Here is a 68615-nt window from a genome sequence, read left to right on the forward strand (position 1 = left end):
GTGGTTCAGGAGGACATATCCCAATCCACCAGGGTTCAAACATTGGTGCTCGCATTATTTCCGAATTTATTTTAGGCTTCGGCAACCTCTGTCCCATAATATAAAAGCGTTTTTGACGGTAAATAATGTCGTTTTTTTTACTTTCATCCGTATGCAATTTAAGTGGCGCTGTCGACATAAACAAGAGAGAACACAACACCGCTTGTAATAAAATCTTTGAAATACCACTATCACTACAATGCAAACTATCCAAGTCATAAAAGCCACAGCAAAATTTTGGTTACGATCTGCCTAAAACAACCTAGTACAATCATAGCTTTTACTTCACACCATGACCATCATTTGGATTCTGGAGACTCTTAATCATCACTGCTTATTACTAGCAGACGCCGGTCCATTTGGATTCAGTTCGTAGCCGAACAAAAACAACCGTTTTCAGTCGTTTTTTCCTGTCTTGTTAGGGTTTGTGTCCTGTTTAGGAAAGCGAGACGGCGGCGGCTCCCTGAAGATGGAATAAAGGTCTCACCGCCTAGCCCTCGTTCCGGCGGTGCATCTAGCATCGTTGGTGGGCGTGTGGAGGTGTGTCTCCGGCGGATCTATCTTTGGTGGATTTGCTCGGATCTCGTCGTTGTTCGTCTACGTTCATGTGTCTTCGGATTGAATCCTTCCAACCTACGTTATTTTTCATCGGCGGCGGTTGCTGTTCTGGTGTGCTGGTCCTATGGGGCCTTAGCACGACGACTTCCCGACTGTTTACTACAACAAGTTGTGCCCGACTCCGGCGATGGAGGGGTGATGACGGCGGCGCGCCTTCGGCTCGCTTCAGTGCTTGTAGTCGTCGCTAGGTGGTCTACGGATCTGGATGTAATTTTTATTTCTGGTGTTCGTTGTACTGCCATGATTGAAAATGAATAGATTGGAAGTTTTTTCGAAAAAAACAACAACAGACTTTTGCAGAAAAAGAAAAATAACCTCGTTTTTTACTTTCATCCGAATGCAATTTAAGTGGCTCGCTCTCAACATAAACAAGAGAGAGAACACAACACCACCCATGGTTTACTTTGTAATAAAATCTTTATAGCTTTAACAGAAACACTACTATCACTGCAATGCAACTGTCAAAGTCATAAAAGCCACAGCAAAAATTTGGTTACGATAATCTGCCTAAAACAACCTCTTCTCAAAAAAAAATGTGCCTAAAACAGCCTAGTACCATCATAGCTTTTTTTACTCCAAAAGGCAAGATAAGATCGGTAGTTTCCCACCATGACTGGATTCTGGAGACTCTAATCGTCACTGCTTGTTACTGGCAGACGCTGTTGGACGGGAGCGCGTCGAGCTGGTTCATGACGGTGTCGATGTGGAGGACGAGGCGCTCGGCGAGGGTGCGACTGAACTCCTCCCGGATGACGACGCGGAGCACCGTGACGTGCTGCGCGTCGGCGGGCATGGTGTACGCCGGCACGATCCAGCCGAAGCGGCGCAGCATGTCGGAGACCTCGAACTCGTCGTGGCGGGTGTGGTCCTTGAGGGAGAAGGCCACGAGCGGCACGCCTTGGTCCTTGGACACGATGTTGAAGCGGCCCGTCCTCTCCAGGCCCTCCTTGACCACCATGGCGTTCTCCTGGCAGTTCTCCATGATGTTCCTGTACCCCTGCATCCATCGTGTAATTAAGATGACAAATCTCCTCCCGATCAATGGATGTTTGAACTGCGAGTCCTCATGAGCCGGTAGCTAGGTATAGTTACCTCGAAGCCTTGGCGGATGAACTGGTAGTACTGCGCGATGACCTGGCTGGAGCCCTTGGAGAAGTTGAGCGTGAAGGTGGGCTGGTCGGTGCCGAGGTAGTTGATGTGGAAGACGAGGTCGTCCGGCAGGTCGTCCTTGGTGCGCCAGACGCACCAGCCGATGCCGGGGTAGACGAGGCCGTACTTGTGGCCGCTGACGTTGATGCTCTTCACCCGCGGCAGCCGGAAGTCCCACTCCAGCTCCGGGTACAGGAACGGCGCGATGAAGCCGCCGCTCGCCGCGTCCACGTGGATCGCCGTCTCCCACCCTGTCTCCTTGTTCTTCTCTTCGAGCAGGTCGTTGATGCGCTTCACGTCCTCGAACTCGCCGTTGAGCGTCGAGCCTAGGATCGCCGCGACGCAGATGGTGTTCTCGTCGACCATCTCCACCGCCTGCTCCGGGTCCATCACGTAGTACCCCTCCCGCAGCTTCACCTCCTTGAGCTCCACCTCGAAGTACCTGGCGAACTTCTCCCAGCAGACCTACGTACAAGAGCATTACAACCTAAATCTCAACTTGCACCTCAAAGGAGAGGAATTCTCGGCTCTCAGTTTCATGAATTCGTGAGCTAGGAGTTACTTGGACGTTGGCGCCTGTGACGATGTTGGGCTTGTCGAATGGCTTGCCCTCGGCCCTGCGCTTGTTCTGCCACTTCCTCTTGAAGGCCAGCCCCGCCAGCATGATGGCCTCCGATGAACCCACCGTGCCCACGCCCACGGCCGTCTCCGACTCACCCAGTGGCGCGTGGAAGAGATGCGCGATCATGTTCACGCACCGGTTCTGCAATGCCCCCGCACAAAGTTAAAAACAACTTCTGTGAGGCTGCAGGTCAAAGCAGAGATCGACTGGTAAAATTAAAAAAAAGGACTACGTAAAGTACCTGGAACTCGGTGGTGACGGGGTACTCGTCCATGTCCACGTAGTTCTTGTTCATGGAGGCCATGATGAGCTTGTCGCACTCGGGCTCCATCCACGTCGTGACGAACGACGCCAGGTTCAGCCGCGGGTTGCCGTCCAGCATCAGCTCATCGTTGATGATCTGGTACGCCGCCTCCTTGGGGATCGACTTCTCCGGCATGTGGTACCTGCACGCACGCAACGGATCCACCAGCCGGTCGATTATAGGAAAAAATAGGCCACGAGAACGTCGAGCAGGAAGAAGAACAAGCCATGCATGCATGCATGCGCGTATATACCTCGGGAGAGACGACCGGACATAGCGCGAGGCGAACGTGGAGTGCACCGACACGTCGGTGTCCGAGACGGCCCGGGAGAGCACCATGGCTGCAACCACCGTGTGAGTCGACCTAGCTACTCGCGTTCTTGGCTCTAGCGAAGCTGGCACTTGATGAATCAGCAGGCGCGATATGATGCGACGATTTTGGTGTGCGCTATGGCGGAGGCGACACCCCGGGTATATATACGCGGACGAGGGACGACGCGTGGTGCAAACATGGAAGTTCTTGGCCGTGCGGTGGTGCGTTTGCCATTGGCCTCGTATTGAGACACTTTCAAAAGGAAAGGCTAGAAGAGGAAGGAGAGAGTCAGGCTCAGGCCTGGTCCAGGAAATATTCGCCTTGTGCCGTCAATAGGCAAGAACTAGCAGCACGGGGGAAGACTGCCTTATATTTGTGGTTAAACATGAACAAAGCTTTTTTTTCGTGAGAAAACTTCTAATCTATCATCATCGATCATGATAGTACAACGAATACAAGAAATAATAAAAATTAGGTCACATCCAGATTTGTAAAACACCTACCGACGAATACAAGCACTGAAGCAAGCCGAAGGGGCGCCGTCGTCATCACCCCTCCCTCTCTGGAGCTGGACAAAACTTATTGTAATAGACAGTCGAGAAGTCTTTATGCTAAGTCCCTGTAGGACCAGCACACCAGAACAGCAACCACCGCCGTTGTAAAGATGCTTAGATCGGAAGGATCCAAACTATAGACACATAAACAAAGACTGGATCCATGTAAATCCACCAAAGGCAAATGCCGACCGAATCCCATGAGATCCGCCGGAGACAAGTATCCACACGCTCTCAGATGATGCCATAAGCACCACCAGAACAGGGGCTAAGCGGGGAGAAACTTATTTCATCTTCAAAGAGCCGCCGCCGTCTCATCTCTCTGAGCAAGACACAAACCCTAAGAAAAACATCTAGAAATGAAGTCCTCCCACCGGGAATGGCCGAGATCCACCAAACCTCCATGTCTTTAAGGCCACATGAGACGAGGCAGACCGGTGCTGGTGCCGGCGGGAGGCAGAAGGAACACTAGCAGCGGCTAGGTATGAGGGCCTCCTGAACAACAAAGCTTTTTTTGTACACCACACGAACAAAGCTTGAAACTCTTGTCAAACAACAGATATTTTTTTGCGAGAAAAACAACAGATCTTTTTGGCCGAAAAATGTTAAACAATAATTCAACCAAAAGCTTATTGTGTTTTCTCGAGGGAACACCCTCTGGTGCGTCCAATTCCGGATGCCAATCTCAAAGCAATGAGGGTGGCAATCTTGTTCGCCCCCAATACATCCTCCTGAGAGAATGACGCGAACGTTTGCTCTCATATACTCTTCTAAGAAAATGACCCCGTGTGTAGCATGACACTCCCTTATGATGTAACATGATAACATGATAATTACTGACGCATCTATGTGGCCTGATAATTCGAGCTGTTGTAGCTTGGAAATTGGTGAGCAGGTGGGCAACTCACCTTTTCTTAGCCTGGCATTTCTCTTTGCCGCAGCATGACAAATACCTAAAACGCATGCCAATTTTCGCTGCTGCAACATGGCAATCCTGGAGCCTACGTGAATTCCAACTGCTATAACATGATAATTATTATTTTTAGCATGATAAATCTCTTTGTTATAACATGGTAGTTCCTGCAAACATTCCACGTGAGTGATTTTTAGGGGAACACTTACTGTTGCAGCCGTTCACTCGAATAAGCCTCCCAGAATGAAATATCGTTCGCGTCAGGGACACCAGGGAGGACACGTTCTATCCCTGTAAGAATCTTAATTCAAGACAACACTTACATATTTTAGTTATATACTTGTACTGCCTGTCTGTACACGCCAAGCATGGCCAAAGTCAGTATTCCACAAAATAAAAGCATTGGCAATACAAGGTGCACATTGATCTAACATAACAATGGTTCTTCATCTAAATAACCATCCTATCTGCTCCTAGTGCTTCCCTTTTATTTTTCATCGATTGTTCTTTTCATTCTCTTAGCTACATATCAGTGTTGGAGCTATATGTGAATGTCGGTGCATGGAAGTTTGGAGATGGGGTGGGGTTACGGGAAAATAAGACAATTTACTTCAATTTAGGTCCTGAAAAAAGCCTCAATGATTTCTTCTAGGCTAGGGACGGTGCCCCCCCCCCCCCCTGCTACATATGTATGTCTGTTGTGTCTGACGCAATGGTGACATTGGATGATAGTGGCAACTACACCACAAGCATGGATGCACTAAAGGATGCCCATAACGGAGCACGAACCGCCACACCATCTACGTCAAGAAGGCCAGGTGCGTACAAGGTGGCAGAGCCAGCCGTCTTGGACAAGGACATGTGGAACCTCATGCTGGTCGAGGACGGCATTAGTCGCCAGCCGGGTCTTGAACTCAAGACCTCTCTTGGCTCTAATAACATGTAGAACTGCACGCACCAGCCAGTTCACTCAAAAGCTCAAGATGATGAGGAAAAGTGGGCTATACATTTATACATCAACAAAGGAGGGGCACCGCCCTCAACTTGTTATACTCACGGACTAAAAAACATAGCTCGGGTTTAAGAAAGTGTTGTCATATTTCACCTCACCCAAACGTTTCTTCTTCTCACTTTTGCCCTCTGTGACACCCCTAGATATTAGTCACTTTCTTCTTCTCTGATTCACGTCCGGCCATGGTTCGATCGGTTCGCCTTTTTTTGTTTTTTCTTCCCTTTTCGATTCTTTTTTTCGTTTTCTATATTTTCATGGGGGTTTCCATTGGTTTTCTTTGAATTTTCTATTTTTCTTTGGTGTAACTCCCATTTTCTTTTTTCTTTGTCATAACTTATGTTTCTTTTTTCCACTGGTTGTTTCGTCACTGTTTTCGCTGGTTTATTATTTTATTTTTTTCCTTTGGGTTTTGCTCATTTTACATTATTTTTTCTGTTATTTTTTCTTGGTTTCTTCATCTCTCTTTCTTTTTCCTTGCTTTCTCTCACTATTTAATGATTTACTTCATTTCTCTTTCTTTTTATTCAGTTTTCTTTGGTTTTTTATTTATTTCTTTCTATGTGTTTTTATTTATGGTAATCGATGATTTTTCTTTGTTTTTAGAACCATCTTGATTGACTTGTTATTATTTCTTCATGTGTGGTTTGTAATATTCTCCCTAATTCTCCCTAATTCTTCTATATACATTTTACATGTACATGTAAAACCGTATTTATACATGTTAACATTTTCAAAGTACACAATTAATTTTTTTGATGCCTACATTTTTCGTATACAACAAGAACATTTTTTAGTACTTGATCAAATTTTCAAATACAATGGTAACATATTTTGCAAATACATCTTTGATGTCTACTTTTTCCATAAACATTGTATAGTTTCATATACATCTGAAACATTTATTTGATATATGTTTCAAATTTTCTAAATACATGATTAACAATATTTTATAGTTCACATACATTTTTTTGAAACGCGTTAAAAATTTTAGAATATCACTTTTTTTATTATATCAATGTTTTTCATATATACATTTGAAACATTTGTTTTATATATGTTTAGGATTTTTATAGAATATATAATTAATTTGTTTTAAAGTCACACACATTTTTTTAAACACGTGAACATTTTAAAATGTCACAAATTTCTTTTAGTATGCCACCAACAATCAGTTTAGTTAAGCTAACAATTGTTTCATGTTATGTTAAACTTAGAATAAAAGAAAAAAGTTAAAAAAAAGAAGGCAAAAACAGGGGAAACCACAAACTTACATGGAACCTACCGGGGCCGGTCCATTCGCAACAAACTGTCATGAGCGGTCGCTCCAACTCGCATTAGGCGAGGTATAAGCACGCGCCGATCCAGCAGCTCCAGTGTTTTTAGTGAGAACGATTCAGCAGCTCCAGTGTTTTTAGTGAGAACGATCCAGCAGCTTCTTTAAATCTATTTGGCGAACTGTTTTTTTCCTTCTTCAAGGAAAACAGAGAATTTGAACGTATCTTAAGTAAAGTGTTTATGCACAAAAAGAAAGGAAGGATTAAATCAAAATGCTAAACCAATTATAGAGCTCATGCTTTCCATAAAAATAATTGTCGATGGATGATGAACAATAAATCAGAACTGAGAAGTGTGGAAAGGTATATTTAGGCAATTGTCTTGTGTTTATTGAATTTGTTTTTTCTGTGCCAGGAGCAAATGTTCAAATTCCGTTTTCTCTTTTGATTGTATGTAAATAAACAACAAGCAACATTTACTCCAAAAGATCTCTATTTCCAGAAAACGACCAATTGAAAAGAAGGTAAACTATTATTGTCTCATACTTTACACTGCTACTATCATATTAACTATTGGCCTCATATTTGCCTGGACATAGCAGTACTGGAGAGCCAACTACTAAGTTGACATGTGTGAAATTGAAATTATCTGGCATTAGTTGATTTGCCTGCATGTTGAATGCATGATGATTGGTAGTTAATGAATCGAGTGTGTGTGTGTATGGACGGCATTAGTGAAATACAGTTGTAAGTGATATGTGTAGTTTAGTTTAGTTTTTTTTTTGTAGAGTGTCGGCGATGATAGTATTAAAATACATATATAAGTGATATGTGCAGTTTAGTTTTCCTGGAAACTATCAGAGAATACTCAAATGTTTTATGTTTTATCTTTGTGTATGGAGATCATGTGCATGGGTCTCAGTAATGACATTCCCTACGAAACATGTATTGCTATTCATACAAAAGTATAAGTGTCTTAGGTTGGTCGTAATGGGAGTATCATAGATTGTATCACGCATGCCAACTAGGCAATTTTGATGAGGTGGCACAAGATTAAATGAAGAAAGAGAGAGTTGAGTATCATATCATGATACCGTATCATAATACATATTTTGCTATTATGTGTCATGCATGTCAATAAATAAGGTTATCTATGATATTTTGCATTACAGATGTAGTATCATATGCATGACACTAAGTTATGATACGGGTAGCCTTACTTCAGCACAGTCTTGGTGTGCATGATGGTTAGACCTACTAAAGTTAGTACTTTAAGTAAATAGAAATGCTAAAGTTGTGCCCGGCTCCCAAGGGAGGGGCGATGACGGCGGTGCGCCTTCGGCTCGCTTCGGTGCTTGTGGTCGTCGCTAGGTGGTCTATGCATATTTTTTTTCTGGTGTTCGATGTACTGTCATGATTGAAGATGAATAGATTGAAAGTTTATCACAATTTCTTTTTGCTAAAGAACAGCGGAGGTGTCTCTCTACGAAGTTAAGAAATATTACTTGATCAACAATGCATAACCTGATTTTGTTGTTTCCTATTAGTAGTAGTATTACATTTGTTTAGAATTCTTAGTACACGTTACAGTTATAGACAGCAACTCGTTCGTCATTGGCATACTGAACATTCCGGAAATAGCACAAGCACGAGTGCAACTGATAAGATTGTTTCACATTTTCTTTCATCTTTGGTGCGATTGGATTTGAGAAAAAGACACTAGCTAGTGCAGCTGACCTGGGCAAAGCACGACCCACGAGTGCAAGTGTGCAACTGATATGATTGTTTCACCTTTCCTTTCTTTTTGCTGCCATTGGAATGGAGACACCATTAGCTGGTGCATCTGGAAGCACGGCCGGGTCTGACCCTACGTCCACTACCATGTGACATGCACGGGTGTTTTTCAGTTTTCTCAGTTCTGGTTGCTCGGCGTGGAAGCCAAGCACCACAGGATGTCAGGATCGGTCCGCTACCACAAAGGCTGTGACGACCAACATTGTGCACCCTCCCTTGTCTACGAAATACTTCCCTTCTTTCGGTAAAGAGTCTACAGAAATGCTATATAATTTCCATCCAATAAAAAGCTTGTGGGTTGAGGTACATGGATGTTTCTGCCGGGATTTTCTTTGTTGTGGCGACTAACCGTGCGGTTTGATTAAGAAAACGACGCTCGCCAATCATCTGTTACGTCTCATGGCAAAAAATTGTCGGCAATTTCAACATGCACTATCGCTAACTCTAAGTACAATGGTAGAAATGCCATCCCAAGAGTGCGCCATGACTCTTATTTTGGTCACATCATGATCATCGATCTAATCAGTGGAAGTTCCATTATCATACATGTAATGGTGGGGTATACTTAACCCCACTATGGATGAATAACATCCGATCCGGTGCCAAAAGTGCCAAGCACGCACCCATCCATCCTTCAAACGAAGAAAAACGTGAAGGTGTACAATTATATGCCCATATGTTGTTGATTTCTGCTTCCATGATTTCGCCACCGACAACAGAAATATGGTGATTCAGCTCCACTCACAACATTCCTCCAAAACCACAAGTCCACAATCTAAAATCTACAAGCAAAATCATAGCCGGTGATCCTCTGCATTGTGCTCCCCGGGTCAGGTGCCTATCACCATTGGCCAAGCAAAGTATCATTGTCCATGTTGCCCTACCACTGTCCACTCCACTTCATGGAGCAGCCTTGCCAATTAGAGCCTGCCACTTGCCGCTTATGTTCCCTTTACACTCCCTCCATCCCACTATAAATAGCTGGTGAGCTGCACTTGAAAGATCGCACAAAGACACAGACACTCACGTAAGCATCTACGGAGTAGCACACATTACTTGCTTAGCTCAAGAAATGGCCAAGGGAGCGGTGATGCTTCTTGTGCTCTTCACGGTGCTGTCAGCGGTGAGCCAAGCCCAGCTGCAGCACGGGCCCGGCCACAGGACCTTGTCCCACGGGCACCGCCGGTCCGCCGACCCAGCGGCGCCGACGCACCTCCACTTCTTCTTCCACGACACCGTGAGCGGCGCGTCCCCGTCGGCGGTGCGGGTGGTGGGTCCGGCCGACCCGTCGTCGCGGACCTTCTTCGGGATGGTGAACGTGATGGACGACCCGCTGACCGAGGGCCCGGATCCCGGCTCGGCGGCCGTCGGCCGCGCCCAGGGCCTGTACATGGGGGCGGACCAGGCCGAGCTGGGCTTCCTCCAGACCATGAACCTCGTGCTCACCTCCGGCCCCTACAACGGCAGCACGCTCGCCGTGCTCGGCCGCAACTGCCCGCTCACCGACGTCCGCGAGATGCCCGTCGTCGGCGGCACCGGCGCCTTCCGCTTCGCCCGCGGGTACGCGCAGGCCCGGACTCACTGGCTCGACTTCAAGACTGGCGACGCCACCGTCGAATACGACGTCTACGTCATGCACTAGCCTGAAAATGCTTTGAGGGCTTACTTTCGGCTATGCTTTGAGATTTGAGCGTTTTCTTTGTCCTACATATCGGTGCATTTACTTGGGTTAATTGTGCAAGTTGCAAGAATAAGTGGCCCTATGTGAAATAGTGAAAGGCGTATACTCTTTTTATTAGTGGAACTTGTTTAACGCACATTTTTTTTCTTTTTCTTTTTCTTTTTGCTCGAGAGATGCAAAAGCCTCGTATTTTGAACTTTTGTTGCATTCATGTGTAAGATCAAAGACGCAAAATCGCTGGGGCACGCACCTACCAACCCTGCCCGGCCGCTCGATTACCTCGCGATTCCTGAAGTAGTTGGATCCCATACGAGAGCATACTAAGTTTTAAGTTTCACTCGTTGAAATGTATGATTTTTCATCTAAAACTTACGATTTTCTCGCACGCCTTTACCAAGTTTTATAGATAAATTTTTATGACATTTCTTTTGCCAGTTGCAGGCACAAACATTGTGATTTCATCGGTCGCACGTGCTAAGTTTCAAGAGTGGAAACTTAACATTTATTTCAAGATTTGTCAAAAATTATTAAAAATTTGGATCTTATTTGAAAGTCCTTGCCAAGAGAAACATGAATACGAACATTTGATCTTTTTGTTTAAAAGATATATAAGTTTGAAAATCGAAAGCCAAAAATAAAAGCACGCCTGAGGGACTGCATGTTGTGAGACCTGCGCGCCACACATCCTTGTCCAAATCAAAGAAGGGTAACGTCCGATGGTTACAACACGGCTTCTCTTACTGGTAGACACTGCCATCGCCTAAAGCAACGTCGCAAGGCCTCTCGATTGCCTTGTCATTGTTTGTTCAGAAACTAATAATTTTCAAGTATTGTGGAGAAACGGACTTCTTACAGATCATTAGCTCACTACTATCTTCATTTCACAATGTAGTGTATATTTTGAAGTAAAATGCACGTATGGTCCTTAAACTTGGTGGCGTTGCCCACAATGATCCTCAAATTCAGAAAATGCTTCAATACGGTCCCAAAAGCTGAGAATACTACTTCAATATGGTCCTTAAATTTGGCGAACTAATCCTGGGATACGTCTCACACACCTTTTGTGTGCATCGCGCACAAGGGATTTTTGCAGAAAACCGCCATAGATTTTATTTAATTACATAAAAAAACTAAAATTAGAAATGTGAGTCCCACATGTCAATATGGGAGTGATTTTTTCGGAATTCCGACATTATCCGGTTTAAATAATGGTGCGATGAGCGCACAAATATCACTCATCACCACACGCAAATGCAATCCAGGCCTAGTCACGCCAAGCGGGAATGGTTTTACCATGTGGATGTGCATGGAGATATTGGCCTACTATATCTCATCGATGCATCCAATAAGTTGCATCTGATGTATTTACCTAATGAGAGCAGGGCAAGGGGACAAAACTCTAATATATTGGAGTACTAGACACAACCGTTCAACCAATGCATGCATTTTTTCACTCCTCGTGCAACGATTAAATCTTCGATCAACCCACATGATAGTAAACGTGGTAGTAATGAAATGCCTCAAACGAGATTTTTTAGAAAAGGAAGATCAAACCCCGGCGTCTGAAACAACATAGTATCTTGCGGTTACATTCTGTAATTAGAACTGACCTGATGGTTATAAAAATGAAACATAGTATTCCTAGTGACAGAAAGGGGGATATTCACATGTCTATATATGCTCATTTTTATGTGTCTCCATATTTTTGGGAGATGTTACGAACCTATGAACAAGAACCCCTTCAAACAAAATACCCACATCAAACATGCATTGCGTACATTAAAAGCTAGCAAGTATTCTTATTTTCCCGACACGGCGAATGAAAGGCCAACATGCCAAATAAAAAAAGCCAACATGTAGCCAGGACGTGTTATTGGAAGCCACTCGTCGACCTTGGATGAAGCTTCGGATGGGAAGTTGGTACCTCGCAAAAAAAAACTATTTGTGTGGGAGGGGGTACACCAACTACTGAAGTGTGTGGATGTGGGTGGGGGAGGGGGGGGGGGCTTGGCCCCCCTCTTCCTGATCAAAGCTTCATATAGAGAGGCCTATTAATCACTAATTGTACATATGGCACATATAGAGCATATACATGACACTCACATGCATTGAGTACTTAACAATATTTTCTCAGATGTGGTGAATCAAATCTCGGGGTATAGTCGACACATGTCGCTGGCAGCCATATCGCCTTGAATGAAGTTCCGGACAGTGCCTTCTGGAACACCACAGCCGGGGCATCAAAGAAGAAATTAATGGAGCCTTCGATCTAGCATTCATAGTAAATCTGCCTATGATCCCTGGCGTAAAGGGTGTCCTGGTAACCGAGGATGGCGCACAGTTAGACAACAGACTTGTCAGACTCGGACAAGAGTGTCGCTACCTCGTGCTTTGGGGGCTCCTACCATGTTTTCGGTGGTCATGTCGTGGGCGATGAAGCCTTGCCCTAGAATTATAACTCGAAGCTCACAAGCTAAACGAGTAGCTTATGACTCGGCTCAAAATCCTTGGCTAACGAGTCAAGCTAAGTTTTAATCTGAGCTCGTTAACAAAATGAGTTTAAGGAGTCGAGCAAACAAGTTACTTGTTTAACTCTTAAAGCTTGTTAATCATAAGGAACATAAGTTAAGCATCAATATTGTAGTTGATTGTTGTCATTTGTGGCGTGCAATATGTGCCCCTTTGGCGTAATGTTTTTATTGGTATGACTTGTGAAGAAAACCAGGTGTTCATTTTATATATATATTACTACATATATAATAAATATTATTTGGTGTGCACATTTTACAATATTTTACTTGCAGTTTTGGTTAACCGAGTCAAAATTTGAGCTTGTTATGATAACGAATCAAGCTAAGCTAACTCATTATCCTAACAAGCTCAAGCGAGTCGAGCCAAACCATCTTGGATCGAATACTAGCCCTGACGGTTGCCATTGATCTAGCACACAAGTGAAGTTGCGCATGCATGTTGGCATGCATACAAGTATATTGTTGGGTGTGACAAAAGCTCAGCGGACTAAGATTTTGTTTAGGTAATTGATCACACGTATAACTCTGTCGATCACATACATCTCTACACCTTTCATCAAGGTTTTTCATTGGCTACATCTGAGAGCTGGCATGTGAGGGCATTTCTAATAGTTGTAAGATAAGTGTTGATAGAATTTTCCAAAAAGGAATATTTTGGGATGCGGCATAGAATAAATGAGGATAGAGAGTAGGGTTGTAAGTACATGAACCAACAACCCTTGGATAAGCTCCAAAGTGAAATGAGAGATCAAGATTATAAATACTCTCAACTCTCACTGGAGACACTACATACACTCTATTAGAGTAGTTGTATGATGAGTTGTTGACTGATGATATGGCTACTTTTACCAACAAACTATTAGAAATGACCAAAGAGAGTGCATTGAGGGTGAGATGGAAGAATTAATGTGAGCAGATTAATATATGGCTTGGTTCAAAAGAAGTGGACCTTGTGGTGGAGACTGTTTGTGCTGAAGCCGAGCAATTAGTTTCGGCATCCCAACAAGATTATTCTGCTCACATGCATAGAGTTATGGAGATCAGTTGTTGTTATCTCAAGAAAGGAGGATTCATATAGTTAAGATCAAGTGTAATGTAAATTTAGCTAGTCATACTCTTGCTCAAATGGGGCGCATGCAACAATGTACTGCTTGTTGGCCGCATACGTCCCCTGATGAGATTGCGAGCATCGTTGCCGCTGGTTGTAATCACATTACCAGATGAATGAAATTTCCTTCCCTGCAAAATAAAAGTCGCCCTCGGGTCTGATAAACCCGTACGGAGGGAATATGTTTATTCCCCGAAGGTCGGTTTCTGGTTTGTTTCTCGTAGTGCATTGGGCATTTGGGCTGCACCACACGACAAGACTTATCATAATGCTTGCGGTTTTATTTTGTCTTTTAGGCTGAGCTTGCCTCTACATATGTTGTGTTCTGCCTTTTTTGGCTTGGCTCTTCTCGCCTAGGCTGGTGTTTCTTTGATCTTTTCCCTTTTCTGAAACAAAAGCAGTGGGTTAGGTCTTACCATTTGGGAGCTCCTATGTGACTGACACATTAAGTATCAAAATGCTAGCGTTTGGTGCAGGCATGCCCGAATGGTCCGACCTATTGTTGTCATTTGTGGTCTGCAATATGTGCCTCTTTGGAGTAAATTTTTTATTGTTACGATTTGTGAAGAAAACTGTGTGTTAATTTTTTATTAGATTATTACATATATGATAAATATACATCACATATTACAACATTTTACTCACAATTTGCGCAAGGCAAATCAAGTCTAAATTTGAGCTTGTTATGTTAATGAATCCAGGTATGCTAACTCCTTATCCTAGCAAGCTCTAGTGACTAGCAGACTAAGATTTAGCAAAGGTGTATTTTTTTGTGAAAGAGCAAAACTATACTCCCTTTGTTTCAGAATATAAGATGTATTGTTTTCCGTGCAAGTCAACCATTTCAATATTTGACCAAAATTATAGAATAAATTAACATCATATGTAATATAAAATATGAAACTAGTTCTCATGATGATCAAATGATGTAAATTCCATATTGCAGATATTGGTATATTTTTCTAAAAACTCGGTCAAACATGCACTCATTTAAGTTTTTCAAATACACCTTATATAAAGAAACAAAGAGAGTATCGTTATAATACTATTATTGGAGCAAATATTATTATACTATCGCCAAGGTCACATGAGCAACAATAAAAACATGACATGCCGCATAATACTCACTCCGTTTTTTTAGTCTGTGCATAGGATTTGTCTGTCAAACTTCATAAAGTTTGATCGACTTTATGGAGAAAATATCAATAATCATAATAAAAAATCAATATCATTAGATGCATCACCAAATTTACTTTTATATTATGTAACTTTAGTGTGGTATAGATGTTGATATTTTTAATGTAAATTTAATCAAACTTCACTACATTTGACTTCGGACAAATTTTATATGCAGAGTAAAAAGAAATGAAGAGAGTAATATAGAAATCAAACATGGGCCAAGCCACTTCAATTACATGGCGGGTACGTACGTATTTACAGGGTTATAAGGGCATCTCCAGCCGTTGGCCCCCCAGAAGGGGCAAAAAATTGCCTCCTGGGGGCGCACCGGCGCTAAACCACGCACTGAGGGCGTGATGCCCCCCAGTTGCGGCGCCCACGTTTTTTTAAAAAAAGTCAAATACGGCGCAAACACGACTCAAATTTAACGCAAACATCGGCGAGTTCGTTCAAACTTAAACATAATTTCCAAAAAAAGGAAAAAACTACCGCGGGCTACCTCCGCCGTCTCCCTCGCCGCCCGCCTCGCCGCCCGCCCACACGGTTCTACATGCCGAGGAGGCGGTAGAACCGCGTGTAGTCACCGCCGCCATCGTCGTCGTTGTCGTCACCCCGCCGACGCCTCCGCCGTCCCTGCTGCATCCCTCCCCCGGTTGGCGCGGCGGGTTGGACGGTCCGGGGGCGTCGTCATCGTCGTCGCTGTCGAGGACCACGACGCCGTGCTCATCCTCGCGCCCACGCTTGTGGGCGGCGATCTCCTCCAGGGCCCGGCGCTGCCGGACCATCTCGTCGCGGAGGTAGTCGTCCCGCACCCACCGCAGGGCGTCCTCGTCGGAGAAGCCACGCCGGGCTACCTCCTCGTACTCCGCGGGGAGGCCGGGCTCCGGCTTGGGCTCGACGAGGACGAAGCGGTCGGTGGGGGAGGCGTTGTCGCCGATGCGGACGCCGGAGCTGCGGGTGCGCGCGCTGACAGGCGCGCCCTGGGGCTCCGGCTTGACGGGGCGCAGGTGGAGGCAGGGGGAGCCGCCGGACGAGGAGGAGGACCCCCCGGTCTCCATGCGCCTCGGGGTCCAGGAGCTTCCCCGGCGGCGTGTGAAGGACGGGGGAGCGGGGTACTCGAGGCACGACGTGTTGCCGCCCTCGATGTACTCGAGGACGGCCTCCAACGTGCGCCCGGGCACGCCCCACCACCGACGCCGGCCGACGGCGTTGAGCCTGCCGGAGGGCTCGACGCCATTGGTGGCCTCGAGCTGCTCGGCGTGACGGCGGCGAAAGTAGGGCTCCCAGAGCGGGCTGTCGGGGACGTACCGTGGCCCCTCCCTCGCCACACGCGGCAGGGACGAACGGATGCGTGCGATCTCCGCACGCCGAGCCGCGCCGGTGGGTATCGGGGGCACCGGCATGCCGCCGGCGCTGATCCTCCATGCCCCGGGTACCCGCATGTCCGGCGGGACCGGGTACTCGGCCTCGAAAAGAAGGCGAGCCTCGCTTTCGTGAAGATGGCGGCGGCCGAAGCCGTTCGCCGTGTCGCCGTCACCTGGGAAGCGCTCGGCCATGGGTGCTGGAGACGGCGAGAGAGAGGAGAGGGAGGAACGACGACGGCGAGAGAGAGGAGAGGGAGGAACGACGACGGCGAGAGAGTACGAGTCGCCGAGTGCGCTGGGGCGCGTCTTATATAGGCCGAGGCGCCGCCCGTGCGCGAGCCGCCGTGAGTACGCGTGGCGGGCGAGGGAGGGCGAGGGACGCGCGTCATCCGGCCTTCACTGCGCCGCCCGTGAGGCATCAATGGCGCAGGCTGACCGGCGCGGCAGCGCGGCAGCTTTGGCATTGATTCGCCGCGGGAAACGAGGCGATGAGGACGACGAAGGGGCGAGAAGAGGGTAGAGTCGCTGACGCGGTGGGCCCGCGGCTGTTTCGCGCCAAAACAGTTCGCCCCGGCGCCCCTGGGCGCCCCCAGCGCGCCGGGTTCGGCCTGGGTCCGCCGGCGCTGTTTTCGGCTCAAGCCGGCGAAAATTGACGACTGGACCGATTTTTCGGCGCCGGCGTAAAAAAAAATGCGTGGGAAGGCCTTCCTAGGCGCGGCTGGAGATGCCCTAAAGCTGGCCGAGCAAACTAATTAAAGGTGACGATCAGACGGCGGCGGCGGCGCCTTGCCCAACGCCCCTCTCGCGGCGCTGCTGCGGCGGTGGCTCGTTGAGGAACGCCCAGCTGCTCCTCGTCCACCTGCATGCACACAACCGAGGTACGTACGTCATGGATGCACGTACACATGCATCCATGCATCATGCATGTTACGAATATGTACTCAAGCAGCTCATGCTAAGGTATACGTACCAGTCGCGGCTCGTGCTGGGGCTAGCGGCAGCCTCGCCGGCCGTCACCGTCCACGCTGCCCGTCATCACCGGAGGCGACGAACGGACGTGAGACAGAGTCGACGGACGCGACAGCGGCGAGGTGAGGACGGTCGTGCCGCCGTTAACGTTGTCCTCGGGCGCCGGCGGCTTTGTCTGCTGCCTCCAAAAGGCCTCCACGTCCTCCTTGGTGAGCGACCGGTTCCTCATGAAACGAACTGCATAGACGCGTGTATGTACTGTCAGGGTTAATTATTCGACCAGCTGCTCTTGCAGCATCGATCGATGATGGTGGACGGTTGCACACGGCGATAGATAGTGTGTGCCTTTGTGGTGGTAGCGCATGTGAGCTCCAGCCAGCCATCAAAGAGCCCATATCGACCTAGCAACTCGACCTACTAGCGTGGACGCGTGGTCCACGAGCGTGCACACAAGTGATCGATCGGTTGTGAATACCTGTGATAAACCTCTGCAGGTCATTTTATACCCGCTTGCAAGCATGCATGGATAAGCCTGAGCTGTCCAAGCACGTAGTAGCTTGCGTACACATCGGCGTCGCCCGGCCGGTGCTGCGTGTATGGCATGCACGCGCCCGCGATTCAGTGCATGCATGAAGGCTGGTGCGTGTGCGTGCGGCTCATTTCGTCGATCGTCATCCTCTTGACCGTCCTGTTCGGCCGTCGGCCGGTCTCTAGTTAAGCTAGCTGCAGGTCATCGTTGTCGGCAGCTTTGAAGGCTAGATGCGGCTGCACTGCATGCATGGATGCCGTACATTCGCTGCGACGACACGAACGCGCTTGGGATGATGTCCATTCTCCTTTCTCTCTGTTTTCATTTCGGCGCCTTCGTATGGGAGGTGGCCGTGCGACGGTCTTGATCATATGCAGTAACAAGTGGACACATGAAGCACAAGTATTGTCGCATGATGAGACCATGGTCATACCGCCGAGTCATTACTGATACATTATACACGATCCCACCATGGAACATACTTACATACGTACGTACTGTATACAACTACAAACTCCTAACCACTACACTACCCTGCCTCTGCCTGATGATCCCTGGCGGGCCCAAAAACAAAAGATCCACCCACCAGGATACAGACAGGGATTCGGCAGTTAGCAGAACCAGACCTACTAACATACTGCTACTTGCAACTATTGTACGACGTACTTGGACATCACACCGGCAGCACCGCCACCATTACACTACACTACAGATCCACCCAGCACCCAGCAGGATACAGGATTAAGCAGACACATGCGTCAGCGTGAATCAGACGACGCTGCCGGAAGAGCCCCAGAAAGCGTCCGGCACGAACAGGAAGTGTTGGGGCTGGCACCCCTCCAGCCGGCGGACGTACTGCACTCTCCCCGACGCCGTCAGCGAGGGCGACCCAGGCCCGGGCTCGCCGCGCATCACCACCATCCTGTACTCAACTTCCTCGTCTTCTTGGTCGGGCTTGGGATGCGGGCAGATGCGGACCAGCGACAGCGACCGCCCGGTCAGGACGTCGCCGCCGTTGAGCAGGAGGATCACGCTCACCCTGTCGCGGTGAAGGAGCGTGTGGACAGGCTCGTCCCGTCGCAGAGTGACCGTCGCGCCCCGGAGCAGGCCGCCCACCATGTCACAGTTGGGCGCCGGCGCCGGCGCCTGCGCGTGCTCGTCGTGGACGTGGTCGTAGAGCAGCGCGCCGCGGTAGGCGCAGCCGTCGAACGGGCAGCTGTAGGTCGCGTATGGGCACGCCTCCTCCTCGTGGCTCCGCAGCTCCGTGAACTTGACGGTCTCCCCGCAGCCGAGCTTGCGGAACTTGCATAGCCTGGTCATGCCGGAGAGGACCTTCTCCATCGCCCGGCAACGGATGTCGCCGATGCGCTCGTGGCAGCAGGAGCACTTGTGGTTCATGCCGATGCAGCAGTTGCCGCACGCCGCATGTCCGTTCTTGCACTGCTCGTCAATCAAGTCAGAGAAACAAGCCATGCAAGTTATTAGCAGAGTAAAGATTGAACGAAATCATGCTGCAACCAATGCAGAAGTCAAGTTTTTCAGACACTTGCCATGAAGATCTGAGAATCAAAAAGGCAGGGAGCAGATTTCACATTCAAGGGTGTCCATGTCGTGGGAGAAAACATTGTCCGTCTCTAATTCTTCCTGCGGCGCCGTCATGCGGTCCCGAGTTTCGGTGCTGATTTTCGCCTTCTTGGAAGCGCTCCTCTTTCGGCCCATCACGCACGCGTACGCGCAGCCTGCCAAAAGCAAACAACGACGACGGTTCAGCAACATGAACACCAAGCAGCATAATGCAGAAGAAGCATTGCATCAGCATGCTCGCCTGAATGAATGGAGGTCGGGGCGAAGGAATCTGCACCGGGAGGCGGAGGCCCGTCGTGTTTGGCGATGTCTCCTGCGCGGCCGGGTTTTCATAGGCAAGCACGAGAGCACTGGACGACCAACGTGGCCACACGGCAGGACATGGCAGGGAACAACTGGACACGTCAACACGCCGCTTAATGTCCGGACGCCACGCAGACCCACACGCGGAGCGGTAAAAATGATCCGTGTAGACAAGTGTGCCCGCACGGGGTTGTTGTGCTGTGGTCACCCTTCTGGTGGGACCCATCTGTCATAATCGTGCTTAAAACGGTCTAATTCGATTTTTTTATAAAAAAATATGAAAAAATAATACTTTTTGACACAATTCTGTAAATGTGTGGTTCCTGCATACTTTACTTGAAGTGTTGATGTTTTTTACCATTCACTCCCCCTAGCGGAGGAGCCCCGCAACCTAAGACAAACGATCTTGGCCATCACAAGCTGGAACCCAGCACCTGCACCGTAGCCTCCACCTCTTCCTTGGTCAGCGATTGGTTTCTTATGAAACGAGCTGCACATCTAATCTCGAGGTCAAATGCACTGCATGAACCGTAAATTCCAAAAAGTATAGTAAAAAACAAAAAACACTGATTTTTTTAGGTCAGGCAAATTTTCTCCCCGAAAAGACATCCGCAGTGCTCCAAAATGCTTCCCCTGAATTTTCGTTTTTTGTAACATCTGAGATGCTAGTGCAGAAAGTGACATATACACATAGTATATCTCCAAGGTTACATGAGTGATAATACAAAAGGTGACATGCACTCCACATCGTATAGAAATCAAACATTAGCAAAACCACCACTCCAATTACATGGCTGGTACGTACTCTCTCCGTAAACTAATAAAAGAGTGTTTACATAGTGATCTAACGCTTTTATATTAGTTTAAGAGAGTACTTATTTACAGGGATACAAAGCCAGCTTATAGCAAAGTAATTAAAGAGATGATGATCAGACGGCGGCCGCGGCGCCTTGCCCAACGCCTCCTCCTTCGCGCTGCTGCGGAGGTGGCTCATTGAGGAACGCCCAGCTGCTCCTCGTCCACCTGCATGCACGCAGCCACAACCAGCCGTACGTGATCGATACATGTAAACATGGATCCATGCATGCTATGAATATGTTCATGTATGAACTCAAGAAGCTCATTTCGCAAACAAAAAAAAACTCAAGAAGCTCATTTCGCAAACAAAAAAAAAAACTCAAGAAGCTCATGCTACTATGCTATAAGGGATACGTACCAGTCGCGGCTGGCGCTGGGGCTAGCGGCAGCCTCGCCGTCGCCGTCGCCGTCCACGCTACTCGTCATCACCGGCGGCGACGAACGGACATGAGATAGAGTCGGCGGACGCGTGGTCGACCTCGGGCTCCCCTTCTAATTAACCAACACATGCAAGCAGAGTTAAAAAATCAAGTATACGCATTTGACAAGCTTGATTAAGGAACCCGATGCAAATCCGACGGACGCACGCATGGGAACCGGTTACGTACGCGGGGAGAGGAGGCGACGACGGTCTCGCCGCCGTCGACGTTGTCCTCCGGCGCCGGCTTCTTGTGCTGCCTCCAGAAGGCCTCCACCTCGTCCTTGGTCAGCGAACGATTTCTCATGAAACGAGCTGCATAGATAGAATGATAGATACCATTATACTACAAGGCTAATTATGAATCTTGCAACGTGAAGTTGCATGCACTATCGATGGTGGATGGTTGTAGATACACGGCGGACGTACCTTTGAGGTCGTCGTCGAGCGCATGGGAGCTCCATCCAGCCATGAGAGAGCCCATATCGACCTAGCAAACTCGATCTTTATCTGGAAAGATGAAAAGGATCGATGGATCGGTGGTGATAAGCCTCAGCGGACAGCATGTCATTTTATACCCGCTTGCTAGCATGCGTGGATAAGTATGAGCTGTCCAGCACGTAGCTTCCGTACATATCGTCGTCGCCCAGTGCTGCGTGTCTGCCATGCACGCACCTGCGAGTCAGTCCATGCATGCTCGCTGGTGCGTGTGCGTGCGGCTCCTTTTGTCGTCAACCTCTCGATCGATCGTCATGTCCGTCGGTCGATCTCTAGTAGAGCAGTAGGTCATCGTTATCGGCAGCTTTGTACGCTAGCTGCGAGTGCACTGCACTGCATTCCGTACATTCATTACGACGACACGAACATACGATGAAAATAGAGGGGATCGATGTCACAAGTGCGGCGGGCTGTAACCGTACATATCCACCTCACATACGACGGCGCCGAAATGAAAACGGAGGGGGTGTCACAAGCTTTCACCCGAAGTTCGTTGGCCTTCGTTTTGAACAACGAAAAGAGTACTCTTTGTAAATGTTACTCTCATTTCTCCTGTGCTGATAAGTGATGCACTGCATCATTTATCACAACCCGTTAGGTTTTTTTTCTTTTTCATAGATTTATCTTTCATCCCTTGAACAAGACGTCCAAATTGTTAATTGTTTTCATCGTTATATTTCTAGCGCTGAGATCTTCAAAACTAGATCATATGTTAAAAGATGTTGATGATTTTTATGAAAAAAAAAATAGAACGCTCAAAATGGCGGAAGGCATTTTAGCCTAGTGCTCGTAATGGGGAAGGCACTAGTTTTTTTAAGGCGGAACACTCCTAGAATTTGGCGGAAGCACTATACGTTTTATTTTTATTCTTCAAGTGCTACACACTCTTATCTTTTTTTTTCAAGTGCTCACACTACTCCTAGCGATAAAAAAACTAATACGTACGGACATGTTTGGCGGAAGGCACTAGTGACAATGTTAGGTATTTGATGGAAGGTAATTGTTGTTAGACTCGTATAGAGTTGGATGGCCGGCTCTTGTATCGTGTCTGCGGATGCGTCCGGACACGACCAATGGATGGATAGTGCGTCCATTTTAAAAGATAGTGTTGAAGATGCGAAGCGACTTTTCGGTGGACGGCGGCTCGTGTGGACTTAATCATGGCCGTCCAACCGTTCCTGGGGATTGGCAAACATCACTTCGCTGTCTCCCCCCTGTCCGTTCCCTAGTAATAGGTATTAGGTTCATAGGCGTATCGGTGTGGAACAAATGTTTTGTTGCTGTGGAGCTGGACTCGCGGAGTGCGTGGGCTGGTAGACGGTGCAGCTGGGTTTGGTACAGTTGCAAAGATCACGTGACTAGTCTCGAGTCGAGGCGCAGGGCATGTTGGCCCACATCGCGTGGCCAGCTATCCCTTTCTCAAAGCACTGGCCGTCTGGGCACAGGCCCATACGCCTCCTGCTGCTCCTTTCTCCAGTTCGTCTTCCTCCTCTGGATCGAGACCTTGGAGCCTGCTCCATGGACCTGTCCATGGAAACGGAGGGCGATTCCGAACAGAGGTAATTCAGATGCCACTTAGCAGAGCTACTAGTTTTTGTCTCACGCAAAAGATGAAGTTAGGATTAGATCTGGTTGCCGTTTGTCCCTGAAATTCCTTGATTTGATTTTTTCCGCTCAGGATTAGCCACGGGCATGCGGGCAATACTGGTGCTGCCCGGCCTATAGAGTCCCAGGCTTCTATCAGCGTCGCCGAGGCTGACATTCGCCGTGCAGGGGACCTCCGTAGCGGTGGCGGAGATGCCGGATTTCTTGGCGAGGACCCGCTCTTGCAAGTTTGTTCGGAGGCTACGAGCGGATGGACACGCAGGTAATCGCGCGTAGAACTGATTTCTTTTGTGTGCTGGTCATATATGCAAAAACGATTTCATTAGCATCTAGCTATATGTTATGTAGTTATTTAGTACAGGTCTGTACTAAATCCGCACTGTGTGTCTGACTGATTACATTAGGTTTCTGAAATTACTGGGATTATCTGCGTGCGGGCTGTTGCACAGTCTTCTTGTTCTTTGAAATTGCATATCCTGTCCTATTTGTAGCTAGTTTAACTAAAAAGTCGAGAGGTGTCGGAGTGCGATACTAGGAAAAGATTTTGTTTGCATATCTTGTTTTTTATCTGCAGTCCTGCTTTGTCGGGTTTGCCTTTGTATAAAATTGGAAATCAGGGGGGCAATAATTGACAGTTTCGTGTAATCTGGTGCATTGAGGAAGAGGAATTGATTTTCTTTTCTATGCGAATTATTTAATTTGTCTCTCAAAAATAACAGGGTAAGGATCAGAAAGGCCCCCGCTGAGCGCGAGCTCAACCCGAACCGGAAAAGTGCCCTTGAATTGTACATGAGGGCTTTCATATTGAAAAGAGATGGCAATGTTGTCAACCCAGCTGTCGGGACCTCTTTTGATTCATTGGATGAAGCCTATCAATTCTACAATTTATATTCGTGGGAGCTTGGATTTGGTATAAGGTATTCGAAAAGCAGGCTAAATGTGGAGCGGGTGAAGTGCATGCAGGAGATAGTCTGTGGATGTGCGGTGCGTTTGTTTTTCTTTTTGTGCATCACTGTTTGGGGAGAAAAACTCTCTTTTTGTGCATCACTGTTTGGGGAGAAAAACTCTGCAAGAATATGTTATAGGCTGACAAATCATGTTATGTGCATCGGCAGGGTAAACCAGAGAGGGAGAATACAAGATCAACACGGTGCGGTTGTGCTGCCCGGATCAGGCTGCTTCGATCGGACGACAATGGATGGTATATTTCAGAGCACCGGGCGGCACACAACCACTCTTTGTCAAGCACTTGTGGTGAGAAGATGCATTGGCCGTCGCACAGGCTCATTGACCGGTATACTAAGGATCTTGTTAGGCAGCTTAGAGAGAACAATGTCAGTCTTGGAAAGGTTTTTAGTATAGTTGGTAGTTTTTTTGGAACAGTTGATAATGTGCCATTTACAAAACGGTCACTGAAGACGCTGTGTTGCAAGTTGAACAAGGAGCAGTCTGATTCAGATGCCCGGAAAACAATGGACATACTTGCGGAGATGAAGGCAAACGATCTAGAATTCAACTATACTGTCCAGGTTGATGACGAGAGCAGGATTAAGACACTTATGTGGGTTAACGGGCGTAGTGTGGACCAGTATAGGTGTTTCGGAGATGTTGTAACATTTGATACCACATACAGGACCAACCTATATGACATGCCATTCGGTCTGTTTGTAGGAGTGAACAATCACTTCCAGAGCATAATTTTCGGAGGTGTCATGCTGAGGGATGAGAAGGAGGACACATTCAAGTGGGTTTTCCGTGAATTCATCAGGATGGTCGGGGGTAAACACCCGCAAACAATATTAACAGGTACGGCTAGATTAGGGGTAGATGTGAATCTCTCATTTTTCTTGAACCAATACTTTCCATGATGTAAGCTCCTAATGGATCTAATTTACTTTACTGGTTGTAGACCAGGCGCGGTCAATGGAATTGGCTATAGAAACAGAGATGCCCAATACAACGCATAGGTGGTGTAAATGGCATGTGCTGAAGAAAGCAAAGGAATCAATGGGGGTTTTGTGGAGCAAGAAAACTGATTTCAAAAGTGAATTTCATAAGCTGGTTCATCACATGGTCACGGAGCAAGAGTTCGAGGATGGATGGTCTGCAATGCTTGATAAATATTCACTGAGAAAGCACCCGTACCTTACTCAAATTTATGAGGTGCGGCATAAGTGGGCAAAGCCGTATTTCAGAGGTGTTTTTTGCGCAAAGATGACTAGTACTCAACGGAGTGAAAGTGCCAATCACATGCTTAAAAGTTATGTCCCCCCGGGCTGTCCAATGCATCTGTTCCTCAAACAGTACGAGAAGCTCCAGTTTGACAGAGAGTCTGAAGAGAGCTTCCAGGAGAAACGAACCGCACTGGTATGTTCTGAGAAAAGAGTCGGCCGGTCGCTTTACTAGTTAGTAAACCAGTCTCCATAGACATGTTCTTGATTGGTAGATGTATTAGACGAAGTGTACACCGATGCCTGATCTGTTCATTTTTTGTGTTTTGATATGTTTCAGAGTGGGGTTTTGTTGCGAGTAAATCTTCCAATTGAGAGGCATGCTAGCAAGATATACACAAGGGCAATGTTTGAGCAATTTGGAGATGCTTTGTACAAGGCAGGGGCCTATGAACTGGATGTTGTTGTCCCGAAAAAGATATACATTCTTACTCACGTTGATGCTCTGGCAAGAGAGAAATGGAGCAAAGTACAGTTCAAGGTTGAAGTCAATGATGATCAGAGTTTCTTTAATTGCGAATGTGGGATTTTCGAGCACTCTGGAATGGTTTGCTGTCATTCGTTGAAGGTAAGTAAAAACATCTTCGTATGATGCTACACAACGTCATCTGCCATGCAAACAAAGTTGTGCTAGTCTGAGGTCTCATTTGCTGTGGTGGCAGGTTATGATTGAGCTCAAATTGAGCAAGATCCCAGATAAGCACATACTAAAACGCTGGACTAGGGATGCCCGCGATATATTGCCGGAGCACCTTGTTCGATACCAGAAGGACAGAGGGCCGCATGGTTTTGATACTTACAGGCACAACGCCATGTACATGAAGGCGCTTGAATGTGTTAGGCTGGGCGATAGTAATGTGAAGTGCTATGATGTTTTCATGGCCATGATGAAGGAGGTTTACACAACTCTTCTCCCCCTAAGCCATGACAAGGATGGTATGGGACTCGAAGAGCGTGAGGCTTTGGAGCAGAGAGCCAAAGATGGTACCCATGGTGACAAAAATGCTGATGCATGTATTAATATTGTTGACGGGGATGCATTGTCAAACTGTTCTTGGATTGCTCCTGCAAAAGAGATGGGCCAGCCGGGGAGGCCAATCACTAGCAGAGACAAGGCTCCGTATGAAGATAAAATGAAGAGGTCAAGGTTTTGTGCGATATGCCGGGTGAAGGGGCACAAGAGCACGACATGTCCGGAAAGGGGAGATATTCCGAAAGCTCCAAGGAAGATGCCTAAGTGTGGGAAATGTGGAGTGCTCGGACATCGTGGAAACTCTTGCGGAAAGCGGGCAGAACCCTTTGTGCCTAATTTCCTGTAGTTTATGTCGTCAGCAAATTTGGTTTGTGTTTGTATTTGTAGCTTGGGTAGAAATGTATTGTTGATATCCAGGCTTACAATGAGTTCAAGCGTGCGACTGGGTTGTGCTTAAATCTTTTTATATGACTTTGGTAATTTTCACTCATGTTACTGCCATATTTGTGGACTGATTTCGGGTGGGAAACTCGGAAATAATTTGCGAAGCATTCCAAATGCCCAGTTGCCGGGCAATTGGGCCGCGGTCTGATCGGAAAAATGGGCCTTGGGGGAGGCAGAGATCTCTGGGTAGGATCGTTTCCCATTGTTGGGAATGAAACCTTTTTTTCATTGCTATGCGACACATGCGATGTGTCGATGGCACCCCGCACGTGCTCGACTAGTCAGAGGCGTGGGAGAACTGATGTGATAGTGTGCTGATGCATGCCCAGCATTTTGATTAGACAACTTGCAGCATTGGGCACGTGTAACTCCCTCGATGCGACTATAGCTCCCACGTGTCGAGGCACGACTTAGAGACATAATCGCATTGAAGGCATATGTCGCAAGTGAGGTAATCTTCACACAACCCATGTAATACATAAGGGAAAGAGATACATAGTTGGCTTACACCCACCACTTCACACAATTACATAAATAAAGCATTACATCAAACAGATACCATCAAGGTCCGACTACGGAACCAAAACAAAAGAAGAACCCCAAATGCGACAAAGGTCCCCGATCGACCCCAACTGGGCTCCACTACTGATCAACTAGAACGAAACAGCATAAAAGACAGGATCTTCATCGAGCTCCTCCTTGAGCTTGGTTGCGTCGTCTGCACGGACTCATCGGCACCTGCAAGCTGGTTTTGGAAGTATCTATGAGCCACGGGGACTCAGCAATTTCGCACCCTCACGATCAAGACTATTTAAGCTTATGGGTAAGGTAAAGGTATGAGGTGGAGCTGCAGCAAGCGACTAGCATATATGGTGGCTAACATACGCAAATGAGAGCGAGAAGAGAAGGCAAAGCACGGTCGATAAAAGTATGATCAAGAAGTGATCCTAAACAACCTACGTCAAGCATAACTCCAACACCGTGTTCACTTCCCGGACTCCGCCGGAAAGAGACCATCACGGTTACACACGCGGTTGATGCATTTTAATTAAGGACAAGTTCAGGTTTTCTACAACCGGACTTAACAAATTCCCATCTGCCCATAACCGCGGGCACGGCTTTCGAAAGTTCAAATCCCTGCAGGGGTGTCCCAACTTAGCCCATGACAAGCTCTCACGGTCAATGAAGGAATAGACCTCCTCCCGAGATATTCCGATCAGACTCGGAATCCCGGTACGACAAGACATCCTCGACAATGGTAAAACAAGTCCAGCAAGACCGCCCGATGCGCCGACATCCTGATAGGAGCTGCACATATCTCGTTCTCAGGGCAACACCGGATGAACACTACGTACAGCTAAAACCAGCCCTCAAGTTTCCCCGAGGTGGCGCCGCAAGTGGCTCTAGTTTGGACCAACACTTAGACAAGCACTGGCCCGGGGGGGTTAAAATAAAGATGACCCTCGGGATGCGCGACTCCCAAGGGAAAAAGGCTAGGTGGCAAATGGTAAAACCAAGGTTGGGCCTTGCTGGAGGAGTTTTATTCAAAGCGAACTGTCAAGGGGTTCCCATTATAACCCAACCGCGTAAGGAACGCAAAATCCGGGAACATAACACCGATATGACGGAAACTAGGGCGGCAAGAGTGGAACAAAACACCAGGCATAAGGCCGAGCCTTCCACCCTTTACCAAGTATATAGATGCATTAATTAAATAAGATATATAGTGATATCCCAACAAGTAAATAAATATTCCAACAAGGAACGGCCTCCAATCTTCACCTGCAACTAGCAACGCTATAAGAGGGGCTGAGCAAAGCGGTAACATAGCCAATCAACGGTTTGCTAGGACATGGTGGGTTAGAGGTTTGACATGGCAATTTGGGAGGCTGACAAGCAAATGGTAGGCATCGTAGCATGGGCATAGCAAAAGAGCGAGCATCTAGCATAGCAAAGATAGTAGTGATTTCGAGGGTATAATCATCTTGCCTGAGATCCCGCAAGGAAGAAGAACGAGTCCATGAAGAAGACAAACGAATGTAGTCAAACGGATCCTCACGCACACGACGTTACCGGAACCAACCCGAAGAAGCAAACGCCGGAAAAGAAGCACACGACATAGTAAACAACCACCACAAAGACATGGCATGATGCACAAACAAGTATGATGCATGTCCGGTTTAATGAAGCATGACATGGCAAAGTGCACAAACAATCCTACAAATTAAGTGGAGCTCATTATGCAACGGAGTTGCATATTGACGGAACACCACGTCAATTATTTAGTTCTCTCCCGGTTAGGTACTCAACAATATTAAATGTTGTTAAGCATGGCAAGAGGGTGAGGCAAAGTAAAACTACCTATCTAGACAAGTTTAAATGAGGCCGGAAGCAACGAACAACAATTCCGGTAAATCCCCATAGCATATTTTAGATTTGGTACTGTTCTGCCCTAAACAATATTTTAGAGTTTTTAAACATGCAAGATGAGGCCACCATGTTAAACTAGGCAAAATTCTACCCCATTTACATATAAAGTTTATTAAAATCGGAGTTACGGTTATTTAGTTATGAATGAAATCATTTTAACATGGCATAGGAGCAAAATTAAACAAACATCATTTTAAACATTTTAAACATGGGTGAAAGTTGCATATTATTAACCTACACAAAATTCTGAGCAAGTTTCATATATAAAACATTTTAATCCGATGCATGGTTAGTGAGTTATTAAATGCATGAACTAGGGGGACTAATCTGCAAAACTGGCAATCTCTGGATAAATAGGAAAATCCCAGGCGCTGAAAAAAACATGACATGGGCCGAAACTGTCCCGGGCCAACTAGAGAGAGGAAAAAAAAGGAGGGGGCGGTGGCCTCACCCATGGGCTTCGGCCCGGACGGTGGAAGAGGCAGGCCGCGAAGGGGCTCGCTAGGCCGCGCGTGGGAGCTGGGCCAGGCTAGGGCGGCGCGGGTCTGGAGCTGGGCTTGGCGCTGCGCTGCGCTGGCCGGGGAAGCTGGGCTGGCCCACGAAGGAGGAGGAGGCAGGCCGAGGCGGGGCGGCGCGCTGGGCCGGACTCGGGGCCCGCAAAGGAGTCAACGGGGGCGCTCGTCGTCTCCCGATCGGATCGGGGAGGCAGGGCGAGGCGGAGATCCATGGCGACGACGCCGGCGAGGCTGGGCGACGAGCCGGCGAGGGAACGGCGCCGGGGAAGCGGGGACGGCGGATCCCGGTCCGGCGGGGCCAGATCCCGGCCGGGTTCGGGTGAAGACGTGGCCGGCGGCGGCGAACTCCATGGCGTCGGGTCCCTACTGCGGCGAGCTGGGGGTCGCCGGCGAGCCGGACGAGGTGGCACAGAGGAACGGCGACGACGCCCTGGATCGGGCTCGCGCAAGTTTCGGACGACGACGGCTCGGGCCAGCGCGGGCCTGCGATGGGCCTGCAGGGCCGGCGCGGTGGAGGGAGAGGCGAGAGAGGGTGGCAGCGCTGACGTGTCGCGCGCTGAGTGGGTGAGGGCGCTGGCGGCGGTGAGGTGGCGCTCTCCGGTTGGTCGGAGTGAGGTGGCTGAGGGCGGCGGACATGTCCGGCGGCGCGAGGTGGAAGAAGGTTAGGGTTTGGACTGCGCGAAAATTCGGAGGGGATCACATATTAATAGGTAGAGGGAGTTAGGAGAGTCCAAATGAGGTGCGGTTTTCGGCCACGCGGTCGTGATCGAACGACCGAGATGATGGAGCAGAGTTAGGTGGGTTTGGGGCCAAAATGGAAGGGTGTTGGGCTGCAACACACACGAGGCCTTTTCGGTCCCTCGGTTAACCGTTGGAGTATCAAACGAAGTCCAAATGGTACGAAACTTGACAGGCGGTCTACCGGTAGTAAACCAAGGCCGCTTGGCAAGTCTCGGTCCAATCCGGAAATGTTTAATCCCCACACACAAAAGAAAGGTAGATATGACCACCGAAGGAGAACGAAGCGCCGGAATGCAAAACGGACAACGGGGAAAATGCTCGGATGCATGAGACGAACACGTATGCAAATGAAATGCACATGATGACATGATATGCAATGCATGACACGCAAGCAATGACAAGGCAACAATAGCGAATAACTGGACGACACCTGGCACATCGGTCTCGGGGCATTACAACACGTCTCGTGAATTTTCATGAGGCATGGCCGGTGAGGTCTTTGGAACAGACTGACGAGCAGGCGGAGATGTGCTTGCACCTACCCACCGTAAGGCCAACCCTTGGGCACAGCGGCGGAGTTATGTGTGTTGTCCACTCCCGGGTAAAAAGGATTGCATTTATGATAAAGTAGATTTGGTTTGACTGCAAATACGGCTGGGGTGTTTGTTTCATCTACATGCGCTGGGGAGTTTGTTTCATCTTCATGCTAATTGTATGGTCTTGCAAAAGAACTGTTTTAGAAAACCTTTGTCAAGCTGTATCGTGTGTGCGATCAGTGCCCGGATGTCAGAACAGCTAGTTTTTCATGGTTGATATTTGTTGGTCAACCTGTTTGTCAAGAAAACGTGGTTAGGCGTGTGTAAAAAACCCTGTTGTGCTGATGGTTGACACAACGAAAAGGAACACTGGACAAAGACGTGCAGCGAGCGGCGCGGTTGTCTCCTGCTGCGGCAAAGCACTGTGCTAGCGAGGTCGCCCATGTGTTCTAGGACATGGACATGTCACAGTGTAGGTTCGCTGCCCAAAAACTTTATAATCGCGATGATGGCGTGCTTGGCGTGGGATGGGGGTGTACTAGGCATGACAAGATGTGTTTCACAGACAAAGATGGAGAACACATGGGCGAGTAAATGCGTATGTACTGTTATTGTCAACTTTACCAAGCTTCACCTGTGATTTCCCCCTCCTGTATGAGCCTATGGAGTCGCTCAATCGGCCTGGCTTGCTAAGATTCAAAATTTCACCAGCCCGTAGCTTTGGAGCGCTTGGGATTCAAAATTTGAATGGATGGAGTTGGAGGGAACATGAAAATTTGGATACGCTATATATAGAGGTGGCGGGATTCCACGGAATTCATGCTTGCAAGGATTTGATGGCGCCCACCAATAGTGCACCCATCCACTCCGCGGTAACTACCTCGGATGGCACAACTCTGGCGCCCAGCTCGCTGATTGTTAGTACTATTCCCACTAATACTTGCTTATGTTGGAAAGTTGGGCTATTTGCTTGACCTAGTTTTTTGTGATTTTCCAACGTGCAGCAGGGTGGCGCCGTGCATGGTGTGGGCAACGACATCGTGTCTCATGCATCGGCCTCTCTTTGCACCGCAGCAGACGAGGTTAGATTATGGATTGAAAAATTAGAAACTCAACTTCATTTTGTTTTCTCTTCTCGCTAGTGATGATTTGCGTGTCTACAGGCCAGCGTGTTTGGGCAAGGGCCAGTTGATCGTGCTGTGATTGAGATGGTGGAAGTGGCTGAAAATGTAACGAACTACTTTTAATTTCCTGCATTATTACACCTTTGAATTTCCTCGATGATTTGTTGTGCTTACTTGATTTGCTTGTTTTGTTAGGCTGTCGTGCTTCCTCAGATACATAACGCGGTTGAGGAGACAGGGGAGTTTGATCCATTGGACTACAATGCTCCTGCTGGTGCTAATGAGCTCGCGGATGGTGATAATGAATCAGGTACAGGCAATGTTGATCGAGCTGCTGCTGATGATGACGTCGACAGCCCACCAAGCAAGCGCCTGGAGATTTAGTTTACCTCGTCCATGGGAGTTATGGTGTGGCGTGTGTTTGAAAATTAGTATGCTATGTAGAGAGTGCACGTGAGTTGAATTATCTTAGTTCGTCAGTGTAAGCTTATGGATTAGAATGACAATGATTTGCTGACGTTGCAAAAAATGATTAAAGACTGGCCTGACTTGTGTGGCCCAATGCATGCGTTGTGTGGCTGATGTGCCTAAGTGCTGCCATGCAGAAGGGCACGCTGGTAGTCCTGTGCTAACCGGGTTCACCTAACGCTGCTCCGTTAGGACGCATGCCGAATGGATGGAGCATTTGTATATATACCCCGTCCTGGACCAACTGAGTATCCATTCCACCCCACCCCGCCACCTCTCTCCCTTGGGAGCACCGCCACACACGCACCACCATTGAAGGCTGCTGAAGAAGAAGGTAATCTCTTTGCATCTCTTTGCTCTCTATCCAACTCCATTCCTACTAGTAAGTTTCCTTTTGTTCAGTTTGCCATGCTGACTACCTCATCCCCTCCTTTGCTTTGGATGAATCAGATCTAGCAGGCCGGCTGGTGGGGGGCATGGCGCGGGGGAGACCACCAAAGGGCGCGTCTCCGGCAGCTGCGGCAATGCCGGCAACTGGTTCTTCCTCGGCGACGACGAGCAGGCGTCCTCCGACAGTACATACCAGCTTCACCTCCATGGCCTTGCAATCCCTTGCTGGTGAATGGAACCCCGAGGTCAGAAGTGTTTTCAAAGATGTAGGCATGGAGCAGTTGTGCAAGATCAGGGTGTTAGGCAACACGAATAGGATCTTTTCCATGTCTTTGATCTCTAGAATAAACCCAGATAACATGATGATGGACATGGGTGATGGGGTTTTCATAGAGATCAACATTAGGGAGGTTGCTAGATGTATCGGTCTTGAGCCGGGTGGTAGGAAGATAGACATCGCCGGCGGACGTTGCCTTGCAGATCGTGAGGGCTTGCTTGGCCATGTGCATGGGCTACTTGGCATTGGAATGCCAAGGTCGAACAACATCCCTGTTTACAAAGTCAAGAAAATAGTTCAGGGTGCTAGTAGGGGTGCCATAGAGGGTGAGGAGCGAACAGCCATGAAGGTGGCTGTGACACTGTTAGCCAGCTCGACTTTCCTTGTGCCTACTAGTGCCACAGCAAAGATTGCAAATGAGCTACTCCCTGTTGTGGCTGATCCAGAGAGTATAGCGGAGTTTGATTTCTGTGATTACATTGTTGAGGGGCTGAGGGAAGCAGCACAGAAGCTAAGGCATGATCTCAGCTTTGATCCTACTTTGGTTAACCTAAGTGGGTGCCTCATCATCCCACAGGTTAGTTCGATCCCACTAATCTAGCTCAAATGCAGTCGTGCCTACTATATTATGCGTTCTGGTTTTTTTTTCACGTGGCAAAAAATGCTAGATAATCTGGCTGGATTACCACGAGCATGGTCGCCAAGGCAGGCTACTGTTATCCATCCCGAGGCTTGCTGATTACTCTGATGTAAAGCTAAAGGAGCAAATCCGGAAGCATGCAGCTGCTCATGGCATAGACTGCGGCCTAGAGGTAAAAATGTGTACTTGTTTATATTTCTCGAGACTGTCTGCATGCATTGCCAATTAACTCCATGTGTCTCTCTGTCGGATTCAGTTAGGAGATGTTCCCCGTTCTCCGTCGGCAAATATCATTGGTTGGTCTGGCAGTGCTACAAAGATCGGTGGTGAGAGCAGTGCGACTGGTGGATCAGCTGGTGCTGCACCGCATGCCCCAAGCACTCCCGCTGCGACAAGTGGCTTGTCTGATGAGGTACATGGATGGAAAGCTGCTTGCACAGTTTTTAAAAATCGTTTGTTGTCCTCTGTCTTGGTCAGTTGCTATTGCTAACTCCATTTTTTTGATCTGTTGTTATGAACATCAAGATCCTTGCTTCTTTCAAAGCTGCAATGGATTACCAGTACCAGATACGCGAGGCTGAATTTGTGAAGGTGGTTGACACTATCAGGGACAGTGTCCTGGAGGATATCAAGAAGAAGGCCGCAGAAAACAGGCAGAAAGATCTGGAGCAGACTTTGGATTTCTTCCTGGCGCACGTGAAAAGGCATTCTTCAGTGGCGGCTATGTTTCCTTGTAACATGCCTGACGCGCCAAGTAACCCAAAATCTACAGGTATTGATGTTTTTCTTCTCCTGCGTCTATGTTTATGTGCTATCTTGTTTGACACTGATTGCAGTTTTGTCATTTGCAGTTGTAGAAGACCTTGCTGCAAGTTCTAGGAAAGCAGCTCATGAGCTGATGGCTGTGGTTGTGCAAAACCAGAACGTTGATAGTGCTAATGCAGCTCAAGTTGCGGGGAATAACGGCGACAACAATATGACTGGAGTAATTCCATTGGATGTCCTTGTGACAACAACAGGTAATTACACATGAGCGATGCGCTACCATAACCTAGATGACCGACTTACTAATTTTCTGTTCAAAGTAGCTGCTGCACCAGGGGGAACACGCGATGATAGTGAGGAAGAGATCAAACCGATGGTGGTTATTGACCGCAAGGGGAAGGGGAGAGCAACAGATGGTATGATCACGACCATGCTCCTGCTGTGGCATTCTTATAATTACCTTGTAAGTTCTGATTCATTTTCATTTTGCATGTGTATCAGACATAGATCCCAGGGCCACTCGTCAGAAGACCATGCATGAGGTCCTTGCTCCTTCCTCTGCACACAATCTGTCCGGGCCTGAGACCCCAAGTGGGCTAGTTGACACGTCTATGTACTATGTGATGACTGAAGGTATACACCTGAATGAACTACAAACGATTCAAAAACATTTGTGGTATCTAACTTGTCGTTTCGTTTGAATGCAGATTATGTGATGCAAGCGGCTATTGCACAAGCTGGTGCTGCTGATGATGGGACGCATGCCACATCAATTGCCAAGTACACGCCGATATGCAACAAAAGGCTAATTCTGCCTGGAGTTGAGGAAAGCCCTTCTGATATTCCTAATCCGCTAGGTATGATTCATTTGGTGATCACACATGAGCTTTCCTCGGCCGCGTTAGACATATTGACATGGTAATTTCTTCTTATGTGCAGCTATAGTTCATCCAGATGCATACCTCGCCCCAGAACTAGACTATGGTTACTCGCCTTTCGAGCTTGAGCTGAAGCAGGTCCACTATCCCGATCATGTTTGCCTTGGATTTTACGACGGAGTCAAGTACCTCACCTGCAGGGATACTCTTGCAAGGTGAGACTAAATGCATAAAGTTGCTGGAAATGTTTTAGTGTTTGCTTCCAATTAACTAACGATTTGTTGTTTGTCTTGTTAGTGTTTGGTATGACAGCTCGCGACCAACACCTTTGAAACTGGATGGCAACAAGATCAAGTACCAATACAGTCTGACAGGGGAGATGCACTACAATGGGATGGAGGCTTGGGTACGTGGCTTCAATGAGAGAGAGATCAAGATGGTGGACATGGTTGGATTACCAGTATGGAGGGGGTTTGCATCTCCTGACGTGCCTGTAAGTGAATATGAAACACTAAACTTTGTATAAGCAGTTCTGATGTATCCGATGCTGACATAACTTGTTTCTTTGGTGTAGTTGCACTTTGAGAACATCATGGACCCGGAGGGGGCTGCCGTGTTGCGGAGCTTGCTTTCTACGGGAAGCATTGGCTTTCAGTTGAAATTCTGTCGCCTGGTACGTTTCCTAAATGTGTTGTCAAAGCGCTATGACTGTTGTTGCCCAAAACTGAACTTTCCCATGCTCATGCAGATAATGATGCCTGTGTCAATGATGAGAGACTGGTGCTTGTACGTGTTTGACATGCTTATGAAGAGACTGAACGTGCTGGACCCAGTTCTCACACAGATGAGTTCAAATGCATATAGAGCTAAGCACGGGAAGACAATCTTGCTTATGCTTAATGGCATGAAGCGCGGGGGTGCCTTGTTGGATGATGGATGGCAGATGAACATGTCTGAGTGGACAGTGAGGTACAACAGAAACATGCATGTTGCATGTGGCAGGTGCGTTGATTGTTCATTGTGCGATAGTATGTTTGCAGACCAATAATCTTTATCTGATGTATATGCTTGTGATTGCAGTGGTGAGTCTCCTGGCTACATAGCTTACTATGCAGATAACTTCAATGGGACTCGTCTGGAGCATGACGTGCCAGAGGTAAGAGAGCTGCTATTAATTCTCAGAAAGTCAAAAAATTATCTGTATCCAGCAGAAAATGACTAGCTGTTGTTGTATTTGCAATAGGTTGGTCTGGCGACTAGGAGGAAGAGGATGGTGTATGAGACGATGGCGGCAAAGGGGAACACTGCACCACACCCAGGGATCATGGAGCAGCTCACCGATGAAGATTAGATTGGGCGCAGTAGAGGTGTGTGGTCGGTTTAGGACGTTGTTATCGTAGGGGCGAATCATTTGGCGATGTCGTGGACAAGCAAAGTGGCTGTCTTTTGGTCAAAACATTGTGACTGATGGTGCTTGTTTAGTTTCAACATAGCTGCTACTTGTGAGCTGACGTATGCTATTAATGTACTGCCATCCATCGTGTGTTTGATGTGATGGCTCCTTTTGCTCAACGTCTCTTTCCCTTTTGAATTTTGAACTAGCCGTTGCTGCATGCGCGCTCTATAAGAAGAGGCCATGGTGGAGGGTGCTGTTGCCAACCAGCAAGCTCTCAGAAATACCAGCAATGGCATCCTCTGCTTCCTCTTCCTCTAGAGCTCGTTCCTCCTCTCGTAGAGTGATTTCTGGACAAGTGAGATCCCCAGTTAGGTACAGAGAAGGACCCCTGGACTATGAGCCGTTCACACCATGCGATTGTCGTGAGAAGCCAAAGGTGGCTATGTGGATCTCATGGAGTGACGAGAATCTAGGAAGGAGATACAAGACATGTTACCGCGCAAGGGTGAGTGCGTTCACGGAATCTCTTGGCATGTTTCTGGCTATTGATGTTTGTTTTTGATAGAATCAGTGGTCTTAATTTTGATCTGCGTTCTGGTCATTTGGCAGAGGGGAGGGTGCGATTTCTACCAGTGGCATGACGATCCGATCACAAATCCTTTCCTTAAGCAACTGGTAATCGATCTTAGGGACCAGGTCTGGTTACTTGAGAGGACAAACGATGTTCTGCAAGATGCAGCAAGGGCGGCAGAAACTGAGGCGGCCAATCTATCTCACCAGCTTGCACAAGCTATGGAGCCGGCCATGGATAGCGGTGAAAAGATCATGGTGGCTGGTGTGGCTGGTGTTGCCCGCCAGCATGATGGTACTGCTCGTGTTGCCGGCAAACACCACCTGATCAAGTCTGTGTGTGTGGTTGTTGTAGCTCTGGCATTCTACATGTTGTTCATGGCTGTGTAATTCGAGTCAGTATTGCTATGATTATGAGTATCTTGTAGTAGTTTGGAGTTGTGTGATGCATCCTAATTTATTAGTTCGCCGTTGGTCGTGTACCAGAACCACTTATCAGTGTCAAATCTGTTGTAAAAAGGTGTTGTTTGCAAAAAACCAGTATGATAAAAAATGGGTATGGTGAAAAAACTTGGCTAATGGAAGGATTTCACTCCTAACAAAACAAATATATTATTTTTCCGATCATACAAACAGAAGCTTTCCCATTTAAACAGAGGGAGTCATCCCTTAGGAAAAAATGGACTGACACAATTTGAATTGAGAGCGACCAAATTTAGAAACAATGTTCCTCCCAAATTTTGTTTGATAACAACACTGCATCTAGCAAAAAACATAACTTGCTAGTGCTTAAGGGAACGCTTAAAACGTCTCGGGGATATCTAGTATTCTTATAGATACATTGGTGGCGGCGGGTGAGTCGATCTACATGACATGAGCATCGACAAGCTGGTCACAGAGCTACGAATGATCCCTTGATAGCTTCAAGTGCATCGGAAGGCACTGGCGATTCATTTCCCTGAAGGCGCATAACCTCGTACAGCATCAGATTCCTGTGTATCTCCAGGTTTGCCTGTGTGCATTTGTGATGCTAGTTAGTACACGTAAGGAAAGCTACGGTGGTTTTTGTAGCTAAAAAGCTGCTTACCTTGGTTAGTGGGATATGGAGTTTGTCGCCATCATAATTCCTAGCGAAGAACAAATAGCACACACCATAGTCCTCCTTGTTCAAAAATATATTTTGGACAACTTAGAGAGCATTCGTACCAACCAAAGTATGCAGCATATGATCTATGTTTTTCCGAAACTTACTTATCAATGTTCTCTAGCATGATAACAGGAAATGCCCGGGTCCATTCTCCAGAACTGCAATGCCAGGAATCATATAGGGATTGGATGCATCTGAAGAGGGCGGCGTGAAGCAAGTCAGATACGTATGTGTGCATGTTGATCCTTCGGTTGCTAAACCCAAATGGTCCAACTGCCGGGTCAAGTACTGCAATCCTTCTTCTGAGCATGTCAAATGAGTAGACGGACCAGCCGTCGGGCAGCAGTGCAGGGATATGCCACTGGCGGAAAAAATATAGTTCATGAATCATCCATGAAAAAAAATGATAAAACAGGAATTGGTTTTGTGTTTTATGGTTAGAGTTTACCATCCGGCTAGAGGCTGGGTTGAAAATCTCGTTTTCTTCGGTAAATGTTGCACGGATGGACTGGATCGTCAATGGATCCGCATTTGACAAAACCGCAGTCTGAAAAAAAGATGACATCCTTAGCAAACATAGTGATTAAAAAGGTGAGAATGAAACTAAATATTTTTCTTGGATTAGTTGTAGGACTCACAGCAAAGTCGGGCTCTAGAAACTTCCTCCAGAACATGGTCAATGTGTCCTTTGTGAAGCTCTTGTCCATCTGTGACAGTCTCCTAAATATAGCAGCACACATCTCATGGCTAAGCTGTTCTTTGCCTGATAGTTGTTGCTGGATTTCAATGCCGTCAAGTAATATGACTCTCGGCTTCGGATGCATAATCCATTTCCTGGACGCAAAATGTAGAGTGAGAACATTGGTCTAATAGATTTGCCAAAAGAAAAATGTTCGGTGAATGGTTTGCGACTACCTTTCAAGAAGAAAAGTGGCCGACCCAGCCAACCAATCTTTTATGGCCCTGAGAACTGGAGCTGCCGGCGGCAAAGGGACTGACCCAATTGCCCATGGGTCACGAGCGATGTTGCATTTAGTAATCCGAATTATGTCTGGCACGTTGTCGTTCATAGTTCCGAATGTCACATATCCAGAGCTCGGGCGTTGCTCAGCATAGTATGTAACAATGCTAGCAGTCAGGTCGTCAAAGAATGCATATATACTATCGGCAACCTCACGGCGACTGTCTTGCTTTGCTGACAAGGATGAATTGTTGATAGTATCAACAGCTGAAGGGCTAATAGTTTGGAGTGGGTCATCCAATCGCACACAGACCTTCTTCGATGATTCCCCCTGGATGGACGGGCTGAACACAACTCCCCTCTTCCGCGCAATGGAGCTATTGGCAGATGAGCTACCTGTGACATCACATCAATTTTATCTTAGACATTGTTAAAATTCCATAGGTGGTATATTGAGCTGGTCATCCTACGCAAAATGGTAGCATTATTCTGGAACAAACCTTCATTTTCAAGTTGTCCGGGCAGCTTGGACGCAACCTTATTGGCAAGGGGGGTGACGAACGTGTGGTCTAGTTTGTCTTGCATAGGGATGGTCGCCAAGTTGGGGCAATCGCTTTGGTTTTCACTCTTCATGATGCAATGTTTAAGCCCATTGGCCTTGCAACAAGTGCAGTTCTCAGCTATGCAATTGATGAGTTTGTCCGCAAATGTGAACATTGATGACTGAAAAGCCTGCCTCATCTCCGAAATGTTGGCCAACCCACGCGCATTTTGCTCTCGGAGGAGTATCCCAAGCTTCTCGCTGGACTATTGGGAAAAAGGATTTTCATAAATTAGTATGAACTACGCTGGGATTCAGATTGGTTGACCAAAAAAAGATCGATACATGTACTTACTATTGATGGGTGGTTTGTCCGTAGATGGTTTGAGAAATCTTGGGGTCCAATTTTGGCGTAGGTAGCTCTTAAAATAGGGGCGGAGGACATCTGGGCTCGTTTCATCGTGGTGGATGTCCTTGGAATGTTTTGTCTGCAGGATCAGTGGATGCGCAGACGAGGCCCTTGCTGATGTTTTGTTCAGACCGAACCTGACCAGAGAAAAAAATGGCGTTAGGTACAAGTTATTTTGTGCCTAATTGGTTTTATTCGCTGTTTTTGTTTTGGCATGGATTTTCGTAAACTGACCGATGCGCCGTGGTATGATATTTCACCTCCTCCCATGCTGACCGCTATGATCTCAATCATCTTTTTCATGGACTCATACTCAAAAAGCGCTATCCTTGGATACATTCCGCGTGGCTTGTTCATTTGACCAAGGTCTAGGCTGTCCAGGACGAACACCTGAAACAAATGAAATTGTCATTGTCAAATTAAGGTAACAAAGATGTGAGCGAACACAAAAAGTATGGTAGTGGTCGATGTTCTCGGATTAATACCTATAGGAACAAATGGCATCCGACAATGTGAATGGTCGGGTTTCGCTTAGAGACATCTGACTTGAATTTCCTGACAGCATGGAACAGGTGCTTCAGAAGGTAGCTGCACCAGTTCCATTTTCTGATTTTGCTAACATCATTCAGGGCAGCCCAGAAATCTATTGTTATGTAGTCATGCTTGGCTGATGGGGCAAGAACATGGCCAACTACAAAGATGACGAATGCAATTTTGAAACACTGGATATCAATCTGTCTGGACTGGGCTGTGATGTCCCGTAACAGGTATGCCTCTGCCTCCTTCAAGCTGTGTGTACCTTTGTCACTGATGCTAGCTGCAAAACGTGTATACTCAATGCAAGCTTCTGATGGTTCGACACATTCAGGTCCAATTGCTAGCTCACCGCGTGGTATTGCAAAAATAGAGTGAACTGACTTGTCTGTAAGCTCAAGCATGCCCTGGCCTTCCAGGTTGATCACGCTGCTGTCAACATCGACTCTATCCATGAGGTAAGCACTGTACTTAAGATTGATCTTTTGCCACGACTTAATCCGAAGCAAACCATCAAAAACTATTTCTCTGACTAGTTGTTTCTTGAAGTCCGAAAACTTGGAAATAACAGAGCCTAACTTCAACAACGAGAGCCTAGACGTAATTGATGGTGTCCCTGGCACACCGCTGGATCCGCCAGAACAATCGCCATCGCTATCTAACTCATCCGGGGAAAACTCGCTCATTGTATCTTGATTAATAACTCTTGCTGATCCCTCCGCAGCAAAATGATTATCCATTCCGACAAACACCATGAACTACAGAACTTAATGGCAGGCAAACTAGTGAGATTTAGGAAGAACTGCTAAATCGTTACTGAAAAGCGTGAGGCCGTTCATACCTTTTTCGGCGGCGGCTTCGTGCTGAACAGGTCGCTGATAGGCAAAAACCTAAATGCTGACCGCTAACTGGCGGGTGTATGAGCTGCTATGCGCGGCCATGGCGTTCTCCCTGCTAGATCGCCTCCTTGTTCTTCCTGGGACTCTGGTTGGTGGGTGGGTGGGGAGAACGGATTGTTGAAGAAGATGAGCTGCGCGTGTAGATGCAGTAAATGCGTGAAGTGACTAGAGCACTGGGATTGCTTTGATGGGGGTGGGCCTGGAAAGGTAGCTTTTTGCACGTCGGGACGTGACAAAAACAGTGCCGCACGCTGTTGTTCCATCTTGCCCATTACGAGGGCTGTAGATGTTCACCCTAACCAACTACTTCGGTTGCTAGCTGTGTAAAAACGAATTACCAATATATTTATTATGGCAGAACCGTATGGATAATGCTTAAAAGCGGCCGGTAAAAGTAGTTAAAAAGTGTATAAAAAATTGTTGACTGGCTAATTGTGTTTTTTTGGCTGTGAAACACGGGCGATTATATTACGCGGTAGGAATTGATATCATTTTCGCATCAAGAAAAAAATTAATATTGTGTCTGGTGGGCGAGGTTAAAACGTATGGCTAAAAATGATCGCTAATGTTTATAGCGTGAGGATGTACCGGGGCTAGCTACAACTGTGCCGTGAGTGGCGGGATATTATTGTAATGAGTCACGTGAGAGGAAGAGACATGTGCCCAGGCTGCCCTGTATACTTTTGGCACAGCAACAGACCTCGAGTGTGCCGCGGTACATGGAACAACGCCTAGATTCTGTCACCACATCACTATCTCTGGCAGCCGAGATACATGGGGGGCAAGCGTCTACGGGGGGACAGGCCCCGTGAATACAGGGGCGAATCTGGTCAGTGTGAAAAACAGACGGCCTGAATATAGTCCACATAGTGCACGTCCACCGTTAGGCATTTTCGGTTGAAGATGCCCTTATACTTATTTGAAAGAAGGGCCAAATTTGTTCTGTGACTTAAAAAGAGAATGTCTTTATTCGGTGGTTAGCCAGATGGAATGATGAGGAGTGACAACTTTTGTAAGGTGTAATCGGTTGATTATTCGCCCTTGAGGGTTAATGTTGTATTCCATTTATTTATCTCCCTGCCACAGGCATTCTAGAATAACATGATGCTATGGTGTTTGAAAAAAACGATAAAGTCTTGTTAAAACAAACCAAATGCAGCGTACTATGTTTTCACCATTTATGGTTCTACTGTGTGATTTTGGCAAGAAAATATAAGTATGTGGCTGTTTATGTAATACCATTGCATAATGGAATTGTAGAAACTAGAAACGACCTCATAATATATCATGTTTTGTTACAAACACAATACAACCACAAACTTTCATAAACACACACGCACACTCACCTCTATAAACGCACGCATGCACTACTTACCAAGGGCGGCGCCAGGGGTCTTCTTGGGTATTCGGTTGAATACCCAAGATTTTGACAAACCATTGAAATTTTATATAAAATAAGCGATTTTTTTTGCAAAACAGTGATGATTTAGGCAAAATGAATACCCTCCTTCAAAATGAATACCCACCCTCTAGAACCTGGCGTCGCCACTGCTACTTACCCATATGAGCATTTTTGAGAGACTGGGCTCATAATTGACCATATAATGACACAATGCAAAGTTATATATTTCCCAAACAATATTTAAATTTTTGTAAATTCAAAAGGTCAATTACATATAGTTAAGTTTGGGACTAAATTTTCACGTAAGACATAGATATATGTTGATTAACATTAGTTATGTTCTTTCTTCCACCATTTGCGAATTTTTAAATGTATAATGATTGCTTTTCAATGTTGAATTTTATCAATGAAATAAAAAATATTTATAAAATGCCTAAAAAATAATGAAACATACAAAGTTCAAATATTTCCCATACAATACCATCTGTAAAACACTAAAACCAAAGAAATACACAAACCAATGAAAACAAAAATACCTAAATATTATACCAACGACGGGTTGAGCTTGGACTAGGAGACCACTACTAGTATGATATGCCTCACGGCTAACCAAGGCAAAATCAGACCCATATTACTGGTGTCGGTCATGACAAAGTGCTCACGACTTGTATATTTGGCCACGGGTAACCTGACACTAGTAGAAAAAGGATTATTTGTTCCGGTTTGTAAAGGCCTTCTGTTCCGGTTTTGAAACCGGGACCAAAAGGTCGTTACTAATGTCTTTGGCCTTTAGTCCTACTTCTTATACGAACCGGAACAGATGGGCCTCCACGTGGCCGTTGCGACCAGCCCAGGCAGGGGGGACTTTGGTCCCGGTTGGTGACACCAACCGGGACCAAAAGGCGAGCTGAGGTTTTTTTTTGAAAGGGGCTGGTTCAGCGGGTTTGGAGGTTAATTTAGGTTGTTATTAGCTAGCTAATAGAGAGAAGTGTCCTCTCTTATATCTCCGTGCTTGGTTTACCAACGCTACTGCTATGCCTAAACATGGCTTAGATTAAAGTGAAGGCAACATGTAGTGCATGTCGAAAGTAACACTAATCCTAACTTGATCAAGTTTGGACCACATGCATGTTGCCTCACTTCAATCCAATCCATGTTCATTTCACCCGCTGATATATAATAACTCTTCATGCTCGCATCATGCACCATCATATATAATAACAAGTCTACTAATCATCATCATACAACTTCTACTCGTTATTAATAACGAGTCATGCGATTATTATCCTCATAGTCATCGAACCAACCCTACTTAATTTTTCTTAGCACATGATTATCAGTATTAGATAGGACCTAAATACCCTCTTCAAGGTAAAATAGCATAAAGCAATATATACCCTGACTCTCCATTATAGAGAATGGAGATCATCCTGTCTCCAATTCTTGCGCTTCGCTTCCTTTTGCTTCCAAGAACCTCCTTGCGACTGTCCATACATTTTTTCCATCCTTTGATTTGCATGTCTCCATTTCTTTTAGAAATCTGGTATGGACAGTTGAGACTCGTAGGATGACACTACTAAGGAAAAGCCTAGCAGCAGCGAGGGTTCTGGGCCTCTCAGTAGCGCGGGTGCCGGCGCTACTAATAAGGCGCTACAGCTAACGTATAGTAGTAGCGTCTGTTGTCCCACGCTACTGCTATACATGAATAGCTGTAGCGCTCTTTGGGAAAGGGCGCTACTGATATTATCTGCAGCGCTGTTTGCTGGGACGCGCTACTGGTAAGGAGGTGCTACTGCTAAATTTCCCCCTCGCTACTACTAGTTTATTTATTAGTTTTTTTCCTGCATATTTGTTTTGTATTTGTTTTGTATTTGAATAGGCTTTATACAATAATCTTTAGCATATCATACACATACAAATGTAATCATAGCATATACATACAATTAGTCTCATCAAATCATGTCATCATCATAATCATCATCCAACACAAAGTGGTCTCTCGTCATCATCTCGAAAATAGCGATACAAGTCTCAATTACTTGCAAATATATCGTCATCCATCTAAACAATGATATACACGAGAAGAGCTATCACTTTGAGAACATGAGTTCGTATCCCTCTCTCGCATTAGCGTGAACCTAAACTAACTACTGCCTGTCGCTCGGAAACCGGAAACCGGTACACCTGGGCGGCCTGACACTCCGGCCACTTGTCCTATATATACTCCTGGCGTAGCACTTCTTCGCCATCTATGATCTATGCACCTGCATCATCACATGAGTCGATGATATGCAACATATATAGTTGAGCAACAGAAAGAGACAGACTTGGCAAAAATAGAAACAACATATCATAAGCATAAATAACAAAGTTCATCGTACCCCAAAATGCCCTAACTAGAGTGATTTTCGCTAGTCGAGGAGGAGGACGGTTTAATTACATCACAAATAAAGTTTCACCGTGCATAACTCAAAGTTTTGTCATACAGAAAGTATGGACTAAACGGACACATTGTCATATATCGACAATCACTCCAACATGTCGTTCCATCCATCCAAGTCAGGGAGATAGTCCCCGAGCCTAGTGAAAGGCTTCAGGTCGAGACGCTGAGAGGCTATCCATGTTCGGACGTCTTCCCGCGACATTTGTCCTTCTCCGTAGAACATCCCTGATTTTCCGACGACCTCCTTCATGATGATTTGGGCAAGTTCGCGCTGGATGTTATAGAACTCAGCTCGAAGTCAATGATCCTCGATATCTCCTATGTCCTTTGCCCATTGCAGAATATGGGCATCGCCGGAAGAAGGTGCCATGCGAAGGTTCTGGTGATCCCGTCTGTACTCCAGCATGTGGTGTAGGACATAGAATCCATCATTAATAGAATCGTTCGGTTGCTGGATGCAGCAGAAGTCGGTCTTATGGCCGAAGGCGACCCTGCCGCCCCTTATCTTCTTGTCCCTGACCTCTCCACCCATTGATTGGTAGTAATACATAGCACTGTCGAGAACATCCTTGATGTGGGGGTTATCCTTTTTGTGAATGTTCTTCGACGAGTCCAAGTAAAGAGCGTGGGAGAATCGGGGGTAGAGGATGATGAGGACAGCGCGCCCGCCGCTGCGCAAAATAAGTCCTCAAATTAATTAGCCTCCACCGTGCAAATGAATGATTGAAATGAAGGACGAAGGATAGCAGCGCGGATGACTTACACGGGATGATAAGGCACGAGAATCGCCCCCTTGTCCTTATTGGCGAGCATGAAACTGACGATGTAATCCCTCGCGTATTCACGGTGATTTGCGCAGACTCCCAAGAAGCTCTTGTGCATGTAGTACGGGTCGGCGACACAGATATGAGATATCTGCTCAACCCCGATGATGTAGTTCATGTGCAAGGCATAAAGGCGGACAAACGTAAAATCCAGCTTCTTCACGTGAAACATGTCGAATATGTAATCGAATCGGAGGAAGAACTTATCCGCGGGGAAGCTGTCGACGTACGACATTTGCCGCGAAACGTTAACCACGTAGAGTGGGTACCCTGGATCTTTCAAGGCGATGAGGTCTTTCTCTACCCGCAGCACATCGTCATGAAGTCTCTTTAGATCGCCGAATCTGGCCCGTAGCGCTGTTGCAGGTAGGATTGGTTGACCAGGGATATGCCATTTATCCGCATCGGGGATATCTATACGGTCCTGAAGCCGAGGCTGCTGAGGCGGCTGGATCATAGAAACAGCTTTTTTGCCTTTCCTCGCTCTCTTCCTAAACTTCTTTACTACCGGAAGGTCGTCCATAATATATGTTGAGACGGCAATTCAGGCACCGACTCATGACGCTCAAACCCTGAGGAGGCGCCAGTATAGACATACTGTTCAGCAGCGCCATCGTCGTCCTCATCCTCATCCATGGCGACGTCATCAGCGACTAATGGAGCCTCCTCCTTACCCCGTCCGCTATCACCCAACCCGACACCCGACGCTAATTGGGTAGGTGGGGTGTTGATGTTCATACCTTGCTGAGGCTGCGTGCTCGTGGGTGTGCTCCCGGCCGCCTCCAGACGAAGTAGACTCTTTGGCCACAACAGGACCCACCCAGCATTGCAAAAATCACCAAGCCGCCGCGGTGTCTCGTCGTCATCCCCCAGTAGTACTGGAGGAGGCAAATTCTCATGGCCCGGTTTGACACTGGCCACGGAAACCTTGAAGACGTTCGGGGGGATCGGCCGACTGTGGAACAATGGTTCCTTCGGCTCCATTATCGTCGCCTACCCCACGTCCACCTTCTGGTCGCCGATGGTGTACAATATGGTGCACGGGGTTTCGTCGGCCTGCAAAGAAAAGTCTGCGACGTGAGACATCCGGAAGGCAACGAAAACGGGAGATTATACATTTATATTGAAGGGGGACGGTGTGACAGATACCGTGAGGGCATCGAGCTCAGCCAAAGACGAAGCACCGCCTAGCACGTCTGGTGCGGGAGCCGGTGCGGGAGCAGGTGCAGCTGCAGGTGCTGGTGCAACGCTAGTCGAGCTGCTCCCCGCCAAGAAGTCAGCAAGGGGAAAGTCCGCTGCATTTTTTTTCTGGATTTTGCCTGGTCCAATTGAAAACGGCCGGAACCAAGCTAGTAGAAATATCTACAGCCACCTGTTTTGCGGCAGCTACCGCTGTTGCGACTGTCTGAGTTGATTTCTTCTCAACCGCAATCTCAACCCTCTTGTCGATGTTTTCTTCATTTAACCTCCGTCTTTCCTTTCTCTCCTCTATGGTCTCACGGTAGTACTTCTTCCACGTGGCGCCGTCTCCGACACCGTGCACGCATCCATACGACGGTCGAGTATCCACCGGTTATCGTTTCAGTATGTTCAACGCCCGGTTGAATGGAGTGTCTCACTTGGGCCTCGCCAATGCCTCGGACGGTGAGTCGCTTTCGGCCGCAATCCTGTGTTGCTCTCTCTGCAAAAGGCACAACGATCGTTTACAAATATGACTAACGTGTGCCGTCGAATTGATCAGAAACTAAAATTACCAGCAGTCTTATGAACTCCGTAATGACCGGTGTTGTCTCGTAAACCTTTTTCACTGGGTCCCAACGGTGCCGGGCCCTGAGGACGTCACGCTCCTACTGTACGGTGAACTCCGCCAAGGGGTCTGTGATGCCCAGACTCGTGGCTTCCGCGTCCTCCTTGGCCCATTTGGACCTCTTTCCGCCGTAACCACGGCTTCCGAGGTGGTGGCTCCCAAAGTTCCTCTCTTGAAGCCCCTTCATGTACTTAGACTTTTTTTGGCCTCTTCGGCCTCGCAAGCCTCCTTGAATATTTGAAACTGCTCTTCTGTGATTGTTGGATTATCCTTTACAATCTCGGAGTAGGGTTCCTTCTTGTCGATGATCCTTGCTTTCACTCGATTTTTCCAGGCGGCCAACGCGTCGCTAAACTTGGTCATGGCGTGTTTGTTTATCTTCTTCATTGCCGGGTCCTCATCTGGATCTTTATAATCATTCTCATTCCGGCCCGGGAACAAGAATATCTGGTGAAACTTCTTCAGGAGGGAGCTCCTCATATTTTCTATCTTCTGTAGTTTCTCATCGTTGATGGTGGCGGTTGTCCGTACGATGCAGCCTATTTAATTGTCGTAGCATCGACGCGCTTCCTCAGGCGCCGTTGGCTCAAAATTGTCGTCGTCCACCTTCGTAACCACCACTCTAGTAGTCCTGAGTTTGTTAGGAACCCGTTGCCTCTTTGCTTTCGGTTCTACACCGGCTCCGCTCCCCGAGGCAGCGCCGGTCTCAGTCTCAGCGCCGATCTCGATGTCGGTCTGAGTCTGAGCGCCGGTCTCAGTCTCAGCACCGATCTGCGTGTCGGTCTCAGTCCTCGATGCCACCGGTGGGCCCAGCAATAACATCGGTTGATCGTCGGTAAGGCTAAAAAATTCGTCTGCCGCCCGGTAGGCGTCGTCGCAATCACCAGAACCCTGTCCTTCATCGTTGCTAGCCATGTTTCCTATGATTAAATCTAGTCAATTAATTCTAGACCTAATAAAATGAATAATGACATAAAAAAGGCCTATTGTTTTGCAGGAATGTTGACTCCTTCCTGGTGCGGCAAATCACAGGCACTCGATATGTCCTAGTTTGTAGCACAAGTCATGCCGAAATTCACGGAGAATTTTGGCATGACCTTTGCTAAAAAGTGGACAAATCGAGAACCTGAAATTTGTCGGAAAAGAAATGAATCAACATTCCGGCAAAACATAGGCCACTAAGTATCATTCCCTGAAAACAGTGTCCAAATATACACGAGCAACCACATGTCCAAATTTCGCAAGCTAATTCAAAAACAAAGTGTAGAAGAAAATCCATTTAACTAATAATATAACAAAATTCAGTTAACTTTAGTGCTCTATAATGATGAAAGGAAAAAAATCAGTTAACTACTAATTTCATTCATTTAGGTTATTCATTTAACATCACCTAATTAACCTACTGGACCACTACTACTAGCAGCACTACTAACCTAATTAACCTAGCAAAACTCTAGTGCCCTAACTGAAAAACATCTAATTAACATCTACTAGTACCACTATTGCCCTAACCTAATTAACATCTACTAGTATCACTATACACTATACAAGCAACATCTACACTAATTAAACCCTACTGCCCTAACTAACTTTTGCTCTACTAATTTTTTCTCTAAAATGCAGAGAGAGATGAGTGGGGGGAGGGGTGGGGGACTTACAGAGAGGGGAGAGAGGGCGGGCTCGGGCTCGGGCAACGACGGTCCTGGGCGGGCTCGGGCGGCGGTGAGGTGGAGGGCACCGACGGTGACGTCGAGGGTGGCCTCGGGCAGCGGCGGTGAGGCTGAGGGCGGCCTCGGGCGGCGGCGATGAGGATGACGGCGGCCTCGGGGGGAGACGGTGAGGTTGCGGGCGTCCACGCCGGCAGGAGACGACGGCGAAGTGGGCGACGGCGAATTGGGGAGACGGCGGCGAGGGCGATGGATTTGGGGAAGAAGTGGTGGCCGGGGGTGGGGGGAGGGGGAGGACCGCTGTTTAAGTGAAACGTAATGGTAGCGAGTTTCCGGAAACGCGCTATAGCTATATTAGCTATAGCGCGTTTACTGAAACCCGCTACTGCTATTCCTTTCTCCTTTTTTCCTTTTTTCTTTACATTTTATTTTTTTTCCTTTCTTCTTTTTCTATTTCTTTCATTTTCATTTACTTTTCTACTTGTTTTTCACTTTATTTTATTTCCGTTAGCAGCAGCGTCTTACACGTAAGCGCGCTACAGCTAAGAAGCGTAGCAGTAGCGCTGGGCCAGTATACGCGCTACTGCTAGGTTGGGCTAGCCATGTGCGCCCAGTTCAAACATAGCTGCAGCGCTTTTCGCTAGCACGCGCTACTGCAAAAGTCGTAGCAGTAGCGCGGTTTATTTACGCGCGCTGCTACTAATTAGCAGTAGCGTTTGATTTTGTACAGCGCTACTGGTAACATTCTGTGTATTAAGGTTTTCCTAATAGTGTGACATGGCTGTATGTTTAAAACATTAAGGTTACCTTTCTGATACATCAAATAAGGCACACAATTCTCTGGGATTATCTGTTGAAAAACATAGTAATAATTTCATAGTTAGCAATGATGTATTAGTTTTAGAAGTATGTAAAAGATGCACGGATGTCGTAATGGTAAAAAATCTTATCAAGGTATCTCCATGGTAGTTACCGTAGTTCAACACGTGCACTAGTGTCACGTATTGACCACAATGTTGAGAAAGTTTGATTGTAGATATTGTAATTCTCAATATCAGTATAAAATCCGACCAGATGATTTTTTTTTGGTAAGTTAATTCGGAGCCATCGGTGTAGTGAGTTTTGTCTACCATCTTCCGCACATTCTTTAAAAAATAAAAATAAGCTGTCAATGAAAATAAGCTGTCAACTATTTTTTTTTGAGCATCAGTACAGACACAAGCGCTAATATACACGCGCATACACTCACCCCTATGAACGCACACACGCACACCCTACCCCTATGAGCACCTCCGAGAGATTGAATCGGCATATCATCTTGAGATTTACGAAGTCACCGTAGGCGCCTCATCGTCGACGGGAACGTCTCCTCCCACTGAAAGCGTATCGCCGGAAATCCTGAAATAAATCCAGGAATAATGCGAGCACCGGGATTTGAACCCTGGTGGGTTGAGGATACCACTATTCACCTAACCTACTCAACCACAGGTTGATTCGCAGCTGTCAACTATTTTAAAGATTGACGAAGCCATAAGACGCCTTGTTATACTGTATGTATTTTCCTTTTCTCTGCTCTACGGGACGATATATGTTCAAAAATGACCAAACTACGAGGTCTTTTCTGTAATTCGGTCCAGCAGAGCAGAGCAGCTTAAAGAAACGCGAGAGGGTGGATAGGATAAGGCGAGCCATTAGGCGCGTGAGACGACGAACCCCAGCGACCAGCAGAGCAGCGCAAAGTGAGCCATGCTAGCCTCGCCGGCGCTCGCCGGCGCCACCCACTCCTTCCCGGCCTTCGTGTCGGGCAGCCGCGGCGTCCACCTCCCGTCCGCCTCCGCGCCCTCGCACTCGCCGGCGCGGCGGGCCGCCCTGGTCGTCCTCGCCAAGGCCAAGGTGTCCACGCCCAATGCCGACCGCATCGCCCGCCACGACCGTCTCCGCAAGAAGGTACTAGTACTAGTGAACCTCCGGGACGAAGATTGGCCTCCGTTATTTTAAGTCTCTCTTCCAATGCGCGGTCAATTGTTTCACTGGAAGCGCGCGCGCTCTCTCTGCATGGAGTTGATAGGGCAATGCCATGCCGTTAAAGCGTTTGACGAAATGTCCTTAGTTTATTGCGGCAGTAAATTAAACGCAGATGTCTTTCGTGTTGCTGAACGTCTGCAATATGTCAGATTGGGCACTTGAGCAGTTGAGCTCCTGTTGATGCATCTAGTTACCATACAAGTGCCTCCCATGGTTAGTTTTGCAGAGAATTGTTTGTACCAGTGACTGCCGCCGGATGTAGGCAGAGTCGAGGGATTGCAATGTAGCTAGCGCATCTATAAAACGCCATGCCACTTGTATGTAATCCTATGCCAGCTCAGATTCTTGGTGAGGTTGGTGATGTAGAAGAGAGATGGTTAACTTAATGTTGCACTAGATGCAATCTAGGCACACAAATCGAGTGATTGGACACAAAAATTATATGCATCGGAAAACTTTTCCACACCAACCAAGATAGAAGGATGGTTCAATGGGTGACGAATGGTGTGATGTTTCCACTGTATAAGCTTATATTATTGTCAATGGAATCAGGACTGATATGGTCATTACACATTTTCCCTTTCAGGTGAGTGGCACCACAGAGAGGCCAAGACTGAGCGTTTTCCGCTCAAACAAGCATTTGTATGCTCAGGTGATCGACGATACAAAGTCGTGCACTCTGGCTTCTGCCTCAACAATGCACAAAGCTCTTTCAAAGGAGCTTGAGTACTCTGCTGGGCCAACAACTGTAAGTTGGTTTTGAGTTGTATTTTCGTTCATATTAAGCTAATATGGCCGCAACATAATATCAACTTGTTTTGCGGTTCTATGTTCCCTTTCGTATAAATAAGACTGTACAGTACTGTATACCATTTTAACTGGCTGAACCTTTGGAAAAGAAATTGGTTTCAGTAAGGAATTGCTGTCAAACTCACTGTCTGTTATACTCCCCTATATATTTTTTGTTTATAATAGAATTGTCACTAGGAGTCTAAGCAGAATTTTAGATTTATCATTGTACATTCCCAAAATGACCAAACTTGTTTCCTATTTATATGTGGGTAATTCAACATTTGCTATAGATAATTGTACAATTGCTGGCATTCTGACATTTTTCAGTCAAATCAAACGGCCATTCTTAGTTCTTATATCCACCAAGTTGAAGCCTACACTAGGTGGAGATGAGTGGAGCCATATTGGCAAGGCAGTAGCTTCTAGATAGACTATTGGAACTTGGATATTTGAGGGAACATTGTACTGATGTATCTCTCAAGAGAACTTGTAGAGGTCTGTGCTCTGTTTTCAGAAAATAAAAGATGCTTCTAACTTGTATGGTTGCTTCTGCTGGTTTTAGACATCTAGGTTTTCAGTGACAGAACTTGCTTTTGTGCGATACACTAATAACAGCAATGTTCTACAAGTCTGTAGAGGCCCATGATGCTCTGAGGACATTTGTTTTTGGTGTATTGCAATCAACAAACTAAAACTTGCATCTGTAATTGTTTGTTACTCAAAGGCACTGCTTAGTTTCTGATGAGAGTTCAATGTTGTGGTGCTTGGTTTCCAGGAAGTGGCACAAAAGATTGGTGAAGTGATAGCCAAGTCCTGCTTGGAGAAAGGAATCACCAAAGTGGTCTTTGACCGAGGGGGTTTCCTCTACCATGGCCGCATCAAAGCTCTAGCCGATGCTGCTAGAGAGAATGGGCTTGAGTTCTGAATTTTCCTGTTGATATTTCCAGGATCGCATGTAATATTCTCTCTTTTTTCCCGTCTGTTTGAACAATTCTTTCTGTAGTCATTGGAGTCGCTCTGCAGACATGGCCCCTCTTTAATGTTATCTGATCTTTGTATCAACATTGAATCAGCCTTGCAAATGGAAGATTCATTTTCTGTCTATTTCTGCACTTAGGCTTCTGCCCATGCAACCTTGTAAACCAACACTTGGAAATGGAGTATTCAGTCTGCGAGCTTGGGCAAAATAACTGAGAAGAATCATGCACTTAAGCAGATTTAATAGTTTAGTACTGCTAGTTGGAAGAGAGAACAGAAACAGGTGCGATATCCGTAAACCTCTTTGTTATTGGCATGTCAAATACTGAGTACAGAATTCCAATCACACAGTAATTCATCTATGCTTGTTACCTGAAACTAGATATATACATGATGTATATCATTTTGGTAGCTGATAATTGGGATACACTGATTGGTCCCTAGACTACGCTGACGGCAACCAAGCATTATTAGAGCAGTAATTATGGTGACGCCGAAGTTTCAGTCTTTCAGAGCAACACGCTGATAGCTTGCATAAACGTGCTGGTTGCAAGGAGGCACTGTCACAAATATAAATGAAGATAACATCAATCCGCACCGTCCTCTTGGTCTCTGTCAATCATATCATGATATCTGTGCATCATCTGCAGCAAATAGATACGAGTGGGGAGGAATTGCAAAAGGTGCCAAATGTACTATGTGGATTAAAAAATTAAGTAATCAGTAAATTGATGAATAGGGCAAATGATCAACAATTCCAGGTAAAATGGGGGCTAATCAAGTAATCCCAAGTGAAGGGTTGCAAATGATAAGTCCCTGGCAAATGATCAAATTTCCCGACAGCAAAAGGCAAAACACACCCTTCTGAAATGAGCATCAAGCCATGTTTTAGCAAGGTTCATCTCCAACAATTAAAAGCACTGGTTAGATATACATAGCTTACATAGTTGCCTTCTTATGAACAATCACAGGATCAACATCTCCATCTAAGAAGGATTTCTTCATGTGTTTCTTTCCACCTTTTCTCATCATCATGGCCAGTCTCAGAATCATCTTCTGAATCATACCCATGCTTACTCTTCCTAGAACTTGTGCTGTTGTCATTCCCTTTTTTCCTTCTCTATGCTTTTTTACCATCCTTGAAACTTGAAAGCCTTCCTGTCGTTCTGAACATCAATGTCCAACATACTCTTCAGAATCCAGCCTTCCCAGGTACAAGCTCCCCAGACTCCGGATCACTGTCTACTTGAGAACTCTTCTTCTGTCCAACCTCATCATCTAGCCCAAGAGCAGCCCTCATCGCCTCGAGCTTCTTCTCCTTGCGTGCTGCGACATGGTGGCTCTGCGTGCCCGTGAACCTGAGAAGAGTTTACTTTCTTGTCAGAAACTATTGCCAATCTACCTAACAGAAGACAAACTGCACACATGAACTGTAAAATAACAATACAGGAAACCAAGATTATGCTTCTTCACTACGAACAGCATAAGCTATAAATTGTGATACTGAGCCAAAATTCAGGAAACAATTATGTTTTCAATGTGAATATCCTCCAACAGCAAATGAAGAGATCAGATTCAAAACTTGCACATGAATGTATTTGTCAAAAATCTGTCACTGGCCTCCTTATCCAACAGTTTCACATTACAAAACTGGTATATGAGCAATTCTTAGATCCATACCCTTCGCCTGGACGCGGTGCTGCACCCGCGGCGCCGCCGCCGGCAGCCTCCAGTTCGGCTTGCTTGCGCGCCTCCTCGAGGCGCTCCTCGATCTCGGCTTCCGTGTAGCCCTGCTCCTCGAGGGCGTCCCTCAGCTCGACCAGCCGCAGCTCCACCTGCCGCCTCCGGTCGTGCTCCAGGATCTCCTTGTTCGGCTTCCGCATCCCACCGGCGCCGTCGTCGTGGCTGTGGAGCGGCGCTTTGGGCGGCGGGCCGCCGGTCCGGGGCTGGATGAAGAACTTGTTCGTCTGGACGTGCCCATTCGTGCCGGACCCGCGCGCGCTCTGCAGCCCGATGCCGTTGTACATGGCGCCGACGGCGAGACGGCGGCTCGGCGAATCCTAACCCTAGGTTTCGATTCGAGCGAGTTGGATTTTTCGGGCGAGGAGGGAGTGGGCCTGATTTTACCCCCGAGGCCCCGACTAGTTTGAGACGGTGCCTGATTCGGGTGGGCCGTGCACGTGTCTGTGCAATGGATTCTATCACTTGTCTTGTTATTCGTGTTCGTGTTCTTTTAACAGCGTATACTTTTTTTGTCAAGAGAAATTTTTTAATCTATTCATCAATCATGGTAGTACAGAGAACACAAGAGGTAATAAAAATTACAACCAGATCTATGGACCTCCTAGCGACGACTACAAGCACTGGAGCGAGCCGAAGGTGTGCCGCCGTCATCACCCCTCCATCACCGGAGACGGGCAAACCTTGTTGTAGTAGACAGTCGGAAAGTCGTCATGCTAAGGTCCCAAAGGACTAGCGCACCAAAGCAGCAACCATCACCGATGAAAAGAGTTGTAGATCGGAAAGATCAAACCTGAAACCACATGAACGAGGACGAACAAAAACTGGATCCGGATAGATTCATCGAAAATCAGCACCGACCAAATCCCATGAGATCCGACGGAGACACACCTCCACACATCCTCCGACTACGCTATTCGTACCATCGAGACTTGAGATTTACGAAGTCACCACCGACGTTTTGTAGTCGACAAGAACGTCTCCTCCCACTCAACGAATATAGTTGGAAAATCTGAAACAAATTTAGAAAAATGTGAGCATCGGTGTCAAGTCTAGGACTTAAATCTTAGTGAATTGGTTCCATTACAAGGATTCTAATCATCTGAGCTACGCTCGGTTTACATTTGTCTTCTTGTTTCAAACAGTATTTTGTGATATTTTATAAGATTGTTTTCTTTGGGAAAGCTCTCAAATCTATTAAAAAATAGCGGTGCAAATGCCCATGTAAATCTTTATCTTTACCTCTTTACCTAATAATGAAGCAAATTGGATTTCTTTCTTTCGTCATGACATTTTTCAGAAAAGTTCCTCTATTTCAGTGAAATCAACCCGCGGTCCTGTTTTAAGTTAAAACGAAACTTTTTCATATTATACACAAAAGTCTGTGTTTTTTTGAAATCAACCTGCAGTCCGGATTTAAGTTACACCCGAACCGTTATTTTATATTTTTTTAAAACCCCTGATGTTTTAGGTAATTCATCCACGGATCATATTTAAGTCAAACAATGTTTTTTCAAATCATCCATATCTTTTAAACGGTAACTCCGATTTAAATATGTTATATATGAAATTTGATTAAAAAACATGTAAAATATGAATATGAGATTATTTTTACCTGTTAAGTATTTTTAAATATTATTTTGAAATATATTTAAGTCAAACAAGTGATTTTCTAAATTATCCGTATCTTAAACCGTAACTTCGATTTTAACATATTATATATGAAATTTTATTAGAAAAAATGTGTGAAATCTAAATATGATGTTAATTTACCTGTTAAATATTTTTAAAATATTTTTTTGGGAGCAAACTTATAATTTATAGCGTAAGATCCGTTTTCCTTTCGTATCGGCGATGATCCGGATTGGAAATAAAAAACCCACTATAACAATATAAGGAAAAGTAAACATCGATAACTACACATGCATACCTCGGAAAAATGTCGTAGGGGAAAACGACAGATTTCTCATCGCGAGAGTGAGAAAGCGAGAGAGAGAGAGAGAGAGAGACGCCTTAACCATATTCAAACACATTTTTGTTTTGTTTTGTATGAACACCGAGGCCATCGCCGGCGAGGGTGAGAAGGAGAATAAGCGGCAAGACAAATATGATGCCTCACAAAAATAAAAGAGATGGACCTATTATGGTCTTGAGTGATGATTGTTGGGTTAAGAGCGTGTGTTATGTTTTCTCTTCCGTTGCAACGCACTGGCTCTTTTGTTAGTAATAATAAAAAAGGTTATGTTAAAATCCCCAGGGTTCGACCGGCTTCATCCTATACACAACGAAAAGATGGTGCACCACCGTATTGATCGTGGACGGGAAGTCATTAGGGCGAGTAGGCGACAGTCCTGCCGAACCAGCGCCCCGTAGAAGAAACCATCACTACCGGAAGAGCTGAAAATTTAAGAGCCAAACCTCCATTATTTGAGACATGCTTCACGCAAGCACCAAAGGCTACATCGATATGATGAAGACAAAGTCGAAGGAGCAAACTACATAGAGGTGGCAACATGGTGCGCAGGGTTTGGAGAGGAATGGTTTTTTTTTAATTGGGCCATGTTCTTAGTAAAAAGACAACAAAAAAAACATGGGCACGTTTCTTAATTTTAAGTTTTCTTTTCCTCTGAATGGGTTGTCTGATTGGAGGGACTTGTTTCTTAGGATTATTTCGTAGTCCTATAAAAACCTGGCAACATCCAACCATTATTAGAGCGGTAATTATGGTGACGCTGAAGTTTTAGTCTTGCAGAGCAACACACTGATAGCTTGGCATAAACGTGCTGATTGCAGGGAGGCATCATCTGTGGCAAATAAATGAAGACAGCATCAATCTGATTGTCTCTGCACCGTCCCCTGTTTCTTCGTTTTCTTATCTTGATCGGTGTCAATCATATTGTGGTATCTATCTTACAGATGGCTATGCACCTGTGGGAAAAGGAGTGCTACAAAATGCACGCTGCAGTTTAATTTTAAACTGCAAAAACATCTTATATTTTAATACGGAGAAAGTATATTGGTGCACGGGCGCCGCGACACGACAAAAGCAACCACGACCAAATGGGAAGAACCATCGAGATTTGTTTTACAAGGTTGAACAACATGCGAGGAACTTTTATTAACTGATGGCGGTGCACATTCCATGCAAACTGTTGTTAAAAATCAGAACCTACATTTTCATGCATTCACCGGTTACCCTGTTGATCGGATTATTATTGTAAAAGATGAGGTGGAAAACAAATCAGAAAAAAAGTCGGAAAGGGATTGATTTTTGCATCATGAACATTGCCGATTAATTCGGTATTTATTTCCACGTGCCGTCGTTTTCACTGTGATTTGTTTCAGTTTCTCGTGGTGTTGCTGCTGGATTGGATGAGGCGGAGAAGGATCGAGGAGGAGACGAACATGTCAGCTACCGACCTGCATTAACTTGATTCAACTCATCATCCAACCTTCCGAGGCCCCACGGTGATCAATCTTTGTTTTCATCAGGCACAGTAATCAGACGTGATGATGCCAACGCATGCCTGGATTCACTGCTCAAAATTCACTCGATCGATAGAGCCGTCATCTTGCACTCAGCTGACCTCGCACCGCAAGGCCAAAGGGAGCTGATCACAAGACTTTATCTTCAGTTTCTCAAAGAAGGAAGTTCTGTCGACACTGACAGTTCATCCCAAAGAAAGAAGGAGGTGAAAGAACATGAGTTGATCAGAGTGAGTGAGACGCATCTGAAGTGACCAAAGCTGAGCTATGTCACCATGTCTACATGTCCTGACACGAGCGGTCCAGGCGAAAAGAGGCTGGAGATGTGTCCGGCCAGGCCAGGCCATCCATCAGTAGACAGCTCTGGAGCCAAGCATGATCCTTCCTGGGCGTCCATGGCGAATGCATCCTGAACGGAAAGAACCGTGCTGCTCTGGGAATGATGGCATGCAGAAATATAATCTGAAGAAACCCAGCGATCACTCAGTTAAGACAGATGTCGTCTCGGACACTGTATGCAGTAGTAGAGAAGTTCACATCGAGCGACAGGAGTGCGGGTGTCTCTGTCCCGTGCTACCATCAGTCCATCGTGTTCGATCAGGGTTCGTTTCACAGCTCTTTTCAGGGATCTCCGCAGATGCAACACCGAAAGCGATCAAATTTAAGACTATCTCGATCGATCGGGTTGCTGCACTTTCTGTTGCGCATCAAGGGAGTTCGTGCAGAGGAAGCTTGTTTGGCTTGTTTTATATTTACCCTGTCGGCTGTCGAGCAAACGTAACAAAATGGCAAGCATATCAGCACACACTTCTCCTCCTCCACAAGTTAACCTCAAAGTCAAAACACGGCCGGCCACTGGACGGTGAAGTCGCAACTTGGCAAAAAGGCAGAGCGCTGTACGCAGGGGCTGATGATTTACTCTCCCATCATCTCGATGTTACTGCGTCCCACGCTGGTGAAACATTAGTTTCTTCAGTTAGACAGAGTTTTACCAAGTTAAACGGTTCACGATGCAAATTTTAGAAAAAGGCTCTCTGTTTACCTCATCTCAAGCACAGGTAAGCTAGTATATCGCCGACGTGTCCAGCTTTGGGGCTTTGCTGTTGCTGGTGTGATCAGTTGGATGGGTTGCCAACACGAAGCACAAAACCAGGTGCAGTTATCCTCCTCGCAAGCAAAAAGTTACTCTCTGTGTTTTCTTGTGCCGGCTTGACACGGTCCATTATTTACACAGCGACTGCTATTCGTAATTATTAGATGATGATGAGGAGTTGGATCTTCCCAATTAATCAACTCGGCACGTGTTACACGTGTGATGTGATCCCTGACATCATGTGAAAAGCATAAAATGAATGAAAACTAGCCATATACTCAAACGATATATCAATTTTTACTATGAAATATAAATCGCCATGATGGCTTTCTATCAACTTGACAAAATTAAGAGTGATCGTCAACGGAAGACCTCTTGCAGGGAAAAGTATCATAAAGTAGTGGTATTTGTTAGACGTAATAGGTCAGGACTGACACAGAGCCAGAACAACCCCCCCCCCCCCTCGCCCGAGCGACGAGGGGCTAACCCTAGCCACCGCCGGTCTCGGCCCCGTCCCATTCCCTTGTTGGCCGCAGTTTGCGTCTCGTGAGGTGGCTGGCGATGGTAGCATATTGGCAGGGGATGGTCCGCGCGGGTGGTGGTGGCTGGCGATGGTAGCGTATTGGCATGAGGGTGGTGCGCGTGGGCAGTGGTCATGTCGGTGATGCGGGTTTCCTCAAAATTGGGCGTTCAACGACAATGGCCGTCGTGGGCTAAGAGCTGCGCGAGCGGTGGTGGTGGGCAAGGCGTATCCAGGAGTAGCTATGGCACCGTTGGGCGGATCATCACGAAGACCATAGGTGTGGCGTCGCACGGGTTTGCCTAGGCCTAGGCAAGAGGGCTATGGTCGGGGCTTGCTTGTCGATGGCTGTCGATAGTCACTAAGTCGTTCCTCTAGTCCACTGGGACTTGATGGGGAAGCATGTATTGGTGCTTCATTGCCAGACCGTCGTGACTTGGTGGCTAATGCCAGGCTGGGAGTGGAAGGAGGTGCCCTCTCCCCCACCCCTTGGTGGTTGCTCATCGCGGTTGTCTTGGCTACCTCGTGATGGCACATGTGAGTTGTCGAGCGGATGGTGGCGCTTCATCGTTCAGATTGCCGCCCCGTGTCGGCTTCGCGTCACTCCTAGCTTGGTCTTGTGAGACGTCCCCAAGCTTCGCCGCCACTCGACGTGACGCCCTTGTCAATGTCTTAGATAAACTCCAATAGCTCCCCTATCTGTAAAAAATAATATTGTTTACGCGAAGTTGAGGCCAAAATAGCCCCCTAAAAGCTTCCATAAATCCAGATTGATTTTACGGGATCCCGTGTAATTTCCCCCAATTCTCCTCATGGTTACGGTATGATGATCTTCCCGTGTAATTTTGGTGGGTTAAAACCGCTTGAACTTACACACCCAGATACCCTCATGCCGCCGCCACGCCGCGCTACCACACCACCCAACAGCACCGTCGGCCCGCCACCACCAGCACAGCCAACCACCGTTGCCATGCCACCACCAGCACCGCCTGAAGTTTCACGCCACGTCGTTAGGAGAGGAGCTCTCTCGTGATGTGCCTCGTGCGCCGCACCCCGGCTATGCCGGCAGCTGTTGACGATGCCGCCCGTCGGCGAGCCTCCCCACTGTCACGCCTCTTCTTCCTCCTTCGGCTGCCGCCATGCCACCACTAGCACTGCCGACCACCGCCGCTCTAGCGAGTTCCTTCAGCGTGCCGCATGCCCACCCGCGACACCTTGCCACATGTGTCACCGACTTCTTGCGGGCAGCAGGCTATTAGCTAGGCTTTTTGTAACCAAAAATAGAGAAAAATAATTTTATGGTAAGATATTTGTGAAAACTGAGAAACGTAGGTGCTAGACAACTTCACATAAATTGTGCGATCGTCCCATAAAATGACCTTTAGAGAAGGTTTTTGGAGGAGCTATCGGAGCTGGTCTGCTTAATTCGCATAAAATCGACCGACGACGCAAATTAGATTCTCCGGCAACTGACGAACAGTAGGTGCTTAGACCAGTCAATATGTCAGTGCGCTTTATAAGTCGGCCATATATATACGTCAACGTCGATCGGCGTCGGCGTTGTCTCTGGTCGGCCGACGGACGAGCCACTGCGGCGTACACAGCGCGCTTCCTATACCGCCACGTGGTGACGGGTCAGCACGAACGGTGGTGCACAACTCGTCTCTCTCCCTCTCCGTCGACAGTTTTTACATGCACCCGGCTACTGTGTCTGGTGCATGGGATCTATCCCAAGGCGAAAACCTTTTTTTTCTTTGCATGGTCCCAAGGCGAAAACCTGGAGTGGAACAATTGCTTCTTTCTTCTCTTCCCGTATGTGGGCCCCGTGAAACTTCTATGTGCAGCTACGCGTCAAACGGCACACGCTCTGGAGTCTGGACACAGGACGAGGCCTTCGATGAGACCAACGAAACCTCAGATCGCCTTTCAAAAAAAAAAAACGAAACCTCAGATCGGCATGGTGATCGATGCGTTGTGAGTTGTGACGGTGGTTTAACCGCACTAGTATTGCACGTGCGCAGCCCCTAGCACCAGCATGCAACACATCACATAACTAAACCTGTATGTTATGTCGAAAGCTTGATACTCCTGGTCCAGCTCGGTCGAGACCAACACAGGTGTAGAGCACTCACTGTAGTCTGTACCCTGTACGTAGGTCATCCGCGCAGGCCACGCGCTGACGCGCGAACGTTGACGTCGAGTCGACAGCCGACACTTTTTTCGAGCATTAATACAGACACAAGCGCTTATATACACGCGCATACACTCATTCCTATGAACGCACACATGCACTCCCCTCGTGGCTTGTTGCATACGCATACGCTCGGTATATATACGTGCGTCTCTGCTCTTCTACTCACTTTCCTTCGACAATTTTTACAGTTAATCTTGACCGTTGATCCAAGCCGGCCGATTTTATCACGTGACGGGACCGGCTAGCCAGCCACCACAAGCTCTGGTGGCTCGTTGTGGTGGAGCGGAGCGTTTGGAAAACAGATCCAAGTTCCCCTTCTCTGGGAGGTGGGCCCCACGGCCGCTACGCCTGCCTTGCCTACACGTCAAATGGCAAGCGCTCCAGCTCGGCCGCCGGCGTCAGCGTGTCTCTAACACCAAGCTCAATTCGAGGACAACAATGGCCTGAGTACATACACCGAGCACAATGCTATTCAAACACAGCAGTCGCTTTCGTGGATCCACCGGTGGGATGATCCGCGCGTCGACGTGTTTGTCCACGTAGAAAGTGATGAGGTGCCTGCGTGTTCCAGGCCTGAGCTCTGCCTCGCACCGGCCGTGCTCTATTACTACGCCTGCCGGCCCAGCACCGGTTAAGTTGGCGCCAAATTAGGCAAGCTAGCTCGCACTGCACGTACGCGTCAGCGCGCTCTGTCTGCTGCCAAAGGGGCGTGCACACCAAAGCTCCATTAGCTAGCGCGCGGCGGCTGCGGCCATACGTACGTCCGGCGATGAGGCCACGGCCGCCGGCTGATCTCGTGGTCGGCCTTTTCCTCCTGGCTGTCCTCGTCGTCGTGCCGTGGCATGCCGCCGCGGCGGGAGGGGACGGCGGCGGCATGGTGCGGGTGAACGGCACGCGGTTCGTGGCGGGGGACGGCGACCGGACGGTGTACCTCAGCGGGTTCAACGCCTACTGGCTCATGGAGATGGCGTCCGACCCGTCGCGGCGGGGCGGGGTGGTGTCGGCGTTCCGGCAGGCGTCGGCGCACGGCCTCAACCTCGCGCGCACCTGGGCATTCAGCGACGGCGGCGACAACCCGCTGCAGTCCTCGCCGGGCGTCTACCACGAGGATATGTTCCAGGTAAGCTAGGCCACCGTTCAATCCGTCTGTCGGCCTCGATGCCGACGTTACGTGCCGACAGGTGCGAGGCTAGCTTGCTCGGTGCAAAATGACAGCTTGTGTGTGGGCTTTTCGCATGCAGGGTCTGGACTTCGTCGTCGCCGAGGCGAGGCGGCATGGGATACACCTCCTCCTCTGTCTTACCAACAACTTCGACGACTTCGGCGGCAAGCGCCAGTACGTCCAGTGGGCGAGGGAGGACGTCGCCGCCGGCGGCCACAACCTCACCTCCGCCGACGACTTCTTCAACAACACCCTCGTCAAGTCCTACTACAAGAACCACGTCAAGGTAATCGTCAATTCATTCACCACACGTGCCATATACATACGTGTCAATGAGTACGTTGTCACGTCGATGATCTAAATCCAAATAAGTATTGATGTCTCTTCTCTACGTACGTGTGACACAGACGGTGCTGACGAGGGTGAACACGGTGAGCGGCGTGGCGTACCGGGACGACCCGGCCATCTTCGGGTGGGAGCTGATGAACGAGCCCCGGTGCGGCGCCGACCCCACGGGCGCCATGGTGCAGGCGTGGGTGGAGGAGATGGCGCCGTACCTCAAGGCCATCGACGCCGCCCACCTGGTCACGGCGGGGCTGGAGGGCTTCTACGGCGACGGCGCGCACGAGAGCAAGGAGCTCAACCCCTGGGGCATCTACTACGGCACCAACTTCGTGGCCACGCACCAGGCCGCCGGGATCGACTTCGCCACCATCCACCTCTACCCGGACGTCTGGCTCTGGGGCTCCACCGCCGACCAGCAGGCGCGCTTCTTCCGCAACTGGACGGCGTCGCATGTCAGTGACACCCACCGCCACCTCCGCAAGCCGCTCCTCGTCACCGAGTACGGCAAGTTCCTCTGGGAGGAGGGCGGCGAGAACGCCACGTCCGCCACGCAGAGGAGGGACCGCTTCCTCGGCACGGTGCTCGACGCCATCTACGAGTCGGCGTCCCGGGGCGGGCCGCTCGTCGGCGGCGCCTTCTGGCAGCTGCTGCTCGACGGGGACGGCATGGACGCGCTCAAGGACGGGTACCAGATCGTGCTCCCCGAGGACGCCCGCGCAGCCAGCATCATCAGCGATCACTCCGAGAAGATGGCCGAGCTCAGCGAGCAGGACGCGGCGGAGGCCGGTCGTCGAACGACGAGGAAGATCGGCAGTTTTGTCAGCTGGGATGGTACTCATCCTTACGTCCAAAGATTCTTGATTCGTTTCGTCTCTCTGCTCAGATCCGTTTCTTCACTGTTTGGTCCCATGTAGCTAAGCTAGCTAGGCTGGACTGTGTAGTAGAGAAATGTTCAGATACCTCCCCTGAGTGTAGCAATTTTGACTTTTTTCCACGGTGCCGTCTGAGACTCTCCAAAAGTTTTAATTAGCTGACTCAAGAGTTGTAAATGGAAAGTACTCCCTAGAAGAGAACTCGGCGTGAGTGATCTGAGTAGTACATATGAAGATGGGCAATCAGAGTATATTGCAATTTCTTGTTTATGCATATATGTTTGACGACCTTGCCACCGGGATCTTTCTTCAGTTTGTAAAATCCATTTCAAACGAATTGCTTTGTGTCCCTTTGGCATATCAGTGATCTCCCAAGTTTCATTACTCTTAAACAAGCTGATGTCTGTCCATATCTTCTCTCCATGGCACTTCTTTACCTGCCACTTCAACAGATGTGGGTTCCTCTGCTCTACTTCGCCCGACGCTCATTCTCAGCGTCTATCTTCTTCCAACACAACATCTCGAGACACACAATTTCTTTGCACAAGGATCCAACATCCTATAGGCCTTACTGTCTGGCTCATACCCGATCAGTGCCATCTCTGAACTTTGGTCGGCTAGTTTTGTTTGTGAGGTGACCACCAACTTCCTTCATGTGTCCGATGCAGCCAAACGTGTGCAAGTGCTCAATTCGTCGGTGCACGATTCAACAGATAAACTGCAGTGGACACTACTGACTTCACCCCAAAACTGTCCAGGCTGACCCTTGCTCTTTAGTAGACTTTTTGCCATGTCAACCATAGTCGGATTCCATGATTTCCTTCAGTAGAGCATGAAAGCTTTTGTGTGCAACTGCAAAACGAGCATGCCATAACCAAAGAGCATTTTTACGGTACCCTCTACTGCTATAGAGGGGGGAGAGCAGTATACAATCATCCCGCTGTTGATTTCGTGAGGGTAATCTAGTCATATTTTTCTGTTTTCCATTGTAATGTCAGCCCAGCAGCAATCGGTAGCTCTGTTCGTTCAACTACCCGAGCCGTAGTTGAACTCGCCGTCGCGTCCCTATATCCCGGCGCACTCCTGCCACCACCCTCCGCCGGTGCACTTGACCTCGACTGCCGGGCGCTCGTCCACTTCACCGTCCTCGTACGGTCGTACCTCCAGCCGTGCCTCCCGCCGGGGCTCGCATGGCCCTCTCACGCACGTCCACGTCCGTCAGTACAGGCCGCATCCCACCAAAAACTAGAGTGCAGATCGTTAACTTTCACAACTTCTATGTCTTTGGTAATTGGTACCATGGTGGTTCATCACTTAACTCTTGGTCGGTGCAGACGTCGTGTTCTGGACTTCTGGTTGATCTATAGAGTCCGTGCATTGGTAGCTTCTGAAATAGGCACTACATCTAATTTCACTGGTAGCCGGCGGCTGCCAAAGAAGGGGAGCTCGTCGGGATCGGACAACTGTGTATACTGTCGAGCGGCCGGTACACAATCATGTGACGAAGAATAGATGCAGCGGTGGCCGCCGCAAGAGGAAGGGGAGGACCGGAGGAGGCCTCGTCGAGGAAGACTTTGCCGGCGTGCGTGACACCACGAGCTTGGCTGGCGCCTAGCAGCGTAACAACGTTGATCTACGAGTACGGCCGACAATCGGGGAGGCGACGAGGTGGCCGCTTGAATCCAAGCTGATGGGCGTGTTCATGCGGCCGTGCTGAAAAAGTGTAGAAGACGGGTTGGCTTGTTGGCGAGACGGGCTAATCTTTTTCCTCTCCCTAAATTACCCTCATAGCACGTATACCGCGGCGCTCGAAGCGGCCAGTGCCATTGATACTGTTGGCGACGGGACTGGCCCAATTGAGTAGTATAGATTGATCACCGCCCTTGAATTCCAAGAATAGACGGCCCATATCGATGACAGGGTATAGTAAAAGAGCTCTAACCAAATGAGTTTCTGAAACTTTCGACAGTGGGCAGACTGTTCAATGTTCAGTATGTACAGTCTGTCAATGCCCTTCTTACTTTCGCCAGCACCTTGCGCTCTTTGTCCAGTACTGTCATCAGCCCCTCGTCCACTGAGTACTTGCAGATAAATTCATCTAGTTGCCCCAAACTGATGATATTGCTACTCAACTTCGGAATGAAGTAAACATCTGTCGGAAGCCAGTGCTCTTCATTGTGGGCGACAAAGAGGACTGAGCCACGCCCCTCAATGCCCACCACTGAACCATTTCCAGTGATTCTTCAGTCCAGTTCGAAAAACTTCTCAACATCCCTGGTCATATGCTTGCTCACATCTCTGTCCAAGTACCATGACTTGTTTGCCAAACTTGACAGCTTGGCCACGACCTTGCCAAACTCTTCGTGCCCATCACCTTTTCTCCTGAAATACGTGACCTTTTTTTAATGTCATGAATATTATTTTTGAACGATGCAAAACATTTTTTCAAACTGCACGTACATTTTTTACATTATATAAAAATTCCTTTCAAATTTTCAAGAACGTATTTTTGAAATGCGTAAATAGTTTCTAAAATCACAAACTTTTTTCCAATGGGACGGATATTTTTTTCTGAATTAGGAAATACTTTTTTACATTGTATATTTTTTTTAAATATGTCACAATCTTTTAGAAACACATGTACATTTTTTAAATGTCAAAACATTTGTTTTGAATACTATGATTTTTTAATAACTTTGCACAAATTGTTTTTCACACTGCATTAACATCATTTTAAATGCTCGATAAAAATATAAGGTTATTATTTTTTCGAAATATATAATATATTTTATTATATTTTTTAAATTTAAAATAATTAAAAAATAAAAATATAAAAAAGAACGAACCTGACACTACTGGTCGGCCCAGCACATGCCTGCTTAAGGCAAAACTAGCTTCTATCTCGCGTTTAAGTGAGATATAGGAGGCATTTGGCTACCTGCGTAACCCTCAGTCAGGCACGCTGGATGCAACTTTTTTCATTGTTCAATGCAAACACTATCGGGTTTGCACGACACGCTTCTCAAACCATCTCCGAGCCTGTCTCAGTGGAAACGGCTGGATCAACCGTTTTCAGCAAGCCGGGCCCGAGCGATGTTCTCCAGTGCACGTGGGTGGCTCTGATGGTACATGGTTATAGGTGGTTTGCAGATGTTTTTCTCTATTCACCTACTTAAT

The 68615-nt window shown here is 47.3% G+C and overlaps 10 protein-coding genes and 2 pseudogenes across 10 annotated transcripts; 6 read left to right on the forward strand and 6 right to left on the reverse strand.

The window, feature by feature from the left end:
- Positions 1-1184: 1184 nt before the first annotated feature.
- Positions 1185-3071, reverse strand: LOC125554311 (glutamate decarboxylase 1). The gene is given in 5 exon segments (XM_087519056.1): positions 1185-1681; positions 1684-2271; positions 2369-2569; positions 2670-2874; positions 2986-3071. Coding segments are annotated over 5 exon segments (1458 nt in total). The 3' UTR covers positions 1185-1303.
- Positions 3072-9588: 6517 nt separating this feature from the next.
- Positions 9589-10390, forward strand: LOC125554310 (dirigent protein 22). The gene has a single exon (XM_048717888.2). It carries the CDS (start codon positions 9665-9667, stop codon positions 10232-10234), a length of 570 nt encoding a protein of 189 aa, XP_048573845.1. The 5' UTR covers positions 9589-9664; the 3' UTR covers positions 10235-10390.
- Positions 10391-17220: 6830 nt separating this feature from the next.
- Positions 17221-17819, reverse strand: LOC125554462 (uncharacterized; annotated as a pseudogene).
- Positions 17820-18407: 588 nt separating this feature from the next.
- Positions 18408-20061, reverse strand: LOC125554309 (uncharacterized). The gene is made up of 3 exons (XM_087519057.1): positions 19779-20061; positions 19504-19692; positions 18408-19393 (listed from the first exon to the last, which is right to left on the reverse strand). Exons 2-3 carry the CDS (start codon positions 19576-19578, stop codon positions 18722-18724), a joined length of 747 nt encoding a protein of 248 aa, XP_087375183.1. The 5' UTR covers positions 19579-19692; positions 19779-20061; the 3' UTR covers positions 18408-18721.
- A 498-nt stretch (positions 20062-20559) lies between these two features.
- LOC125554308 (uncharacterized) lies at positions 20560-21689 on the reverse strand. Its single transcript, XM_048717886.2, has 4 exons — positions 21546-21689; positions 21307-21431; positions 21057-21190; positions 20560-20863 (listed from the first exon to the last, which is right to left on the reverse strand). Exons 1-4 carry the CDS (start codon positions 21598-21600, stop codon positions 20770-20772), a joined length of 408 nt encoding a protein of 135 aa, XP_048573843.1. The 5' UTR covers positions 21601-21689; the 3' UTR covers positions 20560-20769.
- A 1251-nt stretch (positions 21690-22940) lies between these two features.
- Positions 22941-26864, forward strand: LOC125552947 (protein FAR1-RELATED SEQUENCE 5-like). Its single transcript, XM_087519058.1, has 7 exons — positions 22941-23173; positions 23293-23481; positions 23939-24203; positions 24335-25025; positions 25129-25586; positions 25731-26018; positions 26113-26864. Exons 1-7 carry the CDS (start codon positions 22998-23000, stop codon positions 26767-26769), a joined length of 2724 nt encoding a protein of 907 aa, XP_087375184.1. The 5' UTR covers positions 22941-22997; the 3' UTR covers positions 26770-26864.
- A 6293-nt stretch (positions 26865-33157) lies between these two features.
- LOC147976803 (uncharacterized) lies at positions 33158-36982 on the forward strand (annotated as a pseudogene).
- Positions 36983-37316: 334 nt separating this feature from the next.
- On the forward strand, positions 37317-37987 carry LOC147976804 (uncharacterized). The gene is made up of 2 exons (XM_087520974.1): positions 37317-37532; positions 37637-37987. Exons 1-2 carry the CDS (start codon positions 37317-37319, stop codon positions 37985-37987), a joined length of 567 nt encoding a protein of 188 aa, XP_087377100.1.
- Positions 37988-38489: 502 nt separating this feature from the next.
- Positions 38490-40446, reverse strand: LOC147976805 (uncharacterized). The gene is made up of 6 exons (XM_087520975.1): positions 40206-40446; positions 39660-40101; positions 39383-39578; positions 39193-39291; positions 38685-38756; positions 38490-38609 (listed from the first exon to the last, which is right to left on the reverse strand). The coding sequence occupies exons 1-6, from the start codon at positions 40444-40446 to the stop codon at positions 38490-38492; spliced, it is 1170 nt and encodes a 389-aa protein (XP_087377101.1).
- Positions 40447-51874: 11428 nt separating this feature from the next.
- On the forward strand, positions 51875-54152 carry LOC125552945 (large ribosomal subunit protein uL18c). The gene is made up of 3 exons (XM_048716669.1): positions 51875-52178; positions 52843-53004; positions 53824-54152. The coding sequence occupies exons 1-3, from the start codon at positions 51978-51980 to the stop codon at positions 53971-53973; spliced, it is 513 nt and encodes a 170-aa protein (XP_048572626.1). The 5' UTR covers positions 51875-51977; the 3' UTR covers positions 53974-54152.
- A 716-nt stretch (positions 54153-54868) lies between these two features.
- Positions 54869-56164, reverse strand: LOC125552946 (pre-mRNA-splicing factor CWC21). Its single transcript, XM_048716670.2, has 2 exons — positions 55707-56164; positions 54869-55384 (listed from the first exon to the last, which is right to left on the reverse strand). The coding sequence occupies exons 1-2, from the start codon at positions 56051-56053 to the stop codon at positions 55219-55221; spliced, it is 513 nt and encodes a 170-aa protein (XP_048572627.1). The 5' UTR covers positions 56054-56164; the 3' UTR covers positions 54869-55218.
- Positions 56165-63520: 7356 nt separating this feature from the next.
- Positions 63521-65728, forward strand: LOC125554307 (mannan endo-1,4-beta-mannosidase 4). Its single transcript, XM_048717884.2, has 3 exons — positions 63521-64179; positions 64301-64507; positions 64629-65728. The coding sequence occupies exons 1-3, from the start codon at positions 63829-63831 to the stop codon at positions 65478-65480; spliced, it is 1410 nt and encodes a 469-aa protein (XP_048573841.1). The 5' UTR covers positions 63521-63828; the 3' UTR covers positions 65481-65728.
- Positions 65729-68615: the final 2887 nt, after the last annotated feature.

Source organism: Triticum urartu, chromosome 4A (assembly GCF_056163025.1).
Source record: "Triticum urartu cultivar PI428250 chromosome 4A, HENAU_Tu73, whole genome shotgun sequence".
NCBI classification, from domain to species: domain Eukaryota; kingdom Viridiplantae; phylum Streptophyta; class Magnoliopsida; order Poales; family Poaceae; genus Triticum; species Triticum urartu.

Excerpts from the sequence above, each read along its gene's own strand:
- LOC125554310 (XM_048717888.2), top strand. The coding sequence starts at position 9,665 with ATGGCCAAGGGAGCGGTGATGCTTCTTGTGCTCTTCACGGTGCTGTCA.
- LOC125554309 (XM_087519057.1), bottom strand. The coding sequence starts at position 19,578 with ATGTTTTCTCCCACGACATGGACACCCTTGAATGTGAAATCTGCTCCC. Across the intron at positions 19,394-19,503 it reads TTGATTCTCAGATCTTCATG|TGCAAGAACGGACATGCGGC; the intron begins GCAAGTGTCTGA and ends ATTGACGAGCAG.
- LOC125554308 (XM_048717886.2), bottom strand. The coding sequence starts at position 21,600 with ATGGGCTCTCTCATGGCTGGATGGAGCTCCCATGCGCTCGACGACGAC. Across the intron at positions 21,432-21,545 it reads GCTCGACGACGACCTCAAAG|CTCGTTTCATGAGAAATCGT; the intron begins GTACGTCCGCCG and ends CTATCTATGCAG. Across the intron at positions 20,864-21,056 it reads CCCAGCGCCAGCCGCGACTG|GTGGACGAGGAGCAGCTGGG; the intron begins GTACGTATCCCT and ends GCGTGCATGCAG.
- LOC125552947 (XM_087519058.1), top strand. The coding sequence starts at position 22,998 with ATGTTGGCCCACATCGCGTGGCCAGCTATCCCTTTCTCAAAGCACTGG. Across the intron at positions 23,174-23,292 it reads GAGGGCGATTCCGAACAGAG|GATTAGCCACGGGCATGCGG; the intron begins GTAATTCAGATG and ends TTTTCCGCTCAG. Across the intron at positions 26,019-26,112 it reads TTTGCTGTCATTCGTTGAAG|GTTATGATTGAGCTCAAATT; the intron begins GTAAGTAAAAAC and ends CTGTGGTGGCAG.
- LOC147976804 (XM_087520974.1), top strand. The coding sequence starts at position 37,317 with ATGGCATCCTCTGCTTCCTCTTCCTCTAGAGCTCGTTCCTCCTCTCGT. Across the intron at positions 37,533-37,636 it reads AGACATGTTACCGCGCAAGG|AGGGGAGGGTGCGATTTCTA; the intron begins GTGAGTGCGTTC and ends GTCATTTGGCAG.
- LOC147976805 (XM_087520975.1), bottom strand. The coding sequence starts at position 40,446 with ATGAGGCAGGCTTTTCAGTCATCAATGTTCACATTTGCGGACAAACTC. Across the intron at positions 40,102-40,205 it reads CGGACAACTTGAAAATGAAG|GTAGCTCATCTGCCAATAGC; the intron begins GTTTGTTCCAGA and ends GTGATGTCACAG. Across the intron at positions 39,579-39,659 it reads GCCACTTTTCTTCTTGAAAG|GAAATGGATTATGCATCCGA; the intron begins GTAGTCGCAAAC and ends TTTTGCGTCCAG.
- LOC125552945 (XM_048716669.1), top strand. The coding sequence starts at position 51,978 with ATGCTAGCCTCGCCGGCGCTCGCCGGCGCCACCCACTCCTTCCCGGCC. Across the intron at positions 52,179-52,842 it reads ACGACCGTCTCCGCAAGAAG|GTGAGTGGCACCACAGAGAG; the intron begins GTACTAGTACTA and ends TTTCCCTTTCAG. Across the intron at positions 53,005-53,823 it reads ACTCTGCTGGGCCAACAACT|GAAGTGGCACAAAAGATTGG; the intron begins GTAAGTTGGTTT and ends CTTGGTTTCCAG.
- LOC125552946 (XM_048716670.2), bottom strand. The coding sequence starts at position 56,053 with ATGTACAACGGCATCGGGCTGCAGAGCGCGCGCGGGTCCGGCACGAAT. Across the intron at positions 55,385-55,706 it reads GCACCGCGTCCAGGCGAAGG|GTTCACGGGCACGCAGAGCC; the intron begins GTATGGATCTAA and ends AACTCTTCTCAG.
- LOC125554307 (XM_048717884.2), top strand. The coding sequence starts at position 63,829 with ATGAGGCCACGGCCGCCGGCTGATCTCGTGGTCGGCCTTTTCCTCCTG. Across the intron at positions 64,180-64,300 it reads ACCACGAGGATATGTTCCAG|GGTCTGGACTTCGTCGTCGC; the intron begins GTAAGCTAGGCC and ends TTTCGCATGCAG. Across the intron at positions 64,508-64,628 it reads ACTACAAGAACCACGTCAAG|ACGGTGCTGACGAGGGTGAA; the intron begins GTAATCGTCAAT and ends CGTGTGACACAG.